This window comes from Peromyscus eremicus, chromosome 13, assembly GCF_949786415.1.
Source record: "Peromyscus eremicus chromosome 13, PerEre_H2_v1, whole genome shotgun sequence".
Taxonomy (NCBI): Eukaryota; Metazoa; Chordata; class Mammalia; order Rodentia; family Cricetidae; genus Peromyscus; species Peromyscus eremicus.
In genome coordinates this window covers 33,972,269-34,044,357 of record NC_081429.1, presented here as the reverse complement: position 1 = coordinate 34,044,357, position 72,089 = coordinate 33,972,269, and the positions used below count along the sequence as shown (strand labels likewise).

The window sequence follows — 72,089 nt, the reverse complement described above, 5'->3', positions numbered from 1 at the left end:
TTTATCTGTGTATGTGTGTGTGTATCTGTGTGTGTGTGTGTGTGTGTGTATCTGTGTGTGTGTGGGCCCACCATGGAGGTCAGAGGACACCTTGAAGGAGTCGGTACTTTCCTTCTATTGTGTGGGTTCCCACGGTCAAACTCCTATCATTAGACATCTTTGCCTGCTGAGCCATCTCACCTGCCCAATTTTAAGATTTTTAAGGTGAAATCTAGAAATGCAACGTAAGAATCTCGTCATCAAGAGACAGACTTACCTCCGAAGACTGGATGACGTCAGTCAAGGCGTAAGAGACTGTCAGGGACCTGAGCAGCCGCTTGACATAATTCAATCTTGCAAAGAGCAGTAATCATATTTAAACATTTTTGCATATTTCTCATTTCTGTTATTGATTTAGGATTTAGCAACATGAACCACAAACAGCTGCTAACTGGCTGGAATGTTGTTAGCAGACTTTATGGAGAGAGGCCTAGTTTCACTAAAAAGCCTTCTGAAACGGTCCTCCAGAACTCTCTGGAAAACAGAGATCTTTGTTGTAAACTGTAAATGACTTATTTGCAAAGAGGAAAATTGAGTACCTTCCACCAAGTTTAATAAATGGGCAGGCGCAGTGAATACAGGGATACAGTAAGCTGGGAGAGTGGCACCTCAACTTGCCACTAACCATGTTAAACTAAGTCACGAGCTCCCAGGAAAATTTGGTTCCCATCTGTCAACTAAAGACCTAATATGGAGCAGAAATGGGAATGGGATGGTTCAACCTGGACCCATCTTCTTCACAAGGTGAAGAACTCCTAATATGTGTTTCCCTGGGCTTGACCTGTGGATGAAATATATCAACGTTAACAGCAACAAAACTACTTCAACAAATATTATCTTTATTTTTGAAAAATAAACATTTGCAGAAAGCTGCAAAAAGAATATAGACTTCCTACACTGCTGTGGATATTGCTCTGTATAAATAAAATGCTGATTGGTCGATAGCCAGGCAGGAAGTAAAGGTGCGACAAGCAGAGAGGAGAATTCTGGGAGGTGGAAGGCTGAGTCAGGAGACGCTGCCAGCCACTACCATGAGAAGGATGATGTAAGATACTGGTAAGCCACGAGCCACATGGAAAGGTATAGATTTATAGAAATGGGTTAATTTAAGATATAAGAACTAGATAGCAAGAAGCCTGCCACGGCCATACAGTTTATAGGTAATATAAGTCTCTGTGTGTTTGCTTGGGTCCAAGCGGCTGTGGGACTGGAAGGTGAGAGAGATTTGTCCTGACCATGGGCCAGGCAGCAACACTACACAGACCATTTTATACAACCAAGGTATCCTTGGCCAGTGTAACACATCCAGTTTGTTCTTGTTTTCTGGACCCCATATTTATCTGGATGCTTCACTCATGTCTTCCTTCACTTCCATATAGGATATTTCGTTGCACCAATGAGCCATTTTTTTTTAATCTCTGGTCTGCAACAAGTCTGTTTTTTATAACTGGTCTTTAGATGCTGGCCTCTAAATTCAGCCATTAGCAGTATAGCTGAGGCTAAACTGTACCTCTTAGCAATGGGGGATTCTATGTATGGGATTTTGAGTTTTCTGTAAGAAAAATTTGTCTTTTCTCTATGATTGGCTCAATTATTTATTTATGCCACTATAGCCCCATGTATAATTATTTTACATACTGGTTTATAGTTTGAGATATATATATATATATATATATATATATATATATATATATATATATATATATATGTTATACTATGGGTTCTAATTCAATATTATTATTGTTATTGTTGCTCAAGTTTCAGCTTTGACCATTTAGAGCTCTCTGGGGTAACTCCTGTATCTCTTTCCTATGCCCCCTTCCTTTAAGGTTTTGAGTCCTTTTTTTATTGTCTGTTACTGCAAGATAACCCAGGCTTATATTACCCATGTCCCAGTCCCAGAATCACACATTTATCCAAAGAGCCTTGATTCTCATTACTTGGAGAAAAGTATTTTAAAATCAAGATCTTTGGGTTGAATGCGCTTTTAGCTATTGGGTGTCATTAGCTAACAGAAGTAAGGACTACATAATTATATAGCGTGATACACAACTGTATACCCACACAATGAGAGGTAAGTGTGTGTATGCTTATCTATCTAGATATACATCTATCTATGCTTTTATGAAGTTAAACATGAGTTCATACTGATGTCTCAGACTAATCCAGTAAAGCATGGTCCTCCTGACCCTCACTCCATGCTTATCTGTCACTTCCCACTCCAATAGCAAGAAACCTGGCTTCTCTCCATCATCCATTTACTTACACGTCTAATACCGATATACATATCACGCACTTTCAGAATTGTTAACCTTCATTCTTAGAAGCAAATTGACCAGCTAGAATCCAATGTCTATCCTATTAATTCCTAGTGAAAACATTGCTTTCCAGTGTCATTTAGGACACCTCCTTGACCACTCACACCCATACATTATCACATATCATTTGTGGTATGGTGTGGTTTGTGTGATGTAATCTGCATTGCATCCTAGTTGTCATTTTAGCTTGAGTGTATTAAAGATCGCTTCTCCAGAGGTACTCTTCTGTTGCTTTGAGACAATATTTTTATTGGTACTTTTGATTTCTAAACACATATAAATTTCAAATTTGCCAGTACAGTCAGGGTGAGGTTTGAGGGAAATTCTTCCCGGTTGGAGGTCTGCCCCCACCATCCATCTGACTGGGAGTATTTGTATTTATTCAACCTTCAGTCCAGAAGTACTGTAAAGTATGACTTGAGCTGACATGCCACCGTGTTAGTCAGGGCTCTCAGAGGACTGTAACTGAGAGAAATTTATATATATTGGCTTGTATGGCGTGTCATTCTCATTGGATAGGTTGAGATTTGGCAGCTCGTCAGTCCACAAGGTTGTTTGCCTCAACAGTCCCAATCTGGAGCTAAAAGCCTAGAGGATCCCCAAAGAACTGTTGGACTTCGCTCCAAGTCAGAATGCCGAAGAGTTTGGACTTTGGTATCAGCAAAGGCTAGTTGCAGCAGCAGCAGCAGCAGCAGCAGCAGCAGCAGCAGCAGCAGCAGAGTAGACAAAACGCAGTAGCAAGTTGGGAAGAGAAACAGGAAAAAAAGCATTTTTGCTTTGGCTTTTCTTATATCAGGGCTGCCATAAGAAGGTCCTGATATATTTAGGGTGAATCTTCCTACTTCAATTAACCTAATCAAGAAAAATCTCTCACAGGGATGACCAGAGTCTAACCTAATATACATAATCCCCCATGGGTAATTCTAGATCCTGTCAAGCTGATGCTATTAACCAGCAAATCACCGGAGAAGAACAAAAAAGGCATTAGTTAAAAATACTGAATAAGGCCTGGGGAGATGGCTCAGTAGGTAAAGAGATTGCCGTGCCAGCATGAGAGCTGGAGTCTGAATCTCCAGGACATGCATTTGTCTGTAATCTTGGCACTCCTATGGTGAGACCAGAAGTGAAGACAGAGAATTCCCGGAAGGTCACAGGTCAGCTAGCTTGATACACACGAGAGAATAAGAGAGCCTGTCTCAACCTGTATGGAAGGTGACAGTCAACACCTGACGTTGTCCTTGGATCTACATTTGCAAGCTGTGGCATATATACTCCTGGATTCATACACTTAAACACACTAGCACATACATATCACATATAACACTCAGAGAAAGAAAGGAGAGAGAGAGACACACACACACACACACACACACACACACACAAAGAGACAGAGAGTTAAAAAAATACTGAACAACAAAGTTAAGCCAAGGTTGAATCCTAAAACATGCTGACTTCCACATAACAACTTCTGTCAAGGTCAGGAACACAGAGCATCAGGAGAGTGACAGACAGCTTGTCCTTCAGTGTCTGTTAAGCCAGTGTACTGGATGGTTGGTTCACATGATTTCTCCTGAAGCACTTGGTGTGCTGAATTCCCCCTTGGGGTGCGCCTAAGTCGTTCCATCTCCCCCTCATTCTCCTTCACTTCCTCCTTCCTAACCATGCTGCTTCTTACCTCTCTGCCTTGCAAATGCTGAGCCCTGTGTCTGCCTGGCTGTGTCACAGCCCAGCCTCGCATGCACTCTCAAAACTCCAATTGTTATCACTTGGTCAAATCAAATCTGAGCTTCTTCAAGGGATGGTCTTCAGTGTTAAGGTTTTTACAAATACTCCCTCAAACATATATTGAACTCTCTCCATTGGCTAACTCAATGCAGTAATGGACTCTGAAGCCCAACAATGGAAATAATTGTTGGCCTTTACGGAGTGGATCACCTACTATTCTAAGACTACCATAGAATCTCAACAGTGTGAGAGACAAATCACCATGAAATGTATGGGATGGTGACATGACTTTCCCTGGAGAGATAAAGAAATGTTCATAGTTCCAAAGAAAGAGGACCCCAACAGGACAATAAAAGGATCCTGTCCACATCTAATATGGTGGGCTAATAAGTTGCAGAAACACAAGTTACTCAAAGCCAAGTGCACTATCTTTAGTCCCCTGGGTACTTACCAGCAACTGCACTACTGACGAGTCCCACCTAGTCAGTTAGTTACCTCATATACAACCTTGGAGATGGGAGGGGCTGCTGCCCTCCTGCTCATCCTCTGGGTATCATGACCCAAAACATCTCTGGCCCCTTTGAACCTAAGCCAACTTGTAGGTCCAGCATGGATCTCATCCCGAGGTTCCTCCCTCTGAGGTTGAAAGGTCCCAAGGTGAGGCTATGTGTGATAATGGAGCACGGCGGGAAGAAGGTCAAGAAACACTGGCCTGGGGATGCGGTGCTCCATTCCCACTCTTGCCCAGAGCTATGGAAATAGTTTAGGAATGGGTCACATGCTGGCTAATCTTGATTGTCAACTTAACTACATCTGAAGTCAACCAAAACCCAAGCGGCTGGGCATTCCTGTGAGGGATTCTCTTGATCAGATTACTGAATCAGGAAGACTCATCCTAAAATCTTGGCCACATCTTCCGTGGTCTGTCTACCTAAAAGGACTTAAGTGAAGGAAACCTTGCTTTTGGCCTGATTATCTTCACTCTTATTAGCAAGTCCATCTATCCTGTTGCTGCCAAATGTCTTAGGTTTCCAATGTAAACTGAAGAGCATCAACTCTCCAGGACTTCTCCAGGACTCCAATGCTAGATTGAGGCTGACATGCAACCTTGTGGACTGAACAACTACCATGTTCTTGGCCCTTCTACCAGGGTTCAGTGATTGTTGGACTACCCGGATCACATCTTGTAAGCCAACCTAATAAAGCTCCTCTAATATATTCATTGTCTTAGATACAGTCCTTTAGAGAACCCTGACTAATACAGCTCATGTGCTGTGTGCTTGGATTCTCTCATTTAATCCTTAAACAAGCCGCACAATTTTTGCAACATACCGAAGAGCAGCAAAATATAAAGAATTTGTATATCTCTTCTAAGAGACACAGCATGCGTACAGTGGAAGATGGGATATTTATTTAACTGTTGACTTAAGCCTGTAGCTACACTGTCAGTTTGCTTCAGGACCATGTGGCTACATGACTCCACTGTTGTCATGGGCCAGTGTGTTCCAGACTCCGGGACCATAACCACCACTGTAGTCACCTTGGTAGCCTTGGCTAACAAAGAAACAAGTACATAGTCACATCAAGCGTGTTTACTGTGCTCAGCCCCATGCCTCACTTTCTGCCTTGGCCCTCCCTCTCCTGCCATTTGAAATTGTCACTAGCCAGCTGCATGGGCTCTTGACCTTCCAGCATCTACGGTCCAATGTGCGCGCATGTGCTTTAGAATCCATGTGTCTTTCAATCATGAGGTTTAAACTGGGTAAGTTCATTCTTAGGGAAACGGCAGGTGAGCCTCTCCAGGTGGGAGGGCATGACATTTCTGCTGAGTGCCACCTCAGCACCCCTTGCCTCCTCCACAGAGGAGTATTTTAATAGAAGGTTAATGGAGGGCACACAGAACAAAAAGAAAACCCTACCATCGTTATACCATGTTTTACTGTAATAGAGGTCAGCCCTCCCAGTTCCTTCCTCATATCCATCTTCAGAATGAATTGTTTAGCCCATGAAAACAAAGCTAGTTTATTTATGATGCCAGAGAAGCTGTAAATGTGCTCCTGATCTGTGCATTGACTAATTAGATTAATTAAGCCTGCATGCATTTCAGAGCAGGCAGGCAGGTGGCAAATAACTTTTGAGATGATTTATATGATATATTCCATCAAGCTTGCAGTTGATAAATAATATTGCATTCATTCCATTAAGATATCGAAGTGGAGGAAGGAAGCAGTGCGTTCTTGGCTCTGTGTTCCTACCATCAGAGCAACTGTTGGGGTCACTTCAAGAGATATAATTCATGATATTTGAAACAACAGGGAGAAACCACACAAGCCAAGACTCAGACTCAACTTCGTCATGGCAATCCCTTACCATATGCAGACGTGATTCTTTGCTGTGGATTTTGGGAAGAGAGATGGGACCTGAATCTTAATAATACGTCATGGCTGTTTGCTATCAAATTTTACTAAAAATTTCCATGCCATTTCTTTACTAATAAACTTATTTTCAGGGGATAGCTCTTGTAAATGAGGGTGATATTGGGTGGATACCAGCTCTCTTTCTCTGTGGTCCTCAGATGTCAATGTACCTCAAAATTACTAGCAATGTTTATACAAGTGCACAGTCCTAAGCCCTGCTCCCGGGAAGTCTGTATGGAGCCCATTCTCCTATTTCATTTTGTTCTTCTTTTCAACCCACATCTAAGATGTCAATATTATTACTCCATACTATCAGAATCTTGTGGTTTGGTCTTTGCTCACATAGGATGCTCGTTTGTTGGATATATTAACCTTGTTTTGTCTCTGAGAGTACTAAGGATTTGCTAATGAATATGAAAATTCAGATCCCTGTTTTCACTTGAAAACTCTGAATCAAAATCCACAAGGCTAATATAAGGTACTCTGTAGTATAACAAAACACACAGGTGATTCTTATGTGTACTGAAATTCAACAACCACATTTTGGGGGCAAGAAGTACTGAATATGGTTGTCACAGAACATAGAAGAGTGTGTTCTGTTTCCTTTCTATAGGTTCCATCTCGCATAGAAGACAAAGATGGACATCTCAGCTGGCCTATGGCCATCACATTTCAAAAAATGAACTTGGGCCTGGATAGATGTTAGCGCTGGAATCACACTAGATCGCCATTACCTCTAGATCACCTTTCACCTTCCTGCCTTTTCTGGTCCAAGTCTAAGAGGCCTGCATAATGACTTCCATCCTGCTGAGGGCTGCTCTTAGGACAGACAATGGGGAGAAAGTGATTCAACAGGAAACCTCAGAAACTACTGTTGTGGGTATAATGTTGTAACATGCAGATGCTGTTATAAAGACTGACAGAAGAAACGGATACATGAAATGGACGCCAATGCAAACCTGCTATTTTACCCAACCCAGATAACCCATTTTAATACAGGAGGTTGGCAGGGAAAGGGGAGAGAAGAAAACTTCAGTGAGGAAGCTGGAGCAGGGAAGAACCAGGTAAACAAGGAAAGGAGTGCCCTGTCTTCTATGGAGAGCAGTAGCTCAAACTGAGCATCCATGAGAGCCATCTGTATTGAAGCTTTTCACCACTGAAACAGGAAGAGGGAGCTGCAATGAGGAATTTCATTGTAAGATGCTGTCTCAACATCTCAGATCGCACTAGACAGGAATAAACTGGATGAAAAAGGAGAACTTTCAGGCCTGGGAGGGAACATTAGATGACCTAAGCAGATGGTCCTCCTTCATCCTTCTGGCTTAATGGTTACTCGCCCTACAGCACCAAGGACCTTAGACTGAAGAGTCTCTACATCTCTTGCATCATTCCAGCATTCATTTCTTCTGCTCTTGGCTCTGTACTATTTTCTCCTTCCATCATGGAAATTCATATTATTCATAATAATTTCTTTAGCTGCTTCTATCAGCCTCCTAAAGAGGAACTTTGCCAGGAGCAGTGTGTCTGGGGACCTGAGGTTTTGTAAACAAGATCTTCCTCGATGGAGACAGAGAAGATTCCAGCTCCAGAATGAAACACATCATAAACAATGGTGCATTAGAGCCTCTTTATGGATGGATGACTCTGTTTTTGCAGTGAAAGAGACATCATTCAACTTTACAAAAATGTATCCTAGAGATAGGGATAGAAAGAGTCCATGGTGTAGAACTTCCCATCAAATGCAGAGTTCTTTGAAAAGTGAGAGGCCTACATCCCTGAAATCAACAGAGAAACATAAGGAGAAACATAAATGTGGCTGTATGAAGACTCCAGCTTTTGAGAGCTGGAGCTTGGAATGACAGGCCAAAAAAGTAGCAGACCATGGCCTACAATAACAGACCTCACAAAGAGAAATGGTGGAAACTTTTAACACCTCTTTCCTGATGGGCTGGGTGTGGTTAGCGATCCAGCCAATCAGGGCCCACCTGGTCCTCATTACCTGTGGCCATCTTCAACCTTCCAGACTTTCTCCCAGCCCCCAAGGTGGACGAAGATGAAGACTTCAGGACTCGGCTGTAGCCACAACATGTCAAAAGATGGGCTTGTTGGCTCCCTGAGCCTGAGGCAGAGTTCCACGGAGACAAGGACGGCTCTCCTGTGCCAGAGTGCTCTGCCAGGGCAGGAAGGTCCTCTGAGACAGCCTCCAGGGTTCCATCAGCAGCTGCACAGGCAGACTTGCTTCAGTCACCAGAGACCTGAGACCCTAGTCTTCAAGACCTGCTGGAGACAGGTAACCTACTCCTTTTATTTGGGTGAGTGATCTATAAACTTGCTGGGCAAAGTACTGCTCTCCACTGACACACAAAAGCCCTTCAAGTATTTTTCAGGCTGTAACCAGTCTCTCAGTTAGCACCCCAAAGCCTCTGAGAGCACAGGGCTGTAACACTTGCAATTTCTCAACTAGTCACCCCAAAGCCAACTTTGGATCAGAGCTGAAATAGCTCTCCACTGGCATCCTCTTGCCAAGAAGGTTTTGGAGTACTTTCTTCCCACATGGCAAATAAAGTTACTTCTATTTTCTCTTTTCTGTCTGCCCACTCCATTCTTGGAGGGGAAGGCAGACAAGAACCCTGTAGGAGCCAGAAGACGGTCTCCACCCACCACCTGGTTCGCTAGTACATTTTAAATGCCTACCCCATGAAGCATTGTCATTGAGATGTTCTGTATTCAGCTATAATTTCAGGATTAGTCACAGTTAAACTGTTTTCCTTTATAAACAAGCATCTGCTGGAAAATGGTTCTTGAGAAGTCTACCTATCTTGTAGCTTTGTCATAATGGGGGCTGACTTGACCTTGGATCTGTCTTGTAAAAAGCCAAACAATCAAACACAAGCCCTTTGTTGTACAGACATTTCCTTCTACTGGAAACCCTCTCTCCTGGAAAGAAAAGGGAGGCTTGATAGGTCTCAGGAAGTACATAACACTTACAAGGCTCAGAAGGTAAACAAAATATCACAAGTCTCAAGTTCTTGAAACATAGAAGAGTCACAAACTCCTTCCCAAGGTTATAGAAGTAATAGCAATTGCTGGGAAGAGGAGAATCTCTGACCAGTTGAGTGGTCTGCAAATAAATGGTCCAGGAGCTCCAGCGATGTAAGTCTGGGGAGTCATTACTATGCTGAGGTGCGCTTTTCGGTGATTTGTGCTCCTGTAAATACTGCCGATAAACTCACTTGTTCACTAGGCTAGGTTTGAGTAGAACCATTCTCTGGTTCGTCTGTGCCTTGTCTGAGATGGATGAATGCTTGTTCAGCTCTCCCTTCAGCCAAAGGCATCCAATACCCAGGCAGTTAAAACATAAGTACAATTAAACCAAGAGCACATGATTTGATTTCGTTCTGGTCTCTTAATTAGTGATCTCAATCAGGCTCCTGCCTCCTTATAACTTTATGTTCTGACAGTTCATAAAATGTTCTTAAGTGGGGCTGGAGAGATGGCTCAGAGGTTAAGAGCACTGACTGGTCTTCCAGAAGTCCTGAGTTCAATTCCCAGCAACCACATGGTGGCTCATAACCACCTGTAATGAGATCTGGTGCCCTCTTCTGGCCTGCAGGCATACATGCAGGCAGAACACTGTATACATAATAAATAAATAAATCTTTAAAAAAAAAAATGTTCTTAAGTATCATAATAAGATATGCAGAAGGTAAGCTTAGGGAAGATCAAAGGGGGGTGTCAACTGCACCTATACAAAGTGCACTGCCAATCCAAGGCGTTCTTTGTTACCATGATTGAGCACTGAATTTAGAGATAAAATTCTTCCAAGTAAGGCCTACCAGAGATAAGATACATGTCATAATTCTTAGCATTTAGAAGGGAAAAAAATCTATCAATTCTTTAAGGTACAAAACTCTAAATTTGCTCATTAAAGTATGAACTCTAGCAAATATATGTATTCAAATTTATGACCATTACCACAGCCCATAGAGGTGGTCAACCACACCTAAAGCTCTCTCTCTCTCACAAAGCCCCACCAATCTCCTCCTACACAGCTCAGCCATGGAAGGATCACTGCTTTCAGTCATTATATTTTTACATTTTCCATAATTTTATCAACACACAGTCATACAGTTTTTGAAATGTCTGGTTTCTTTCATGTCACATACTTCTATGATTCAGGCATGCTGTTCCATGTGCCAATAGCTCATTTTTCTTTGTTGATGAGTATATTTCTTTGTAGAATTGGATCAAGGTGTGTTTTCCATTCATCAGTTGAACTCGTTTTTCCAGTTTTGACTCCTCAACACAACCACTGTAAGTCCCCATGTTTGAGTATTTGTGTGAACATATACTTGCATTTCTTTTGGGGAATTACTTGGGGGTTGCTTATATCATTGTGTCTTTTGGCTTAGCAGTTACAGAAACTGGGTAGTTTTTTGTTGTTTATTTGTTTAGGGTACTGGGAGTTGAACCCAGGGCCTTGTGTATGTTAGGCCTTGGAAGTACACCATTTTGTTTTTTATTTTGAGGTGCAGGCTTCTTGAACGCCTCCTTGTGGTTTTAATTTGCATCTTCTTAATGACTGATGATATTGAACGTTTACCCACATGCCTTGTCATGTATAACAAGGGTCTGCTCTGATTCTTTTACACTTGATAAATCAAGTTGTTTGCAACATCAGAAAGGGAGTAACATATTCATAAATCATAAGTAAAGTAAATATTCCAACTAACCATAAATATTCCTGAGAGTCTCAGGACAAAAATGATCGACTAAACTAGAAAACATATCCAAGTTCAAGGATCAGGGTGGACAGCAAAGGCTTTCATTTGGGAGCCATGGATCCTGAGATTAATGTAGGGGAGTAAACTAAGACCTCTCCACCCCCACCCTCAACCCCTGCACGAAGCAGGGACCTCAGGACAGGTGTGGACTTACAGAGTAAAGACAAACACAGGAGACTTAAATTGATGCATCCTTGCCATGTCCTGCCCAGAGGACAATTCTGATATCTTCTGGTGACAACCTCTTCCCTCTGCATGGTTCCTCCATGGCAGATGGAGAAAGCAACCTCAAATCAGTAACGGCTCTGTTTACAAGCCAAGGCAGAGCTGATCCCTGGTATAGAGGATGTACCATCCATACAGGGTATTTTCATTCTTTTTCTTCATACAATTCTTACTTCTGGGGGATTGGAAGATGTAGGACCATGGAATATCCATCTGGCTATCCAAGGGCATTTCTGAGTGAGCACATTGTAGAAAAAAGATCGTGATGGAGAACTCAGAATGGTGAAGGTAAATGTCGTCCACATCTCTATAATGACTGGAAGGGGGATGTGTTAATGGGAGTTAATCACTTCACCATGCTGTTTCTGTTTCCCTTGAGCAGTAGATTAGAATTCAACTTGAGGGGGAAAACATTCCTCTGTTTCAGGAAAAGCATCTTAATGAATTACTTTGATTATTTCAAGCTGAATCTTGAATAGGAGTAAACCAGAGCTCTCCAAATGGAGCCAGGGCAGAAGGCCTATGACAAAATGACCCCCATATAGTGTACTGTGGGGATTCCGGTCACTCCATATCCAATTCAACTTTCATGATCAGTTTTACAGGGTCACATCTTTAATATATATACATTTCAAATTGTCTTTAAATTTATCTTTTATGTGTATATATGTGTGTGGTATGCATTTGGGAGCACACATATGTATGTAGGTATGCATGTATGTGTGCACATGTATGTGGAGGCCAGAGGTTCACCTGTGGCATCTTTCCTAATTGCTCTCCACTTCATTTACTGAAGCAGAGTCTCTCACTGAACCTGAAGCTTGTCAATTCCAGCTACTCTGTCTCCTTTCCCAGTACTGGGGTTACAGGCAGCCATGCCTGCATTTCATTTTTGTGGGTTCTGGGGATATGAACTCTGATCCTCATGCTTGCATGATGATTGCTTTATTCACTGAGCCGTCTTTAAACCCCCTATACTGTCTCTCCTTGTATAAAAAGGGAACAGTGTTAAAACTAAGGAAACACCAATTAAGTATGGTCTTCCGTTAGTTAGGATGATCACTACTGGTTTATTCCTTGTAGAAAAATGCCATACTGTTTTAGCCATTTTTCTGTAAATCTTAAAGTGTTGGAACTTTGGCTGTTTTAGAGAAATGGTGTCTTTTGAAGACAGAGCTTGTCTGGCATGCTTAGGTGGCACAAACGTTGCTTCCTTGGTGTGTCTTGGCTCTGGGTATATTTACCTTCACATGTTTAAAGACAAAGTGAAACCGTATGGTGAAGAATTACTCTTGTGGGTTGCCCTGCAGGGACCAGTTTGGTGAGAAGAATGTGGAGGGTGGCATGATGCAATGGCAGGAGCCTGCACATAACTTACGATGATTTCCCTGTTTATTTTTAAAAGCAACTGATTTACTCATAAAGGAGCCCCAGATCACATTGTTTCTCTCTCCTATGAGCACATTAGTTATCTGAGTATAAGCAATGCCTTTTCATTCTTTTTAGTAGCACAGAATAGTCTGTACTAAGCAGGTCCTTAGTAAACAGATGCAATTGGAATGAATCTTATGAAGCCATTGATGAACGCAAAGTAGTAATATGTATAGTGTAAGAAAATATAGTCAGCTAATAGTCTCGTCAATTAGATATAACAGATGTTTGCGACATCTTTGAAAATGAACTTCCATTAAAATTACTGAAGCAATTAAGTAGACATCACAGATTTCTCCTGTTGGGAGAGCTTTTCCACACAGGAAAAAAAGTACTAAAAGGTTTTCAGTTCAACAAGCAAAAACCATATTTTGAAAGATTAATTTCCATCTTTTTGACATCCTTGTCACTCAAAGATAGAAAACTTGATTTAGGGGTTTCAAACTCTGTCATTTAGAACAAGTTTCAAGCTGTGGTTGTCTATGTGAAATTTCAGCAATACTGTTTTCCTGGCCAAGTCATCACAGCCTTCGAGATAGAACTTGCAACATAGACTCTGGCAGATTCTAAATGGAGCAGATTGAATATTGATGCAATGTCAAAAGAGTTCCATAATTAAAGGTGCATCTTTATAGTATCTCCTTTCATCCATTCATTTATTTAGGAAATGTTTATTGAACACCACCTATTTTCAAGACACTGCTTTAGCAAAGCCTTTCTGCTTCTTGAACGAGAAGTTAGCTGAATGAATTAGCAAACGTATGAATGGAGGAATGGGTGGATGGAAGGACGGATGGACGGATGGATGGATGGATGGATGGATGGATGGATGGATGGATGGACAGGTGGGTGGACAGATGGATGGATGGACAGCTGGATGGATGGATGGATGGATGGATGGATGGATGGATGGATGGATAGATGGGTGGATGGATAGACAGATGGGTGACTGGATGGATGAAAGCAACAAAAGAATGCCTGGATGGATGAATCAATGACTAAATGAATCAACAAAAGAGTGAGCAAAGAGATGCCTTCACTATCCAATCATGGTGGTGATTAAGAAAGACTCCTGATTAAGAAAGACTTCCAGGAAGTGATAGCCCTGTGGATCTTTCTGTTGGGGGTGTGACCTCTAACAGCACCCTTCTCCTATGAATCTAACATATGAGTATTGATCTTACACCTTCCCACCCTTCCATGTTTTCATTCAGAGAATGAGCTGGATATCTTCACTGAGTCCTTGTCTTACCCTTCTTCCTGTAACCACTAAAGGTCTTGCTTCTCTTTTCTACCCACTAGGGTGTACTCCATGCCATACTCCAGTTTCTTAGGGATGTGTGACTTAGTATCTTGTTATCATGGGCTGATCTATGAATTTTTGATAGTTGTATCTTTTTCTTAGTTAAACTTTTTATTATGAAGAATTTAAAATATAAAAACAATAAGCAAAATAATATAGTCATTGTTCATATACCTATCATATCTATCTGCAAATACTATCAATCCAAGGCTATCATCTGTCCCCTCATCCTTGACCCTAGGCTGACCCTACCCCAAACATCCTTTCATCCTCTGGCCCTGAAATGACTGTGCTCCAGTCATCCCTTCAGTCTCTAAGCAAGGCAGACCCTGCTCCGTCTATCTCCCCAGCCTCCTACTCATAGCTGACCTGGCACATCCATTCCCTTGTCTTCTAACCTAGGGCCAAGCCTGGCCCATCTAGTCCCTCAGCCTTGAATGGAGAATGGAGCCTGCCCTGTCTAGCCCCTCAGCTTCTGTTCCACACTTAAATAATATTATTTTTTAAGCATTTCACCCAGCATCATGTGTTTTCTGTTTAGCCCTTTTTTATTATTAAGAAATTTTCTGTTCATTTTACATACCAAACACAGATTCCCCCCTCCTCCTTTCTCCTACCCCCCGAGCTTCTCCCCCAAACCACCCCCAATTCCCACTTCTTCCAAGGCAAGGTCTCCCTTGGGGAGTCAGCAGAGCCTGGTACATTCAGTTGAGACAGGTCCAAGCCCCTCCTCCTTGCACCAAGGCTGAACAAGGTGTCCCACCATAGGCACTGGGCTCCAAAAAGCCAGCTCATGCACCAGGGATGGATCCCGATCTCACTGCCTGGGGGCCCCCTAAACAGTTCAAGCTAAACGACTGTCTCACCTATCCAGAGGGCCTAGTCCAGTACCATGGGAGCTCCACAGCTACTGGTCTACAGTTCATATGTTTCCACTAGTTTGATTGGCTGTCTCTGTATGTTTTCCCATCATGATCTTGGTGTTACTTGCTCATAGAATCCCTCCTCTCTCTCATCGATTGGACTCCTGGAGTTCAGCCTGGCACCTGGTTGTGGATCTCTGCTTCTGCTTCTATCAGTCACTGGATGAAGGCTCCATAATGACAGTTAGGGTATTCATCACTCTGATCACTAGAGTAGGCCAGCTAAGGCACCCTCTCGACTATTGCCAGTAGTCTAAGATGGGGTCATCCTAGTGGATTCCTGGGAACTTCCCTAGTACTCTGTTTCTCTCTATTCCCATGATGTCTTCATTTATCATGGTGTCTCTTTCCTTGCTCTCCCATTCTGTCCTGGTTCCAGCTCGAACCTCCCATTCCCCTAACTTCTCATCCCCCATCCCTTGCCCTCCATTACCCTCCTTCACCTTCAGTTTGCTCATGTAGATCTCACCTATTTCTCCTTCACTGGGTAATCCGTGTGTCCTTCCTAGGGTCCTCCCTGCTAGCTAGCCTCCCTGGAGCTGTGGGTTGCAGTCTGTTAACCCTCTTCTTAATGACGACTTTTTTTTGGGTAAAACTCCAAATTACATAATATTCATCTACAACAGGACAATTGGGGAAGTAAACAGATTAACAAAATCATCCAGATACAAGAGGGGAAAGAACAAAGATATTCTTGGTGGTGGTGAAATTTGAGACCAGAAACTGCAATTTGTTTTCTTTCTACTTCTTGTCTCTGGGTCTGTCTCTTTACTGGCCTACTGGAGTCTCAAACACAGTGACTCTCCCTACACATGGGACAAGCCTGCAGCACCATCCCTGCCTTTACTTCCTATTAAGTTCATGATTTTGGAGGAAAGAGATACTTATTTACCCCATTCCCACCCCTGACTACTGTGCTCTTAAAAATCCTGGGAGTACTGTAATTGGCCCAGTACCTTACATGGACTGAAGTAAGGGGGCTGGACTACTTCTGATTGATGCTACAATGGCCATGCCTAGTTCTCATCCACTGGGATTAACTGGAAGGAGACATAATTATGGGAATTAAAGAGATCTACTGTTTATTGAGCTTGTCCTTCAACACCAGAAATGTGAGTTGTATAAATGAAAACAACCTAAACAATAAGTATGATTACTGCCCTGTGAATGAAGAAAGGGAAATTCAGAGAAATTGCCTAACCTTCAGCTCTTTTGATATCCTTGTTTGCATCCTTATTCCTGAATCAGGTGTTCTGAAGCACAGGACAGGCAGACAGTGAGTAAAGAAGACATTTTGAGACACAGACTACAAGTGATTTTGATGGTTGTGAGTCTTAGATGCATATACTGCGATATGAAACTCTACCCTTAACTCCCCTGCGTCTCAGTTTCCTGATGTGGTAAGTCACCCTCATAATATCTACCTTGCCGAGCTGGTTGCAAGGGTTGCAAAGAGGAATGTATGCTATGTGATGCATCTCACACAGTGCCCAACTTAGAGCAGGAAACAAGTAAATGGTTGTGATTGTTATCATTAGTAGTACAATACACTGCTCCTGGTGAGCACAAAGAGATGATTATTGAATGTAAAAATAAGTCCAGGATCACCAACTGGGATAAAAGGCCACGATTCTGAAATGAAAACACTTTGCCTTCATTATTTCTTTAAAAGCAAGAGCCAAAGAACCATAGGCACGTATTACTTTCCAAATCAATTGAGCATACTTTGCCCCAGTGCAGGAATTCAAGAAGGCCTCACTGAGGAAGGGTGGGAAGTTACTGAAAAGAGAAAAACTGAAGAGAAGAAAAAGAAAAAAAAAAACTGACCTAAACAGTGAAATGTTTGACTACTTTCATCCAATTAGGGTAGATATTTCATCTCTGGTTCCAATTTGAAAAAGAAGCCAATAAAATTGCTTTAAAGAGGGAAATTGTAGCAATGAATGGTTCTAGCCTTCTAAATCTACCTGACATGCAGTGTCTGTGTTTGATGAAGAATGGACAACTACTTCTGTTTGCCCAGCTGGAAAGGATTGGCAGTAAAAGGTGAAAAACAATTCTGGAGAAATACCACCCTGGGAATATACACTTCGGACTCTAGATAAAGTTGTCTGTCTCAATTTGCAACTTTTCAGCCATGTTTCCTGTTATAAATAATGTGGCTCAATGGGTGGGAGCATGTGCCTCTGTGTGCATGTGTATGTGTGTGTGTGTGTGTGTGTGTGTGTGTGTGTGTTTGTTAGAAGAGGGGTGCAGATGAATGTTACAAAGCAATCTGAGTCAGTGAGATTGGAAATTTCATATACTCCCACTCTGAATTCGGTTTCTGGAACCAGGGAATTCTAGTTAAAGGAAGATCCAAATAGGTCTCTGAGGCCCCTTGCCTACCTGAAAATTTCTGTATCATCCCCTGCTGCAATCAGTAAAATCTCGTGACCCATTTTCAAACAGTTGAAGATTCACAGGATGCTTTTGCATATCCTTCATACTTTCAAAGAGACCTATGTAGGGCTAGAGGGGTGAATAAGTAGTTAAAAGCACTGGGTGCTTTTCCAGAGAATCTGAGTTCAATTCCCAGCACATACGTAAGGCAGCTCATATCAACTGTAACACCAGGTCTATGGAAACAAATGCCCTCTTCTAGTCTCTGCAGATATCTGCACACATAGGACACATACTGACACACATAAACATACTCATGTACATAAAGAAAATGAAATATTTTTTTAAATGGTCTAACTGACTAAACCCATGCAAACAGGACACTGGGGGATGAGATTACAGGGCTTTATAAACTTAAGAAAGGGGAACTAAAAAAAGTGACCAAACTAGCTTGGAGACTCAGGCTAAGTGAGAACTCTATGAGCAGCTGTCTTAGTTAGGGTTTTAGTGCTGTGAAGAGACAACATGACCACAGAAACTCCATAAAGGAAAATATTTAACTGAGGCTGGCTTATAGGCTGCCTTAGTTAGGGTTTCTGTTGCTATGAAGAGACACCATGACCATGGCAACTCTTATAAAGGAAAGCATTTAATTGGGTAGCTTACAGTTTCAGGGGTTTAGTCCATTATCATCATGGCGGGACATGGCAGCGTGCAAGCAGACGTGGTGCTGAAGAAGGAGCTAAGAGTGGAGAAGGAGCTGCATCTAAATCCATAGGCAATAGGAAGTAAACAAAACTAAACATAGCTAAACATAGGAGACCTCAAAGCCTGCCCATACAGTGACACACTTCCTCCAAAAGACCACACCTACTTCAACAAGACCACACCTCCTAATAGTGCCACTCCCTATGAGTTTATGGGGGCCAATTACATTCAAACTGTCACACAAGTTCAGAGGTTTATCCACTATCATGTGGTAGAAAAGCATGGCAGTGTACAGGTAAACATGGTGCTGGAGAGGGAGCCAAGAGTTCTACATGTGGATCAGCAGGCAGTAGGAAAAGAGAAAGAGACACTGGGCCTGGCTTGAGCATTTGAAACCTAAAAGCCCACCCCCAGTGACACACTTCCTCCAACAAGGCCACACCTATTCCAACAAGGCCACATCTCCTAATAGTGCCTCTCCCTATGAGTCTGTGGAGGCCATTTTCATTCAAACCACCACAGCATCCAAAGGAAATTATTATACCTGATCAAGTACTTAGACAGTGGGAAAAGAGGGGGAAAGGCCTGCATTAGAACTGTAAGAATGATGGATTGATGCTCAAATGTACGGCTGCCATTTCATCTTGGTTGGTACCCCACCCACAGGTTCAAAAATAAACTATTTTGCTATTGATACCCAGAGTCTGTGGAATTCTTTATCAACAGGAGAGTGTCTCATGTCCCACACTCTTGTCCATACTAAGTACTGGAAATGTTCTCAGGCACCTGAAAAGAAAGTTTAAATACCTGATAGAAGTGGTCAAGGATGGCAAAGTGTGTGTGTGTGTGTGTGTGTGTGTGTGTGTGTGTGTGTGTGTGTGTGTGAAGAGTCATGTGTTGAATGGCCTTTTGTATGGTTAAAGAGCAGGCATTTTCTTATCATTATAGCAAGCTACAGTCTGAAAGAAATACCTGTCTATGGCAGAAAGACAAAAATGATGGGAGGGACCACAGTGCCTGAGATGGTAACCCACCTCTCCCATCTAGCATCTTGGATTTTGGCTGACCTTTGAGAAGAACTAGGAGTGTTTTCCTTACTCCACTGTCTGGGTGAAATCCCATTGATGTTTAAAACCAAATAGTTGTAGAGAAATAACAACTATCCAAAATCCGTGATTCTAAGGGGAACAAGTTTCTTTAAGAGGCAACAGGGTTGCCTAATTTAGAAATGGGGTATAGAACTAATGAGAGTGTTCTCAAAAAATGAAAATAAATACATGAGAAACATTTAAAATATTTAACATCCTTAACCATTAAGGAAATGAATATTAAAACTCCTTTGAGATTTCATCTTACACAAGTCAAAATTGTCAGGATTAACAAAACAAATGACAGCACATGCTAGTGAGGATGGGGGCAAAAGAGAACACTTTTCATTGCTGGCGAGAATGCAAATGTACACAGTCACTATCAAAATCAGTGTGTAAGTTCCTTCAAAAGCTGAAAATAGAGCTACTACACGATACAGCTCTACTACCTTTCTTGGGCATATACACAAAGGACTCTGCATCTTCTTACAGAGATACTTGCTCATCCATGTTCATTTTCTGCTCTATTCATAATTGCCAGAAATTGGAAAGAGCCTAAATATCCATCAGCTGATGAATGGATAATAAAAATGTAGTATATTAGCAGAATGGAATATTATTCATCTGATCAGAAAAATGAAGTTATGAAATTTGGAGATAAATGAATGGAGTTAGAAACAATCAACCTGAGTGAGGTAACCTAGACCCAGATGACAAACACCGCGTGTTTTCTCCTTTATGTAGATGCTAGCTTTTAAGCTGTAGATACATGTGTTTCCTTCAGAATATCCACGGAATTAGATAGCTAGTAAGAGAGGAGGGAAAACCAGGAATTTTCCAAGGAAGGGAAATAGAACTTAAAGCTATTAAGAGATAAACAGGAAACTGGAATAAGAAAGCCAAATGGGAGGGAGATGGGAACAACAGATTAGAGGGGAGGAATATAGAGTGATAACTAACATTAAAGTCCTTTTGAAAAGCCATATAGAAACCTACTGTTATAGAAGTTTCCTAAAACACATACACATATAAAAGGAATTTAAATGAAGTTACCTTATATTTGGGGAGACAATACCCCAACTAGACATTATGTGCTACCAAAGCAAACCTTCAGCACCTGGAATGTACTACATATTTCTGAGTCATTGTCCAAGGGGGTCCCATAGACCCCACCAAATATTACAAGCTTACTGTCTACACTATTGGTTACTCTCCACAACCTAATGGTAAGGCCCTATTTGCTGAAGATACCACATACTTATGTTAGACAAAATGGAGAAATTGAGCTGGCCAACAAGAAGCTTCATACCTATTGGCAATTTTCAGTGCTGGAATGTACTGTGCACACTACTGGAGGAGACAAGTAATCATCAGCCAAATTAGGTCACAAACCATGTGAGCTACAATAGTGAACTGCTTGTAAGGTGTAACCTGTGGTGCAATGGTGGTATAAACATCATGGAAGTAAACAACCACTTTTCAAATTCAACTGATGGTCTTCTCCATGAGATGGAACCCATACCAGCGCTGTTAATGAGACCAATAATCGGAGACTAGACAGGTCTTGGAACCTAGGCAGACATCTACTGCTATTAATCTGCAAAATGAATGTAACAATAAAGTGACTCCTAATAATGTCCGGCTATGCGCCTATGCATTACCTAACTCCCATCAGAAGATCTCTTTTTTTTGCAGTAGATGATAATTAACACAGAGACCTACAGATGGACAATGTACAGACACTGAGAGACTTTGGAACATTCAGCCCTAAATGGGATGTCCCTATCAAACCCCTTCCCTCAAGACTCAGGAATCTACAGAAAGGAGGAGGCAGGAAGATTACAAGAGCCAGAGGTGGTGGATGACTCCAAGGAAAATGTGTCTTCTAGATACCATAGGGCTGATGCACATATTATTTACAGAGATGATGGCAGCAAACGTAAGACATGCACAGATTCAAATCAGACAAAAGCCCAGCACTGAGAAGGGGAAGTGGACATAAAATCCAACCCCTAACTAAGAAGTTATTTGCAATTGGTACAGATTGGGATAGGGGAAATCAGTTTATCAAAATGGAGTGTCACTGGGTATATCAACTGCATTTCAGGGCAGTCCTCATGCTCAAGAGTACTCTGGCCAACCCAAAAAGAACTCTCTCTCTCTCTCTCTCTCTCTCTCTCTCTCTCTCTTTATATATATATATATATATATATATATATATATATATATATATATATATGTGTGTGTGTGTGTGTGTGTGTGTGTGTGTGTGTTTCTTATTTTTATATGTGTGTCTGATTTTATTTATTTATTAAGACAAAGAATATGAAGGGTGGGAAGGGAGCTGGGAGAAGTTGGGGAGGGGACATGATATAATTGAGATATACTGTTGGGCAGGGAATGTTTGATTTAAAGGCTCTTATGCAAGGAAAAGAGTTCCAGCACAGACTAAGCTCCAGTATGGAGGGAAAGCCAGGCATTGGCCTTGAATCTGCTGATTCTTGCCTAAGTTCCTGCCTCTCCAGCTGTTCTCAGTCTCTTCTTGTTTCTCTCTCCTAACCAGGCTTCCCAATCTCTGTCCTCACGTGGCTGCACCCACACTGGATGGCCAGAGAATGCTTCTTGCTCTCACATTTCTCGTGGTCTTGGCCATCACCCGCCTGTGCTGCCTGAGCCAAGTACTCTATGCCATTCCTACCGGGTCACCCCATAGCAACCCTGGAAACTGTGATGGCTGCCATCTGAAATGCAACTTGACGCTTGGCCCGCTGACTGGTCCCGTGCTAATTATGACTCAGTGACTCTAGTTCTAGCTACAGCGTGTGCTACTGTTGTACTGTTGTCAACGTTCTTCAGTAATGCCGTCGCCAACAACCTCTTTAAACTTCGCGTGATGGAAAATATCAACTATTTATGTAAATAGGAAGGGATCGCGCACTGGCGGGCACCCACCAGACATCTTTCCAATTACTTTTCAAGTTTACAGCCATAAAAAAATGGTCTCGTGGTTAGCAAATCACTCTGATACTGCACAGTTACATTTTCAACTAAAGCCATATTTGCAACGTGGCAGTTTTGGCAGCCCAGACTTTCAAGACCACATCCTGCCTGGCTTAGTCGTGACGGACCATTCCATCATTACTGAGCTGACTTAGTCTAAACTCCTGAATCTACTCAAGATATTATGCGTATGCTCCCTCCCTTTAAAATAGAATGTGACTTTAAAAGGTCATAAACGTGTTCCTTCTTCAGGTTGCTGCATGCAGACCTCCTTTTCGTCTCTGATAGCAATTTGGCTAGAGAACATGTTTATTGCTTCTGATCTCACCCACAAAAAAGGCCCATGAGGTAACACAGACGGTGCCAGGCTGCCCTAATAATTCATTACACAGCCCATATGTGAGTTTATCTAAACATTTCTTGAAGCTGTTTCTATTTCTAGCTTGTACCAGTTCTGGATAAGCCTGGTGGAGACCCGGAGAAAACAGAAGAGAATCATGAGGCTGTAGTTAGATAATGGAGCCCACATGCATCCGTGGCTCTCCACTAGGCACAATATTGGTCAAATGGACTCCAGAGTTAAGTAGCAAAATTGGTAGTCACATCAGCTAAACCTTTCTCTTTATTGCCAAAGGGCTGATCCTCTAAACCAATAAATCCTCACATAGTTAAAGGTAAGTGCATTTCTTAAATACTCCAGATGCTGTAAGATATTTTATACCTTGAAGTTCAATCTAGACTGGTGGCATTAAGGTTTGTTGAAGAGCTATCACAAGCCTCATCTCCAATAACCATCATCTGGATGTTTGTCTTTATTAAGGAGAAGATGAATATTGTGTATGTACGTGGACGTGTGTGTGTGTGTGTGTGTGTGTGTGTGTGTGTGTGCTGTACTATTGCTTCTTTAGGTTAAATATTACAATGAAGACGACTTTGCATTTCCAAACATGCTCCCTAGTGTCACAGCAAATCAAACCTTTAACACTGCCATGAAGCTAATCTACGTCATATTGCTTATGCTTCCATTATCTGAAGCATCGCACACTCAGCCTTGGTTGGGGGAGGATGATGCAGGGGACCCTCCTAGAGAGAAAACTGGGTGACAACTGTCACAGGGTAGAAAAATCTATACCAAGCAAAAACAACAAAACCTTAAAAAATCCCCAAGGATTGTCCCATGACAACAGCAAATGCGAAAACACATAAAAATGACAAACACTTGTGTATTCTGTGTGATCAGATTCAAAGCAACTTGAATTGCATTAGTTAGAAAAGTCTGTAAAATACTAATTGAGTCTTATTTTGTGGATAAATTTGTTGTGATACAAATAGCTTTGAATTAAAATTCATTGGTTATAGCCTGTGTTTACGCTTTTACCACTTAATGATACTGTTTTTATAAATATATCAAAATAGCTGTCACCCATCAGTACATTCAGTCTTGAACCCCGTGAATTCAAATGGGTTCTGCTGGCATCCCTGGCATCAAATGCAAAGTTGTATGTTCCTAAGAGAGGCATTGTCTTCAACAGAGCTGACTTTTTATAAGTGACACTTTGAGTTTCTCTACTAGAAGATGCAGGCATTTCCATAGTGACCAGAGGGACATGGAGCCTGTCTGTCCAGGTGCTGACTGGGACACTATCGGTCAGGCAAAGGCCTAAGCTGAGTAATCGAAGTTAGCTGAGTTTTTGGTTAATCACAGAGGGCACTTGACCCTGCAGGTACTAAATATATTTCAGGGCTGAGGCTTTTATGCCCAAGGGAAAGAAACCAGAGGGTTGTTTCTCTTTGGCATAGCATTATAGTATCATGCCTATGTAACCATATACATGCAGCCTGCACTGCAGAGCCTGGGTCTCCCCTATCACAGGACGGGTGCTGCACACCCTGCCAGCCTTGCCTGGGGTGCTGTTACCTCTAAGGCCATCTCTTCATCATGTGTACTCCAGCTTCCCAAGACAGCCACCTCCTCAGTCTGGGCCACATGACTGTAATCTATACATGTATAGAACTCAGACTGTAGACAATCCATATGGTCTATAAATTACTTGTAAACGCATCAGCATACTCAAGGTGTTGGTCTCAATTTTCTCTATGGGAGCTCTAAAGCACATATCCAAGCTGTGAGACTTAACATCGAAAGATGGGACAGAAGTCAAATCTCCTCTCCAAACACCACTACACACAGGCTTCACCCATCTCTACCTCTAATCCAACACAGACACTCCACTTTAAAATGATGCTTCATGAGTTGTGTTTTCTAAACTAGGGGATGCGAGCTGGGGAAGTAGCTTGGACATAGAATACCTGTCTTGGAGAGTGAGACGCTAGGTTCCTTGACCAGTACCACAAAACTTAATTAATTAATTAATTAATCATTAATTAATGTCAAGGAGAGATTTCAGTTGCTACAGTGGTTGCCTTGCAAGCATGAGAACCTGAACTCAATCCCCAGAATCTGTGTTTCAAAAAGGGAAATGCAGGCTTGGTAGTTGGTGTGTGTCTACAACCCCTGCACTGGAAAGGCAGGGATAGGCAGGTCCTCGATCTTCACACCTATGTGCACGGATGTACAGGCAGGCAGGCAGACAGACAGACAGACAGACACACACACACACACACACACACACACACACACACACACAGAGCGGGGGGTGGGGGTGGGGATGACTAGAAATCACAGAACTAAAGAGAAGGACAGACACCCAAACTGAAAGTTCAGCTCAGGAGACCATCTACTTTGGTATGAAGGATAGCAGAGGAGGCTGATGGCTGGAATCTTCCTCATGGAATATCGTCCCACTAATTTCAAGGGACTCTTTCCCACCTCACACCTTGTCACCGCATCTAAAAGCCGGACTGATGTGTGGTGTGGAGACGGGCGGGAATCCACGGTCATTGACTAAAACCACTCAGTCTCAGCCCCAACCCCAGCCAGACCTTATCTTGACATGACCTTTATGATCTCTGTGTACAAGGTTCCAAAAGTGCTGTTTGTCTTTAACAACGGGAGGTTTGGACTTCTTTAAGCATATGGACCAGGTTATCTGAGGGCATAGTTTCCTTTTCTGTTTGGGTGGTAGTCTGCAGGCAAGCGATTGCATGAAAGGATGACTTTTGTAGTAACTGACGTCAAGTGGTGGAAAGGTGAGTGAAGGGAACCACAGATCTCCAACCATCATGGTGTGTGTGTGTGTGTGTGTGTGTGTGTGTGTGTGTGTGTGTGTCTGTGTGTGTGTGTGTGTGTGTGTGTGTGTGTGGTGGGGAGACCCTCATCTGCCATAAATAACCCAGTCACTGGGAACTGTCAAATTGTGATTCCTCTCAGTCTTTCTTTATCCATTTATCCAAGGTCAACCTGTCTCTAAATAGGATAGGCTCCAAGAAGGCAGAGACAGTTTCTATTTTGTCTATCTTTTACTGCTTTGGTCAAGCACCTAGAATTGCTATTGAGCAGATAATAAATATTTGTCAAATACACATCCTTGAGGGAGTAATTTTTCTGAGCCGGCAGGGGAAATACACTTAAGCTTCCCTGCTTTAGAACGTTGAACTTAATCTTAGCTGCTGAACCGACAACTGTTTGTAATCTGCCCCCTCAAATTCAAATATTTTCCAGTCTCATATCTTGCACCAGAACTGTAGAGCACAGGGTGTGGGGAATTAATCATAAAAATCCTTCTTCCCTCCCTCCCTTCCTCCCTCCTTTCTCCTTTCTCCCCACTCTTTCCCTTCTTTCTTCTTTCTCTTCTCACGTCTTTGATTGGAGCATGCTAATCAGGTAAGCATGGGTTTAGCAATCACAGGATGCACAACTAAATGTCAGAGGCAGCACTTGGTGGATTATTTCTGGTTCGGGTACCATTTTACCAGAGGGAAAGAAACCAGCCAGTGGTAACATGTATGTCCTCTCCCAACCCAAGTCTTGTAAAGTAGAAAATCTTATCAGAAATACGTAATCAATTTAAGCTTATTTTATGCAAATTACACCCTATTAAGGAGGCTGTGAACAATCTCTCTAAAAACAAGTTTCTGTGGGCTTTTTTGGCACAGCTGTGATCGACAGTACTAAATGCCAACAGACTTTGCATATTTAAAATATTTAATGATGGGGAGAAAATATAAAATTAATTATCTTCGTGAGAAAAAAACCTGTCAGACAGCTAATTTATTAAAAACTAGTTTAGAAAATTATTACATAAAACATTTCTAAATAAGAGAAATTGATCTACCTAATAATAGCTACTGGAACTACACCAGTCACACTGAATTCAGATTTATGTTGCACTCCAGTCCAAATAATAGATGACATAAATTATACTTCTAATATACAATCGGTTGCCCATGGTAATCTTAGTCAAAAGGAAGGCTCATCAGCCCCTATTCACAGGTCTCAAGGTTTTATACCAGGGCTATTTCAGGGAATTCAGGAAACTTTAATACTTCAACTATGCCTGTAAAGTATATTTATTTTTTCTGGAGTGTGCTCCGGTTTCTATGGTTTATTCTGAGACAGCTAGTATCCCACTACCCTCATCATTTTCAACTTTTAGCATTGGAGAGCTCTTCCTGTTTTCCAAACTATGAGCATTAAATAAAGAAATGTGTACAGCATCATTACACATGTGTGAGGTGACCGAAATGGTTAAGCAATGCTGCGTTATTAAAACATCGCATTTGTCTGAGACTTTCAACTTCACATAGGGAGCGCACTGTTTGAAAAGAATGAAACTATAAGGTTTTATTGCTTGGAGATATTTATGCACATAGCTCCCTGAAATGGAAAGGCACACACTTTATCGCCCTGCTTCCATAACTCAAAACTGTTGAATAGATTTAGTATTTTTTTTAAAAAATGAATTAAAACCAGACCTGGGCAATTTAAGCTCTGAAGCTGGTGGTTTCCATAATGTGTAAGGAGAAAATGGTGATGATGGAGAAGCCTCCACCAGTGCGAGCTGTGGGCTCCGAGAAACCAGGACATGGAGTGCCAGCCTAAGACCTGGGTTAAGAGTGGGGGATGCAAGCCAAGTCAAATGATGGAGAGCAGAGGGGGAGCGGTCGGCATCCCGGATTCCAGAACATTCTTCCTCAAAATGGAGGCGGTCCATGGCAGGGATCTCTTCTTGGGAACCTAAGATGGAAAAAGTTAACTTTAACTTGCCGTTGCCTCAGTCCCCAAGAATTGCTATTTCTCGGCTTGTAGAGATTGATACCAAAATTGAGCACTCTGGCCTCTTTTTGTCTTATCTTACCAATAGGAGAGCGGGCAGTGCACCTCTAAGGCTGTGTTAGTTTGCCTAAAGCTTCACGGCTGACCTCACGCTCCTTCGTCACCCCAGCCTTCATGTGCAGTTCCATCCTCGACTTCTCAGGAGGATACTGTGCTCATCTGGACTCCTGAAAGTGAAAGGTCCAGAACCTTCAGGAAGAATTCCCACACTGCAGCTTAACACATTCCTTTCATTCTGGCTTTAAAAAGTGCCGAAAGGAAGGCCTGGATTTCCATCTCCTCTAATTCATTTGGTAAGTATTTGTTTCATGCCCTCTGCGGGGAGACATGGAAATAAAAATACAGAGCCGAGTGAAATCATAACAAAATAGCAAGATCCTGAGGGAAGAGATGCACGTGCGGCACAATGAGAATCTTGCAGATATGCACTACATCACTGGTAGCATACAGACAATAATCACCTTTTGCGTGATTGAATAGGAAAGGCTTTGCGGCAGAAGCTGCCACCAGCTGAGCAGGGCTATTAGCAAGCTGTTGGGTCCTAGGCTGCACCAGGCTAGGATGTCTTTGGGAAACATTTGCTCTTTTAACCCCCTGCTTTCTTTTTGCTCTGCAGTCTTTGGATCCCAATCCGGATCCTACATTCACATCCTGTCTAAGATCAGAGCTGCGTGCTCTCTTGCTAATACCAGAGAAAGTAACATGCCATCAAACTGACTTGGTCCCCATGCTCGTTCACATTTGCCCCAGTTCCACGGCCACTTCTTGTTGACAGCTTGTGATGCACCCATGATTACAGAATTGCAGAGATATGCATAGTATATTGCTTTATTTCAACACTTGTTTTATGTTGCAACCTTATATTCATAGCGCCTTTCCCCAGCCCATTAGTAGAAATCCTGCATCATTTTTATTCTGTGCTAAATGTGTTGTGTGTGCATCTGTATAGAGAGGTAGTGTGTGCTGGCAGTGTGCACCTAGGGGTCAGAGAGGGTGTCCACTCTACCATCTTCCAGTTTAGTCCCTTGAGACAAGGTCATCACTATGCTTGAGGCTTGCCACTAGGGCTAGGCTGGCTGCTCATTGAGTTCCCAGGATCCACGTGTCTCTGCCCTCCACAACACTGGCTGGGGTTACATGCACATACTTCCTCGCCCAGCTTTTATGCAAGTGCTTGGAATTTGAACTCAGGTCCTTGTGATTATACAACAAGCACTCCTACCCACTGAGGCATCTCCTCAGCCCCCTGCTCGTTCTTTTAATGGCAATACAATATTTCATGGCGGAGACACATTGAATTTTCCATCCATTGCTATCAAAAGCTGGAAACTGGCCTCCGATTTATTTTTCTCTTTGCTGCAGTTGAATAATAATGCATTTATATCCTTAGATATTTTTACTTCTCTATTGTTGATTTCCAGGAATGAAATTGTTAGGGAGAAAACACACACACACACACACACACACACACACACACACACACACACACACACACTCTCTCTCTCTCTCTCTCACACACACACACACACACTCACACAAATTTTAATAGATATTTCCAGGCAGGTTGCTTTCAAAAACTGTTTTAATTCACACTACCAATGTGTGAGAAAATATTCTTTCTGTATTCCTGTCAGTAACAGATGTTTGTACTTTTTTTTTTCAATTTTTAGGAATTGCTTTCTTATTTTGAATCTATTTAAATATTTAACTATATAAGACATTTGCGTGATTCCAGAATCATATTCCTGCAATCAACTATATTCAAAGAAGCCTAATTCTTGCCAACATCCCAACATCCTATAGCTTTCTTTTCTCATACCTAATAACGTTTATTAACTTTTCCAAAGTATTTTATTTTTAATTGTGTGTGTGTGTGTGTGTGTGTGTGTGTGTGTGTGTATGTGTCTATGTGTGGGTATGTTTACATGAGTTAAAGGTGCTCTTAGAGACCAGAGGTATTGGACATCCTTGGAGCTGGAATTACAGGGAGTTGTGAGCCACCCAACATGGGTGTTTGGAACCACACTTGGGTCCTCTGAAAGAGCAGGAAGTACTCTTAACCACTAAGGCATCTCTCCAGCCCTACTTTATCCTTTTAATCCTTTGCCTTTCACAAAATCTACCATTCCACATGTGTTTCTTTCCCCTTTTAACTTACGATATGTCTTGTTTCTCATCTATGTGGACATGGATGACAACCTTCTTTGTTGTTCCTATGGATACCAAGCATTGTGCTACATGAAGCCATCCTAGGCTACTCAACAAGTTTTCAGTTAATGAGTATCAAGGTCAATTTCAGTCTTCCACTATTTTAAAAAATGTCATTGTGAATAATCTTTCACGTAAATCATCTTAGATTTTCCAGCATATTTTAGGCTACGTTTCTAGAAATTAGACTGCTATGTAAAGGGCATATTACATGAATATATAATTATGTAATTGTCTAGTTATTACTAGTACCCTTCCACTGGAGTTGTACAACATTTCATTTCTACCAGAAATAAAACAGTGACTGCTTTTGCAATATTTCTAAAATTTTGCACTTGTAAAGCCATAGATTTTCATCAACATGAAAAATGATGGTTTCATTTCATTTGTGTTTCTTTGTTAGTGAGATCGTGAATTTTCTCATATATTTTAAATTCCATTCATTAACAGCCTTGGGTCTGGGGGGTTGTTGTTTTGTTTGTTTTTTTTTTTAAGAATTATTTTTTCACGTATTTTGTCCGTTATTCTATTGGATAGTTGTGTTAAGCTAGCCCTGCTTTGCCATGCAGGGCAGTGGACCCCAGCAGGGACGTTTGGGGTCTGACCATGTAGGTGCCATGCAAATCCACAAGAGTCTGTTAAAGGATCTCAGAAATTCATCAAGATATAAAATGGGGATAATACACTCACGGATACAGAACAAAGCAGACTGCTTATCCCGCTGTCGTGGTCCTCCGTTCCGCCCAAGGGTGATGGGAACCCACAGTCTGGTCTCCGAACACTCAAGAGAGAGCAAGCACACACCCATGCCCCCTCCTCAGTTTTAACCGGTCACATACCCAGAAAGGGCCTCGCCCATCGGACCAGATAGCCCAAAGGTCATCGGTTAAATTGGAACGAATTCTCACAACAGTTTTGTCTCCTGTCAACCTTCTTAGCATTATGCAATTTAGTGATCAACCTTTTGTGATTGGAATTTCAAATAATTTTAAATCTTGCCGTTTGTGACTTGAGACCTGCCTGGCATCAAGACAGAACATCCCAGTGCTTCTGTCTAGACCAGGATTAGAGGTCAAAATCTGAAGAATTGTTTCCACTGGCTGTGTGATGCCTTTGCACTATCATGACTTTTCAAAAGCTTCAACTCAAACCATGCGTACGTTGGAGAACATTGGAGGACCATCTGAGCCGCTAAGGCCGCTACCCACAATGCCTCTCTGTCTATGGAACTGAACGCTCAAGTTATCTGCTCCAGACATACAGTGTTGAGGTAGGTGTGGGATAACAATTACGTACATTTACATTCAAATAGGGATCAAAATGGAAAGTAAAGCAGCTGCCTGTGGTGCAAATTGAGTTGAAATTCTCTCTGGGTAAACTTCCCCGGGTGTCACGTGTTCTGCGGGTTTTCAACTTGACCCTCTGCTCTGTACTTCACCCTCTATGGTCTTGGTTCTGCCCTCTGGTGAATTCTCCCTGCTGCATGAAAACAGGTCCTGCCATCTCAGCTGAGCAGTTTTATAACCTCTTTCCTGTCAAAAGAGTGTTGGACCTGAGAGCCTGGTTAACCTCTTGGAATTCTCAGCTCAACTTGTAGTGTTTCTGCTAATGCAAAAACTCACCAAGCTTTTGTTCCGTACTCAGTGGCTGTTCAGTCCTTTATATCTTGTGTAGGATATTTCACCTCTGTCTTTGGCTTCTGCTGAGATGCCTGAGAGACATTGTCCAGAAGTTTCTAGGGTTCTTTAGCCTGATGGAGATAATCTGTGATTCCTAATTTCATTATTGAAATAATTTCATTATTTCAACCTTCTGATCCTTCAGAACTACAGCAAGGGAATCCCGTAAAATATTTCACAATCCCTATCCTTTTCTTTATGTCATACTGTCAGACGTATTTTCTTAATTTCTGCATCATCTGCTATCTAGAAAAATTGAAGAGTTTCAAATAATGCTTTACCTCCTAAAATCACAGAGAATGAGGACGAGTTCATGATGTTTTGAGAAATCTACAGCTAGAGATGTGATCCAGTGGGTGAAGTACTTGCCATGAAAACAGGAGGGCCTGGGGTTGGTCCCCAGAAGTCACATAAAAGCCATGTATGGCAGCATGTCTGCCACTCTGGCTGTAGGGACCCAGACCTGGAGCTCATTGGCCAGCCACTGAATCAATAAGCTGCAGGTTCAAAGAGAGACCCGGGTTTAAAGGACTATAGAGTGGAGGGAGAGATTGAGGAAGACATCCAACAGTGACCTTGAGCCTCTATTCGTATTAGGCATTCAGACAGTACATGAACACTTATGCACATTCACATGCACACACACACACACACACACACACACACACACACAAGTGCATACACCTCTTGGGGAGGAATTTCAAGCTTATTTCACCGACTTTGGAAAACATCTAAGTCAATGATTCTCAACTAGGAGTAATTTTGCTCCCTGGGAGATACTTAGTAATGCTTAAATAGCTCTGTGGTCCTCACACTGGGGAAGAAGCAGTAGATGACACAGATTTCTGGATGGTAGAGACCACAGATCTGCTAGACATCTGCCAGACAAGGCAGCCCCTGTCTCCTAATAAATAGTTAGCTGCTCTCAATTCTCAGCATTGTTGATGTTGAGACGTTCTGACTTAAACAAACCCTTGTATTTTGAGACCGAATATACTTGGACCTGCAGAAGTGAAGGGAGATACTCTTTACATGCTCTGAGATCAGAGCTCATTCCCAGCAGCCATTACTCCCTGCTTTCCAACCATTCACTGGCCACAGCTCCCTCAATTGGCACTTGACACATAGGTAAGCAGGCAGGCAACTCATTTCAAGCATATTGTAAACATTTTTCACTATTAGCAGTTTGAGCAAGCTGCTGTATTTCAAAATCAAGAATAATGGTAACGATCACTCCCCATTGGTGCATGGAGAACACACGAGAATCTCAGCCTTCACCATGCCACTCAGCTTGGCAGTGATTGGCAGTCTTTGATCTGCTTTTACAACCCTGATAATCCAGGATGCCTTTTCCCTTGCACATCATTTTTGCCAATATAGACAATCTAGATTTACAATTAAGGTCTGTTGAAAATGTCAAGTAGTCCTACCTCTTCTGATAAAATGTGGATCCTGAAACTACACTTACCTTTTTTACCATGGACTATTTTTCCTCCTAAGAACTTTTCCTCCTAGTAAGTGATGGGTAGGCCTGTGAACTGACTCCGTGAGCAAAGCACTTGCTGCACAGAACCCTTGCAAAGCCCTACATGGTGGGTCTGTAACCCTAGTGCTCCTACAGTAAGACGTGAGACAAAGGCAGAGACATGAGACTCCCTGGTTAGCCTGGCAAACAGTATCAAACAACAAACACTGTCTCAACCAAAGCAGAAGGCAAGAGCCAATACCCAAGAGGAGACTACTGTCATATTTACAGGAACTGTGGGACTGACTAATGGAATCAAACACCCATAGTGGTAATCAAAAAGGTGGTCCTCAGTAGGCATTTGCTCTGTTTTGTTTTGTTTTCTTAATCTCTTGCTTGCTTGATAAAGGCAAATTCATATACTCTGCACACGAATATTCTCAAATAAGTACAAAGCAAAGTATCTGCTATCATACAATTACATCCAATGGCTTCCTTTGCCAGGAAGATTTTTTTTTCCAGTAGCTAATAGTGTTCCCTCTCCAAGCATAATATTTACTCCCCTGTTTCCTGCACTTGTCAACTGAAGCATTATGGCAGAAGCAGGACTTTGATTTTTGTTCTGTTTTGCTTTTTCCCTCCTACAAAGAGGGAAACCCTAAATGGCCTTTCTCAATCTTCAGAAGGAAAATGTATCCACCAAATGCTAGAGAATGTTGTATTATTGTTGTTCTGGAAAAAAAATCGATGAACTTTCTACTGTCATGATTATACTTCAGAACGATCGGAAAAGTGGTGGGTTCAGGCTGCTGTCTGACTAAATCTCATATCAAAAGAATGAAACCTTAAGGGAATTAGAAGTTTGATCCAATCGAATCAGATTTTTTTTCCAGGCATCTCTTGTTCGTATTTGTGTTTTTCCTGTCAGCTTGGGAAAAGCTACCCCATTTGGAAACTCAGTTATCTAGGAAGGGGCAGCGCCACGCATGAGCCCTGCTCACTCTTTATATTTATAAAGCTAGTCCAAGTTGCAGCTTTTGCTTAACTGTTTTCTTCGATTTGCTCATTCTTCAGTTAACAACCTCGGAGCCACTGATTCTTTCTAAGAATCTAGCATCTTAGGGGAGTTGCAATGGAAGGTGGGGATCTTAGAAATGTAAACAAAAATTATACAAAAGAGGCACAAAATGAGTGCCATTCATTCAATGTACTGCCAGGGTTGCAGGGGCCACACTGTTCTTTGTAGAATGACCGTAGACTTCTAACATGCAGTCATCTGTCATAGCTTACAAACTCAGGGATGTCGAGAATAAATTATTTCTTTGTATTGCTCTTAAAAAACATCATACTGCCTGCAGACCATAGGAAAGATGGATAGACTGACAGACACCGACAGATGGCTCTTGAAGGTATTTCTTCGGCTCAATGCAGTTTCTATGGTACTGTACGGGTAATCACTCGGGTACCCATCTTGGTCAAGGCCAAGCAGTCAAGCACTGGCGTGAACTTGCTCTTCGGAGCAATTGAACTTGGCTACTTGCCTTAGTGATGCTCAGGTATTCAAAAGCAGATGACAGGGCACCTGCTCCTCCACATCAGTCAGTTGGGCTTCCTAAGTGGGTCAAGGACTTTCTCTAATATTCTTGGACCATTCACAGAAAAGATGCCATGAGAATTAGCATGAAATTCAGCTGCACTTGAAGGGATCTGTCTGAAATTAGGGTTGCTCGGGCTAATGCCTTGAGCACACCAGGGATTCCAAATTCTAACCCCGATTCTGAAAAAAATCACTTAGAATAATTTCACTAATGGCGCCTCTTCTTTTAACTCTGTCCTGTCTTTCTTATGAGTGAGGGAAATGCTGCAGCTTCCCAGAAGGTGATGTGAAAGGTCTAAACAGAGCCAGTGAGAGGGTGCAGTTGGGTAAAGCCCTTGCTCTGTGAAATTGCCAACCTGAGTTCAATTCCTGGAGCCCACAGTGGAGGAAGAGAGCTGACCCTTGAAAGTTGTCCTCCAACCTCCATATGCTCAGTGTGACATGTGTGTGCATGTGAGCACACGTTTACACACACACACACACATAATCATAAGTACACATCATATACACACTAATGCACATGCATCATACGTACACATAATAATAAATAAAATATCTTCTAAAATCAAAATAAAATGTCCTTCTTATGAAACAAAGATTTGAATGATGCTTGATATGCCCAGGCCATGTGTGTGATGGCACATGTCTATAATCTCAGAACATTGGATGTAGATGCAGGAAGCCCAGCATGAGCTATAGAGACCCAGTTTGTTTGTTTTTTTTTAAAGATGCTTGCTAGGTTTGAATATATTTTGTCTCCTCTGAAGTGTGTGTGTCAACATTTGATTGCCGTATGATAAAGTTGGAAAGTGCAGCCTTTAAGAGGTGACCAAGTTGTGAGGGGGCTAGTGTCTCTTTCAAGTGACTGAGTCAGTTCTCATAGTAGTGAACGGGTTCACACTCTCAAGGGACTGGATTAATCATTATGGTGGCAACTTGTCATAACACAAGGCTTGCCTTTATGCTCTGTCTCCTCTCCACTAACACACTGACCCTTTGCTTCACCATCCTTCAAAGAAGCATGATGCTCTTGCCAGATGTGGCCTCACAGTCTTGTATGTCCTACTCTCTGAAAGTACAAGCCTAATTAGCCTCCTTTTAGAGATTGCCCAATTCGACTCAATACATTTGGTTATAGCAGCAGAAAATAGGCTGAGATGATGCTCAAGTAGATTGTTTATAATGACTTTAAGTTCTAAGAGCAGCAGCTGAATTCACTGAAATAAGACTGGGTGCTCAAAGAGACAGTGTGTTTTCTCTCCTCCCTGACCCCTTTCTCTTCTCACACTAAGTGGGAAGGAGAGCCTTGAGCACCTGATTGACACCTAGTGAAGAGAGAGAGCTAGTGAAAAGTGGCTGGCACTTCTTATGATTGCTAGGAACCATTGATATTGGTTACTCCATTTGGGGGACAGATAGTGAAACATTTTCATTGGCTCTAATTTCAGGAAAGTTGGGTCAAAAGCAATGGTGGGGTGGAGCTGGGAGATAGAGAGCGGAAGTGCAAAGGAGGTCCAGACAGAGCAAATGTTATGAGCCACCTGTGAGAAGATTAAGTCTGATGGACGTGAAGGAGAAGTTGGGGTGCAGGAGGTGGAAGGCTGAGGTATTCTTTTGTGTTTGGTATGCACTAACAATATACACTTTGCACCTAAGAAAATGTCATTGGGGGAGCTCACTTCCTGCCTCCTTGCTCTACCCATCTGGATCTGAGCCTCAGCTCTAATACTCTCCTCTGTCCCCAGCACCTAGACTCTGTCCTGTTCCCCACTCCAGTCCAGAGGAAGCCATGCTTGACAGAAGGCAGCTCGTCACTTCTCAGGGTTCACAGGTCAGAGCTGTGTTTGCCAAACAGATTCCCTCAGAGGCCTTGAATACACCTTTTAATAGCTTTTAATGTTTCTATATCAACACTGGAGACACTAAGGGAGAAATAAATGTATGTAGAATAAGATGTAATTGCCTAACAGCGTGAATAAAGTATGACACACCTAAACAATGTTCAAGCATTTTATCTGGAAGGCAAAAGAAACAACCTTTTTATTTAGTGGAAGTTTAAGGAAGAAATGCTTTTCAGTCATATGAACTTATCCTTTGAGCTTTGATTTCTAAATTTGGAATAGAAATAACTATCTCTCTGTCACATACACCAGAACATTTTTAAGGTGAGGAATAGAAAAAAAGAAAAGAGAAAATGACTTCTCTCTCTATTTGTGTGGGTGTTTTTAAAAACAGTCATCACTTCAATATGAAAGTGTCACTGTAGCTGCACCGGATGACAAATTTCATTTTAATTTCCTTATCTAGTCACATATTTGAATAGTGTTAACAAGTCATTTCTACTCTGACCCAATAGAGACAAGCACAAAAATTCAAAACCATAAGAAAAACAAAGAATTGCGTTTTTTTTTTAACAATATTTCCTCCCCTGATAGACACCCCACTTCTGGGAACGAGTATGTGCTATGTATGACTCTATTTGTACCTGGTACTCACTGCACGAGCTGAACTGTCAGCCTTTGCATTCCAGGATGGGTACCTGGTGCTCACTGCACGAGCTGAATTCTCACGCTGTGCATTCCAGGATGGGCTGCATGTTACACCAGCCCAATGACAGTAGGCTGCCCTCCCTCAGTCACTCATTCCCAGTCACCAGCACAGCATAAGCCAGGCATGGTGGCACACGCTTGGAAGTAGGAGGATTAGGAGTTCGAGGTCATCCTCAACTCCATAGTGAGTTGGAGGCCAGCCTAGGTTACATGAGACCATGTCAGAAAGGGAGGCTAAAGGGAGGGACAGAAAGGAAAGCCAAGTCTAAACTACAAATGCTTCTAAACCTACTTCTTCATAAAGCCATCGCAAGCTGAAAAGAAGTCAAAAGAGATCAGCCATGCTCTTGTACATTTCCATTAGCTTTGGCTTGGGCAGAATCATCAACACAACGATTATTATAAAAGAATGAATTACTATTGACTGCCTTTATCTTGACTTCTGTAGTTTTTTTCAAATTAAAGACATTTTAATTACATTTATTTAGCGTGTGGGTGTGCACACAATGATATGAGTGAGGAACTCAGAGGACCACTGGTGGTAGCCAGTCCTCTCCTTCTCAAAGGCAGGTCCCCAGACTCAGCTACTCAGGCTCATCACCAATCGCCTTTATCACCTGAGCCATGCCAGCCTTGTTTTGTATAATGTACCAAACACCTGTGTCCAAACACTACTAGCAATGTAGTACACTCAGTGTTGGGTTTTACCCCTCACTATGGCCTGATCCTAGAGCTATATGTAGCCTAAAGATGCTGGCCGGATATGCAAAGGACCATCACACCATGCATCTCCAGGTTAGGAGAAGATAAAAATTCAAATACAGTTTGTACTAATTGCATGCTGCTTTTGTGCCACCTCAGAATCATATGCCGAGCCCCATTAAATCTGGGACCTCCCTCAAAGGGAACCCCAAGCTGAAAGAAAATAGTTAAAGAAAGTAAGATGTTTAGGGAGGTGCTGGAAAGGAAGACAGCTCTGTGGGAAGTCAAAATACTGCCTGAAAGACAGGAGAGATGAAGTATGAGAAAGGGCTGGTGAAGCCAAACAGACCAAAAGGGGTTTGGTTTGATTCTCATGGGTCAAGAGACCCATGGGAACTGGGGGTAGGACAACGCCTTCAAGAGAGACAGAAAGATTTGGAGAGCTGGCATCTACTACGTTGAGGACACTTCTAGGGAGGGGCCAGGGAGCACAACTTTGAAAGTTGGGGCAAGCAGAATGAATGAATGAATGAATGAATGAATGAATGCCACTCAGCCCTAACCATATTCTTAATGATAAATGCAAGGCCTAAATTTATTCCTGGACAAATATTTCTTCCCTCTAACCACATGGTGTTCTGAAAACCCATTGGGGTATCTGAATACAAATTGAATAGAAGACCCAAGGCTAGTTCTCATCACAAATTCCCATCTTTGCAGAACTTGGTGCTCAGAAGAACACTCAGAGGGTGGCTTTGAATAAAGCCTGCATCATCCACTGAGGAATCTTCTCCGTGGGGTGTCTGGGTTTGTTCCACCAACATCCCACCTCTACAATATCAGAATATTTCTTTCCGTTATAACAACTTGGAGAGCTTTAGCATCTGCAGACTCAAACCAAAGGCAAATGACTGTGAGGGATTAGAAGCGGGAGGGAAGAAACTGGAGCATGTTTTTATCCAAACCACAGATGCTCGACCATCTCCTACGACTCGCTGGAAAATAAATAAAGCCATATTGCTGTTTAATATTCCGGGGATTACAGGACTGTTATGTGATCCCTGTGACCCAGTAGCTGAGGTATGTCATCCATTTAAATGATGCCGGTTTATTACATAGTGTTTTGTAGGTGGGCTGGGGTCGTTGGGCCTGGTGCCTTCACAGCTTGGCCATCTTTCAAGTCACAGCCTGCATTTTCACTGCCCAAAATATTTCATCTTCTGTTCTCATCGTTAAGTTAGTGAACATGAAAATATGATGTCTGTTCATTTCCACCCTCCAACTCCTTAACCTAATTTATCTTCTTTAAATTTCTCAGGTTCGTTCTCCCCCAGCTCTCTCCATCTTCCCTTATTGATGCTTACGTAATGAATCAGTTATATTAATGCTCAAAACTTTGTTTTTGTTGCTGTGTGCTTGTCGCTGTGCGAATGTGTTTGTGTGTAGGCAGGTATGTGTCTGTGTGTGTGTGTGTATGTGTCTGTGTGTGTGTAGGTGTGTATGCACACGTGTGTGTGCATACACGTGTGTGTGCATGAGTGTGGGAGCCACAGGACAACCTCAGGTGTCCTTCTTCAGGTGATGCTCATCTTCTTTTTTTTTTTTTTCTCAGTTTTTCGAGACAGGGTTTCTCTGTGTAGCTTTGGGCCTTTCCTGGAACTCACTTGGTAGCCCAGGCTGGCCTCGAACTCACAGAGATCCACCTGGCTCTGCCTCCCAAGTTCTGGGATTAAAGGCATGCGCCACCACCACCCGGTTCACCTTCTTTTTGAGGTGGGCTTTCTCACTGGCCTAGAACTTGCCAAGCAGGCTAGGCTGGCTAACCAGTGTCACCAGAGATCCACGCATCTCTGTTTTCCCAATGAATGCCACCAATCCTGGCTTAAAATCAATCAATCAAACAAACAAAAAACAATAACAACCCCCCCCCCCCATAAATTCTGGAAATGAAACTCAGGTCCTTGAAGGTGACATGCTTTACCAAGTACACTGTCTCCTAAGCCGCTATGTTCATTTTGGGGAACTGTTTTCCTCAGAAATGAATCTGTTCAATTTCTAAAAGTTCTTCATTTAACTGGTTAATTCCTTGTTGTTCTTTCCACCGCACAAATCTGATGCCCTTCTTGTAGGAGGAGTTTCGCTAACACGCCTTCGTGTCAACTTGCGCGGAGGCTCATCACCCTAACCTCCACTGCGACGCTATTTTCATTTGACGGGTCCTCATACCCTTTTCCATCCACGTATAGATAGTGATGACTCCATAGATCATCTTTATGTCACCTGTCAGAGAAGAATTAACTCACCCGTGCTTTGCGGCTCCTGCAGAGTCTAGATGCTGCCAAAGCCGAGGCTGGCTTCTTGATTTACCAACTTTCTTTCCCCAAGGCTCCTCCCTGGGAAACCTCACCCTGGAGGACTTTTATTTTAAAAGGAAATCGAGCAGCTTGGCAAGGGCCTTGGCTTTGATGGCTCAGTGGGAACACATTGAAGGAACGTGTTATAGAGTGGGAGACATATATTCCTTTTATGTGCGGCGGATAATGAGGTATACTGATTAGTCTAACTCACTGAGGCAAATCGCTACATAGTTTTAAAAGGTCTCCTCTTCAGTGCACAGTAATTAAATTAAAGTTAAAATACTGTAATTATTTAGAACCAGGATGCCACTTTTTTTTTAACTGACTTTGTGAACTTATAGGCTCAAATAAATGCAAAGATAAAATGGCATAGCACAAGCTGGCTATATATTATCTTGTCTATCTTGGATTTAGAATTAAATTACTCTGGAGTTCAGAGGTTAATAAGAAACACAAGATCTATCCTCTGTATAACGGTAGCTTTATGTTGGCTGAATTGAAAATATCAATAGAGAAGAGTAATTTGACTATGTACACAGAAGTATGAAGCTTTAATGTACACACAGGTATATATGTCATACTGGAGCTCTTTCCTCATGAAAGGTCTCCTATGCAGCAAGAACTATGCATTATATGCCCTATGTGCTTGGGGCCCACATCCAAACCACAGGACCAGATAGCCATTACTGAAATTATTTTAGAGACAGACATGCCATTCACTACTAATTCCTTCCTTTCTACCTTCCTCCTGTCTTTCCTTTCCGGGTCTCCATGGTCAATCCCTTTATTGGCTTGCTTCATCAATCTTTATCTCCCATGCATATGTTAATTCTTTGTCTTATTTGTGCCAACCTCATGACAAATTCACACCAAACCTCCGTCAGACCCTAGCTGGACTCTGGCAGCAGCCCCCAGCTTATCTTCTGACATTCCTGCCCCTTCACCCTATGTTCTTACAGCAAACATGATCATGCTGCTTTGGTGCTTAAAGCATCTCCATGGTTTCCCATATGTTGCTCTTACTTGAAAATACTTAACACAGTCCTCTCAACTCAGCAAGATTTTGCCCCCTCTGCCTTGTCAGGCTCAAGCTACTGCCGTCTTAATACACAGTGGCTTCACTCTGCACCTTAAATGGTCAGTCATGTGACCTGCCTCAGTACTTTGATCAAGGAAGTCTCCTTTGATCACACCCGTCACAGTTAGCTTTCACTGTCAACCGGACACATAGCAGAGGGTCACCTGAGAAAGGACTCTCAAATGAGGAGATAACCAGACCAGATTGGGGGTAGGGGGTTGTCTTGATGGTTCATTGACTGTAGGAGAGCCCAGCTCACCAGAGGCTGTGCTGTTCCCTGGCCTGGTGGTCCTGGGTTGTATGAAAAAGGAAATCAAACAGACAAACAACTAGCAAGCGTGAGCTGTTGAGAGAGACAGTGAGCACCAGTCCTCCATGGTTTCTGCTTGAGTTCTTACCCTAGCTTTGCTCTATGATGGACTGTAATGTGGAAGTGTGAACCAAATAAGCCCTTTCCTCCCCCTATGGCGCCTTCTGTCAGGGTGTTTTACCACAGCCACGGAATGTAACTGGGGCACCACCCTAGGAAAGATCTGTTACACCATTTCACTGCATTCTGTTTCTTTCCCCCACAGGACTTAGTGTGATCCATGAATATGCATTTCTGGAGGTAGTTATTTGACTACGATGTTTCTCATTTCCCGACAGCCTCCTTGAAGATAGGAGCCTGTCTTTTGTTTGCGTTCTACTGTAATCCAGTGCTTAGCAAAATGCTGTGTTTAGCAAACATTTTGGCCAAGTGTTTGATTTCTTTTCCCCTTACTTTAATAGCCGCTCTAATTACCAAATACAAAGGGAAACAAATTTCTTTCGAGAAAGAATGGAAAAACAGGTGGAAGCAACTTGCCGATGTGAAACTGGCTTCCGGTTTGCTGTGTTTTTATGGTCAGAGGAAGAGGGTGTCATTGATTTGTCACGATGCCTGGACTGGCGCACTCTCCTGTGAACAGACTCACGTTTTCTGGAAACTCAGAACAGATAGGAAAATGTGTCAACTTGGTTAAAACCAATAGTCCACATGAATCTAATAAAGAGACCTAAGAACGTAGACTCTCAGGAAATGGTAAGCAAGAAGGAACCAGAATATTTAGACCAAGGGAAAAGAGTTGGAAACTTGGAAGTGTCAGATCTTGAGGGACTGTTTGGGTAAAGTAAAGCATACACTAACACACTCCCGGCAATGGAGTAGTTGACCATCCCACAAGAGGAAGTTGCCAAGCACAACCGAGTATCAGGTAGGATGGGCTCATCTGGCATCCAGGTTTATCTTGTGTGCCATTAAAATAACTCAGTCCAGCATCCAAAGTATCTAAAGAGCCTTCAAACTACCACAGTATTTTCTCAAACTGAGAAGAAAGTACATCTAAAATAGAAAACAAGATGGTGAAGTCCTCATTCCCAATGTCAGTCACATGTTACAGGTGCCAGGTGCCTCTAGCCTTCACCTCCACAGCTGCTAGTGCTTACCTATTCTCCTGTACCTAGATCTGGGTTTGTCTCTCAAACCTCTCCTGTACAGCCCATGCTTGCACGATGTGTAGAGAAAGTATCCAGGTCTCTAGCTATTGTTTGCCCATTCCCAAACCCCGAGTTCCCCAGGAGTTGACTGACAATGTTTATAATTGAATGGTATATAGTTAAAAATTACTACCCTTGTCCATTTCATTGAAAATGTGCAATTCCACATTATGATGAAGCAAATAAAACCCTGATTTAAGTTTCAGAATTTATGGGGTAGATTTCATGTGGTGTCATATTTAAAAACCTTTGTTTTCTCCCTCTTCCAGGTACCTTATAATAATGGGCACATGATGTCTCTGCTGACACCTGGGAATGCTACACTGTTTGGGTGGGACATGTGTGAGTGGGACATGACACTGATGAACACCCTGAGAGTTGTTGGACAGTGGGGGACATTAGGTACCAAGACACAGAGTCAGAGCAGACACTTGGAGAGGAATATATGACAGGCAGGAAAAAACAACAAGCCTGAAAACAGCCAACCCATGTTCTCACTGTATTTGAGCTAAACCTACCATGGAGGTTTCAGAGAGGAAGACATCTGAGCCATGGGTCATTAATACAACCCAGGAAAACCAACTAGAAACAATCAATCCAACATTGAGGGTCAAAAATATTGTCATCAAGGTGCATAAATGAGCCAAGGACCACATCTGTTCAGAAATGAGTGATTGACCCTTGATGAAGTGTTTCCTCGTGCCTTCTGCCACAGTGAGAACTAGCCCCTGAAGTGAGGCTCTTCAGGTGATGGGAGCGTCAAAGCAGGTTGTGCTATACTGTGTTTTCTGCTGCAGAAGCCCATTTAGGGTTTTCTCTTTCGCTACCTAATGAGATGTTTTAGACTAATTACAGGCTTCCCACAACTTTTTGAAAGACAGGAGCAGTGTTCAAAAAACAAATTATGGTGAGGATGTCATGCCAGGAAGAAAGAAATAAGACGCCACCTGGTCCCCAAAACTTGGTATGAAAAAAAAAATAGAGACCAAAATACACTTCATCCCATTGGTGAAGGAAGTCTCTCCTAAGTAAATGCTAGACTAGGATAGTTTCAAAAACACATACCTTACAGGAAAACCTGACTGCTCAAAGACTAGTTGGCTGCCAGCCACCATGCGCTATATTTGAATTGAAATTTCCAATGAAATCCCTTCTAAAACTCGTGTAAGAACTTCTGCGTTGGTTGTGAACTTTCACTACCCAGTGGAGCCACTACCCTGAGGCCTGTTGAGTCTGTGGATTATTTATAGGCTGGTCCATAATTTGCATCATATTTGCATATTGTAAATATTTGCACACGTGGGTGTTTTGCCTGCCTATATATCTGTGCACCACTTGCATGCCTGATACCCAAGGAAGCCAAAAGAGACTGTCATAACCCCTGGAACTGGAGCCACAGATGGTTGTGAGCCACCATTTGGGTGCTGGGAATCCAACCTGAGTCCTATGGAAGAATAGTCAGTGCTTCTAACTGCTGAGCCACCCTCCAGCCCCATCAACATCATGGCTGTTTGATATAATACTCTTATCTGATATATTTGAAAACAGTGTGTGTAATCCTATTTCTCTCTAAATCTTTGCGGTAAAAGAGAAATTGATGCTATCTGTTCTAACTTCCTGGTTTTTTCATTACTCTTCAAAGAGAAATAGGGAAAGGACAAAAAGGAAGAGGAACTGCTAACACTCAAGGTAAACTTACAGCCAAAGAGACCACCTCAGCATATATCTGTAATTTGCTAGGAAGACTCCATGTGCAGGCTTCCACAATCAATTGTTTGGGTTCTTTAATTGAATGCATGTGTCCAAAGATAAAGTGTTTGGGTTCAGAGGGCAGGGGATTCATTAGAAGAAGTTCCTAATAAAAGTGATTCAATCTTTGTATTTAGCTTTTAATATAAAAAATTAATTAACATCTGCATTATGAGACTTGACCTCCCCAGGGAAAGATAATCAATTCTCCCAATCCACGAGGGGCTCTGCAGAGTACGTAATTCCTAATTGTGGTGCTGATCAATCATGTCAGTGGCTCAGGGGGACTGTAAATGATGCCCACAACTGTTGGTCTTGGGGCTTCTTAATGCCAGTTGTCAACACCATAGTATAAATATATACTTACAGTGGGACTGTTTAATTATAATATTGATTAAATTATTGCAGCCCCTGGCATAATGTGTGAAGGCGGCATACTCTCTGGAAGGAATACAAGACAAATGAAAAGCCTAGCCATAGCTTCACAAATCACAAGAAAACCGTTCCTTATAGCCCCACAATATGGACTTTTACTACAAAGGACTCTTGCCTTACTGAGGAAACAGGGGTTTTTTTTTAGTTGGAGATCAGAACACACAAAGAAAGAGCCTATGGACTGGAGAGATGGTTCTGTCAGTAAAGTACTGGCTGCATCAACATTGGGATCTGAGTTTGATTCCCCAACAACCCACATAGAAAGCTAAGTAAGATGACATGTACCTGTAATGCCAACTGGGGACGGGAAACAAGAAGATGACTAGAGCTTACTGGTCTACTTGTCTAGTCTTCCCTGAAGCTTCAGATTTGGCAAAAGACCCAGTCTCAAAAAATAAGATGGAAAGCAATCAATGTATAAACCAACATCAACCTCAGGACTACACACACACACACACACACACACACACACACACACACACACACACACACACACACGTTTACATACATAGGTACACACAAAAGAAAAAAGAAGGAAGAGCTGATAACTTCATGGATAAAGTGTTTGTTCTGCAATGGTGAGGACCAGAATTTGGCTATCCAGAATCAACATAAAAGCCAGACTGGCCTGGCAGCTGCTTGAAATTTTAGCACTTATGAGGAAGAGATAGCAAGGCCTTGGGATAGGGTAGCCAGTGAGACTAGTTAGAACAGGCAAGTGCTGTGTTCAGTGAGAGGTCCTACCTCAGTAAATATAGTAGAGAGCAACTGATACCCTACTCTGAGCCAACACATGCATATGTACACACATGTATGCAAACCTACACATACATGTGCACCCACACACGTGCAAACACACACAGGCATCCAAACCACACACACACATTTTTTTTAAAGCTGAGATGGGCCAGGCATTGGTGGCGCACGCCTTTAATCCCAGCACTTGGGAGGCAGAGCCAGGCAGATCTCTGTGAGTTCAAGGCCAGCCTGGTCTACAGAGTGAGATCCAGGACAGGTACCAAAACTACACAGACAAACCTTGTCTTGAAAAAACAAAACAAAAAGCTGAGATGGTGTGGAGTCATTTTAAAGCCATCATTGTCTTTCTATTTTATGTATTTTTATTATTTGTGTGTGTTTGAATTTGTCTGTGTCTGTGTATGGATGTGTACCCATGAGTGCTGGTGCCCAAGGAGGACAGAAGGGGCGTTGAATTCCTTCGAGCTAGAGTTACAGGTGGTTGTGAGCCACCCAATCTTGGTTCCAGAAACCAAAATCCAGTCTTTGGAAGAGCAGCAAGTGATCTCAACATCAGAGCCATTTCTCCAGCCTCCATTTTCTCTGTGTGTCAAAGCATTCCTTTACTAATGTGTTCCTAATTATCTCTACTGAAGTCTTCTGGTATAAACATCACTATTTCAGCCTTTACACAGAGGACAATTTGATGGTAATTTCTTTCACAAATATAGTGCAGCAATCACCAATACTTAATTCCATTTACATTACCCCATACCCTTTAATTAGTTATTGCCCATAAATGGAATCATATAATATGTGGCATTTCATTTCTAACTTCTTTCATTTCAGTCATGTGATGGTTTGAATGTGAATGGCCCCTATAGGCTCATATTCATATATTTGAAAGCTTGGCCCCCAGTTGGCGAAACTATTTTGCAAGGATTAAGAAGTGTTGTGTGTCACTAAGGATGGGCTTGGAGAATTCAAGAGCCCATGCCATTCTTAGTTCCTGCGCACTGTGTGTGTGTCTCTAACTTGTAGATAAGGATGTAGGCTATTTTCTAAAGCTCCAGCATTATGCCTGCTTGCTATTGCCTTGCTCTCCAGCATGTTGAGCATGGACTCTAACCCTCTGGAACCATAATTCCCAATAAACATTTTCTTTTATGAGTTTCCTTGGTCATAATATCTCTACAGCAATGGAAAAGCAACTAAGACAGATAGTTTTCAAGATTCTTCTATACTGTAGTATTGTCAGTATTTTGATCCTTTTTATGACTAAATATTGTATGAATGTAATGCAGATATACATTCTCCAGTTGATAAGCATTCGAGTTAATACCAGTTTTTTGTTTTTTGTTTTTTTAGCCACTATGCATTCTCTTGCTATGAATATGAGCAATGTGCATAAAGTTTGGTTTATACATCTATTCCCAGTTCTCTTTTGCATAAACCTATGGGTGGGATTGTTGCTTAACATTTGACTTATCTCTTAACTGTTCTCCACTGAGGCTGTACCATTTTACATTGCCACCAGTGATGGTGAAGGTTTCAGTTTTCCCCACACTTCCTGCTTGCTATTTTTCTGCTTTTAAAATGATCATCTCTGTAGGATACTAAATGGTGTCTCACTGTGGCTCAAGTTGTGGTTCCCTGGTGAACAATGGTGGTGAGCATCATCCTGTGTAGTTGTTTACCATTTGTAGACCTTCTTTGGAGAAATGTCAACTCTCTTGCCTGTCTTTTAACTTGTTCTCTTTAAATCTTTCTGTTATTCTATTGTACATGTTCTTTATGAATATGGGATATTAGAACTTACAGGGTTTATATTGCAAATATTTTCTTCCCATTCTGGGTTTGTATGGTGATATTTTATTTGTGCTGAAATGCAGTTTTATTTATGTTAGTAAATAAAGTTGCCTGGGGATCAGAGCTAAGAGCAAGCCATTTAGTAGAAGTCTGGAGGTGGTGGCACATGCCCTTAATCCAATCACATGGCAGGCAGAATCTCTGTGTGTTCAAGGACACAGCCAAGCAGTGACCCGAACCTTTAATCTCAGTACGAACCATAGAGACCTGGAGGTCTGTATAAACAGGCAGTGATGAGGAATTCATGTGGTTGGGTTTAGAACCAATGAGAAGGCAGAACAGAAAGGCAATAAAAAGACAGGACACAGGAAGGTCTCTCTCTCAGGGGAAGGACGACAGCGAGTGGTAAGATAAGGTGGTCTTAGCTCTTGGCTACTGCTCGATCTCTGGGCTTTTAACTTTTTATTTGACTCTGTGTTTCTTATTTAATAAGACTGTTTAGAATTACATCTACAGGTTTGAGCTTTCTACTTTTCTTGTAGTATTACTTAATGCATAAGGGATATTTTCAAAAATGTTTTTAGTGTGTGTGTAGTGTAGTGTATATTTGTGTGCGTTTTGTGTGGTGCATAGGTGTGTGCATACATGTAGATGCCAGATGTTGGTGTTGGATGTCTTCCTCTATCAGTTTCAGTTTTATTTCCTGAGACAGGGTCTCTCACGGAGTCTGGAGCTTGCTGTCTTGTCCTTCCTGCTCTGGGGTTACAGACACACACCACTGCACCTGGATTTCCGTGGTGCTGGGAATCCGAACTCAGGCTCTCGTGCCTGTTCTTCAGGTACTTTCCCCAGCCTTGCTGCACAAGAGTTTTTAATGCTAGTGAAGTCCAACTCACTCATCTGTTGTTTTATACTTGTACATCACTTTCAGAGACTTTTGCCAAAGCCAAGGTCAGAAGCGTGTACACCTATGCATATTTCTGAGAGTTTTGCGTTTCTGGCCATTCAATTACAGATGACATTTGGGGTTGTACTGCCTGAGAAAAGCATAGAAAACAGTTTGAACAAAGCTGAGATCTCTAATTCTGTAGACTCCATGGAACTCTCAAAAGAAAGCAGGGAACTATGGTCTGCTAGCTCATGTTTCCCCTCATCCAGAGGTATCTGGTTTATTTTGGTTAACCATAAGGTCTGGCACATCTCTCAGGTGGAGCAATAAATATGAGGGGCACTTTTTTCCAAGATAGATAAAACAACAAAAATGGAGGTAAGATCAGAAATGCATGAGATTCATTGACAAGTTGCCACTGACAAGGTTTGGATAGTCAAGATGATCCCAAGTTCCCTTCACATTCTTCATGCCTACTGTTTCCCCAAGTCATGTGTCCACAGTAAAATATCTACTTCATACCTATTCATCAAGTTAATAGTATCATTGGGGGAGACAGACAAGGCAACTTCTGGCAGGGATTCTCTAGCCCCCACTGGATATAGAAGACAGAACGGAGAGTCTTTAGCAATGTCTGGTCAATTACCACAGGTACTGAAAATCAGACAGTAATAGCTCCCTGGACTGATGAAATGTAAAACATGTTACTGAAATACCCACGCTTTTTTCTTTTTAACAGGAAGTATTACTATCATATTTTCACACTTACGGCTCTTTGTAGGAAAAAGAAATGTTCAAAGTAACTACTAGAAATATCTCTGTGGGGCAGATTAAACATTACATACCTTTAATGGAAAAGCATTAAGTGCTCTTAACTCATTAGTTCTGCTAATGCTGATCTGTGCCTGTGTACGCCAGGCCCTGTGTGTGTGGCCACCCTGTGTTTGAAATGCACTGCAGTCACCATCATCACAGACATTACTGATGAGTACAGGAAAGAGCAACATTAGGTAAGACAAAGAATGAACCAAGTTGGAGGGAGGCTGAGGACCCAGGACAGCTTCCTGGAAGAGATGGCTGACTTGAAATCTCACTGCTCACTAGCAGTAGGTCCTGGGAGGAGAACTGTGAAGGCTGGGTGTGAACTGCTGCCAGAAGACAGAGCACATGTGAAGGATTACAAGTAGAAAGAGCATGATGGCTATGGTGATATTTTATTTGTATTAAAATGTTATTTGTATGTTAATAAATAAAGTTGCCCAGGGGTCAGAGCTATTAGCAAGCCATAGGAAAGCAGGGCAGTGGTGGCGTACACTTGTAATCCCAGCACTTGGTAGGCAGAGCTGGGTAAGTCTCTGTGTGTTCAGGGATACAGCCATTATTGGATATACATGCCTTTAATCTCAATACCAATCATGGAAAACCTGGAGGCCTATACAGACAGGCCGTGACGGGGTGGTCATGTGGTTGGGTTTACAACCAATGAGAAGGCAGAACAGGAACTCTATATAAAGACTTTAACACAGGGGTGGTTCTGGTTCGGAGAGGTAGGACCACTGCAGGAGGAAGGGTAAGGTTTTAGCTCTTAGCTCTGACCTCTTGGCTTTCTTCTTTGCATTGGTTCTGTGTTTCTTATTTAATAAGAAGGTTGGTTACATCTACAGATGGCCTTGGTGGGGGATGGGGCAGGTAACAGCACAGTTGGTTAAAAGCTTACCACACAAGCAAGAGGACCTGAGTTCGATCCCAGCACCCACATAAAAATCTTAGCCTATTGATGTGTGCTTTTCATCCCAGAACTGGGGAGGCTGAGTCAGGAAGATCCCTGAGGCTTGCTGGCTGACCTATATAGCTGAATAGGTGAGCCCCAGGTCCTAGTAGAGAGAGACTCTGTCTCAAAAGAAACAAATAGTGAAGGACATCTGTGGTTGACTTCTGGCCTACACACACACACACACACACACACACACACACACACACACACACGTGCACATATGTTCACATACACATTTCAAATACACATACACATACAAACACAGTTTTGTTTTTTGAAAGAAGAATGTGACCCTCATTCACAATTGAAGTTGCTAAGCATTTTGCTATGTCAGAAAGAGGGTGCAAAGGGCCTGAGATCTGCGACACAGATCTCATGTTTACACACATGCAAAGAGATTCTTCAACTGTACTAAGGATCACAATCCTTATTCTGAGGCTCACAAGGATACTGCTGATTTGTCCTAGGTGGAGAGAAACATGACTTGATTTTAACATTTTGGTGGCTAAGGTAAAAATAAATATATTGCAAGGGATGAGAACAACACACACCCAGGAAGATAACTATAGCAGTGTTGAGATAAAATAAGCATGATGCAGTAGCAGAATAAATTAGAATTTACCTATCTGAGTGGGTTCAGGAGTGCCCCACCCAAATTCATGGCCATCTAGAACTGAAAATGTGATGCTATTTGAACATACAATCTTTTACAAATAGTTAAACAAAAATTAGCTTATATGAGGTTAAGATGTCCCTAAAGCCAGTAGCCAGTGTCCTTCCAAGGCCATGTCAAGACACAGAGAAGCCTCCCAAGGAGAGGTCTGTGACAACAAAACAAGTATTGGACTCACACTGTCACAAGCCAAGAAATGATTGGATCACCCCAACCTTCAGGGGCCAGAGCAGATTTTCACCTCTGAGTTTTCAGAAGCAGTGTGTCCATAGTGACACTCTCATTTTAGATTTCTGATGTGTGACAAAAAAGCTCATTTCTATTGTTTTCAGCCATCCAGTGTGTAGATTGTTACAGCATCCCTGGGGGACAAACAGGGAAATAAGTGAGGTAAACTGAATGGATGGGTGTGTGAGAATTATCAGCTGTGCTTGGCAATCTCATGGCTGTGTGGCATTGAGGAGGACATCAAGTATAACCAACTCTAAGCTTCCTCACTTAAGCAACTGGGCATTCGGTGTCATCACTTATCAAGTAGAGACCACCGGGAATAGAAAAGGTGTGGAGAGGAGATGCTTATTATTATTGATATTCAAAATACACTTATGGGTGGTTAAGAGTACTGGCCCATCTTCCAGAAGCTCTGGGTTCGATTTCCAGCACCTACATGGTAGCTCACAACCATATGTAACCTGAGTCCTGAGGAATCCTATGCTTACTGGACAAGCTTTCAAAAGTGCACAGAGACATACATGCAGGCAAAACACCATATACAAGAAAATAAAAATAATTTTTAAAATGTATGTGTGTTTCTTAGGACATACATGTCTATTCAGTGGGTAGGTAGGTAAACGGGTTTGGGCAATTGGGGCACAGAACTCTAGTTTGGGCATAAAAAGGAAAGAGCACTGCACTTTGGTAATTGAATCTAAGAGGTAGATGAGATAATTCTGCTCACATGACTCACAGGAGCAGAGCCATTTGAGAGCAGACCAGGACAGAGCTTGACACACCAGCATTTACTATCCAGGGAAAAGATTAAACGTTCCCCTGCTGTATTATTCTATGTGGTGTTTTTTCACAGCTCCACTGAGAGCACTTTTAGTGGGAATAAAAAGCTACATTGCAATGGGTTGACAGGGCATGATAAGGACTTGAATGTGTCTCTGGATGACACATAGCACAGCTGGAAGACTATTTACCTTGCATGCACAGAGCCCTGTGTTTGGTCCGCAGCACTCCATAAACCTGCCATGGTAGTATACACCTATAATCCCAGCACTGGGGAGGACAAGGCAGGAGGATCAGAAGTTCAAGATTATCCTCAGCTACATAGGGAGTTTCAGGTCAGCCTGAGTGTGTGTGTCTATGAAAAGAAGCCAGAATGAAGTCAGGTATGGTTTATGTCATGAATAACTAGATGCTCAGTGTCTTGTAAATTGGAAAAAGAGGAGTTCTGTCCTTACAGAAGGAAGGAATATATTCTAAAATAAAAAAGATAGTAACATTGGTGGACTTGAACTGTTTGGTTTCTTAATGGCATTATTTTTCATGAATTGGAAAGTATCATTTGCTCATGTGAGACAGGAACTGATAGTTTTAAGATTCATGCCAGACCCTTTCCTCTGCACAAGATGTTTAATAGTCCTGGCAAATCATAAACCAATTGTTTTCATACTCCCATTATACAGTTAAAGACATGAAGTCACAGAAAAAAGCACCTTGAGTCATGTTCCAGGTATCACTTCTGGTAATTTAAATCCAGGGTAACTGAGCACATAACTCATGCCTTTGACCTAGAAACTAACCCTCTGAAGTTGAATTTGTGACTAAGAACTCATGGACCCAAATCTCAGAAGTAGCTTAGATTTTTCTCTTGCAAGGCTCTTCCATCCAAGGATAGGCATTGACAATATGGCGATAGAGATTCGGGGTGTGGATACAGATGACAAGCTGTGAGTTTTGGTCTCTGTGTGAAAGGGTAAAGAGAACTGAGTATACTGGTTAGTGGAGAATAAGACTCGTGCCTTCAGAGTCCAGATGATAAACCAGATGTCTCTATGAATACTGAAGCACTCCAAAGGGATGGTGAGATCAGGGAACTAAAGGTCTGAGAAGGGTCAAGCCTTGACCTCACCCACTCGCCATCACTGTTAGTTTCCATTCATCCCTTGCCCTCTGCTAGTTTTAGCTTATTTAGAAGAGCTCCCAGGAAACTCCAAGTGCTAGTGTTCCTGGAGTTTGGGCCTCTGCACCTCTGAGCACTCCTGTCCAGGGAGAAGCAAGGGTTGGCTGGCATTGTTATTCGCAGCATATGCTTCCTTTCAGATGTTTCCGTTCCTAAATTTGTCACTTGGGAGGGCTCTGAGTTAAAGAGGAGGGTTGAGAGATATCTAAGGTATTTATTTGAAATCTTATAATAATTTATTTGTTTTTTTCCCCTCACTCTGCTCTTATTCAAATTCCTCTGTAGCAAGAAGTTTAATGGGGGAAAATACACTTTGAAGATCCTCCTGTGACCAGCTAACACAGCAGGATTAATTTATTTCAAAGCTACCCCATTAGTTACAGCCCTGGAAGGAAAGTGTAGTGGGCTGCCTTTCCCATAATTATAAAGAAATAACTCAGCATCTTTCCTGGATTAAAGAGAAGAGATATTCCCCCCATGAAACCTCCATTTGCATGGGACTCTCAACTCTCAAGTTATGTGGGAAATCCTAGGGTAAGTCAACCTAAATGAAAGGGACTGACTATTGTCTTCTGGAATGTTGGCCGAGGTCCTCGGCTCAGCTCCATCAGCCCATCACTGAGGAGCTTTATCCAAGAATCCCTAGGGACCATGTGGGAGCTAGTGAGCCCTGGGGGTCTGGCAAGCTCCCATGGCCACAAGCAGAGCTGACAGGAACCAGCTGGCAAACAGGATGCGCAAACACTCAGAAGACTAGAGCCTGAAGTTGGCGCAAATGAGGCTAGCATCACTCGTCACTCCCAAGTCAAGATGACAGATTAGTTGGACCTGGAAGAGTGAGGTTGACAGTGAGCTGTGTGAGCCATGCACATCCCCGTAACCTGTGACCAATCCTGTATCGTCTGCTCATGTCAAATTATTGTCCTTACACAAGAAAGTGTAGAGATGAGCTTCTTGAAGCCCCCATCCTTCCTTTTCTGGAGCAGTGACCCAGGACACCTGGGGAATTTCCAAGATGTTCAAAATCATTCCCACTGTAAAATTAACGTCTATCTTTGAGGCAGGTTCATAAGAAACGTAAATTATTTCCTCTAGCTTTTACATTCATAGATCCTTTACAATAAACATGGACATTAATACAAGAACTGAAAAATATGTAAACTTCACCCTATAGCTTAACATTATTTTATCATCCCCCCCCCACACACACACACAAAGTGAGGAAGAATTGAAAACCTTCCTAGCAACATCTGCCCCAGGGATTTGGGCCAGTGGGGCTGGAATTTTTGCAATGGCTTCATTTCATTGAATTTGTAACTTTCACATTGGGTTCACCAAGTGAATGCTGCAGTGTTCCCAACACAGGTTAGAAACATGATAGTGTTCACACTGCATCAACACCAACGCCTTTCAGAAAGGCCTCCTAGTGTTATCTAAGATGTTTAGACAACTTTCCATATAAAGACAAGAAACCCACACTCTGATCTACACGGGTCCCCCAACCCCGCAAAGAAAAAAAAATCACCTGTTGAAATCCTAACCTGCAAGGTGATAGTTTTAATAGGTGGGCATGTAGTCCTCACAGATCAAATCACGGTTCTTATAGAACAAGCCCAAGGAAGGTTGCTTGTCCACAAGGTCACAGGGAAAAAAAAAAAAGAATCTTCACTCAATACTAAATCTCCAGGCAACTTGGTTTTGAACTTCATAGCCCTCCAATGTCCTGTTGTTCATAAACCATCTAGCATTTAGAATTGTGTTAGAGCAGTTCCAACATTGTCTGGCACAATCAAATTCCCCTTCCCACCCCACCTCTACCCAAATCATCTATGTTCACTGGCTATGGACACCAACCCCACTTGAAAAACTCGAGCATTTTAGGAGCCAACTTTTTCTCTTACCACTTTCTGTCACTCATTTATTGGGAAAAGAAAGCATTATACTCTTCACATGAGAATAATTTCAGAAAACAAAAGGGGACTATTTATGAAGTCTGGATAATCAAATGCTTAATACTTATTTTAAAAGCACCCATTTGAGATGTATTCAAGGACTGGAGAGATGCCTCATGGGTTAAGGGCACTTATTGCTCTAGCAGAGGACATTGGCTTGGTTCTCAGAACCCATATGGCGACTCATAATCATTAGTTTTAGAGGATCCAGTGCCCTCTTCTGGCCTCTGCAGGTATACATGTGGTACACATACATATGTGCAGGCAAACACTGATGTACTTTATAAAAAAATCTAAAAAAAACCCCCAGTGTATTCAAATGTAATAAATCTAAAAGCCTCTAGGTGCAATTCACCCCCAGTCTGATTTATGGGGTACACAGCCTGACTTCAGTCCAACTCAGCCCTCTGAAGCAAGGTGTGCAGAAGAGCAGCAGGTACACCCTGGGTATGGAAATCATTCTACTGAGAAACCTTTAATAAGACTTAGCAAGCTGTATACAATTGTGGACCAGATGTGCACACCTCTTGTTAGGTAAGTCAAGTGTTGTAACTCTTCTCTTGGCCAAAAGGGAACTGTTTACATAAATTAAAATGCTTCTTTGACGTATGAAGTTTCAGAGAAATGGAAATGAATCTCTTTAACAATCTATGCTTTTTGGACTCCTACTGCAAGTTGGGGACTGTGGAATTCAGTATATACACAAGTTTCATTTCATTCTTGCTTAATCTGAGTTGGCAACATTGAACTGCAGAGGTCAAATGACCTGCCCAAGGTCATACAGCTGATTAAAAGATGACTCGAAGGCAATGCTTGTTTCAACCCCAAACCACCAAGTCTTTTTTTTTCTCTTACATTGTTCTAGAGAAGATTGTTTGCAATGACTCCAATAATCCATATGAATTCCGAAACATATGCCTTTCGACTAAGGAAGAGAACGACATTAGTGGACACAAAACAAGGAAAACCAATGAATGTAAGAAATTCAGCAAAGCAGCTTTGGCCTGACTGATGACTGCTTATGTTACACACACACACACACACACACACACACACACATTCAAATGCCACAAGCAGGGCTGAGACTATTGTTCAACAGGAGAACACTTACCTCACATGCATGATACCCTAGGTTCGATCCCTGGTACTGATAACAAATAAATAAATCAACTAAGAGAAACCCAGTGCTACAAATAATCCCTTGTGTGACTTAAATGTTTTGAAGCACCTCAAGCAATTTCTATGGTGATTAACAACACCCTTCCAAAGGGCCTCCTGGTGTTGCTCGAACCACGTGGATTTTCTACTCTTTATAGACATTTGTATAAATCAAATCCATTCACACTTATTTCCTTTATTCTCTGTTTGACTCATTTAATGGAGTCTAAGCCGGGTTTTCAAAATGGCCTTTTGCAGTTTTTCATCTTTTGAGATTTAAATTTGAGATTTATGTCTTTGCACTCCAGGCCTTCTCCCTTCCTAATTTATTTCTCACTTACTTCAAGCTATGAACATATCCCTGCCATCAGGCTTGATTTATATTGCCCAGGAACATAATCCAATCATGAATCTTCTTTGGGAATGCCAACATGGCACCGGAAAGAAGTTGCTTTGATGATTTTTTTGGAGAAGAAAACAAGAGGCAAAAGTGGGTGGATTTTAAGTATGTAATGAAACAGACGCTATAAGCTGGTGGTAATAGAAGAGAGAAGAAACCTGGCTCTTCCCCAAATCCAAGCTGACATTAACCCCTTTACACAAATAAGATTCCAAACAACCACAATCTTTCCCCACCTCCAACCTAGAGCTTATGCATACCTCCTATTACTTTAGGCAAGGAGTCAAATCTATCTGATGCTTTTTGCTATGTTCCCCCAGATAACTGAGCAAATGTGACTTCTCTAGGTCCAATTCTCTTGCTCAGGGTCCCTGAATACACACATAGTCACTAAGAGTCAACCCTTAGCCCTTGGCAAAATGGCCTGAAGAGGGAAAGTTGCTATGTATCTGTAAGTACCCTTACTGAGAAGCTAATACATGTAGGTTCTGTCCCAATGAACAGGTCTACTGAGGTCACAGAAGATACCCCAAGCTTTATTTGCAAAGACCAAGTCAACAAACAGAAAATGCACTGTGTAAATTTCTCAATCACCAAAGTCCTAATTTTACTTAGTTTAATTAATATTCAATACAGCATTTACAGCACATAAATCACTATGTTAAATAGTACTTACTATTAAAAAGGAAAAAAAGAGAAAGAAACAAATGACCTGTATTGCCAAAGCTGACTTTTTCTAAATTTGATCAAGATGCCTTCCTTAATGGTTGTCTGTTCAATATATACACCGCTTTTCTCCTTGTTGTGATGAGATACCAGGCAACAGTAGCTTAGGTAAGGGTGGGTTTATTTGGGATAACTGTTTGAAGGTATACCATCATGGGAAATGAATGATAGTAAGAGCATGAGGTGGTTCAGTGCATAGCTTTTGGAATGAGGAAGCAGGGAGAGATGAAGGTTGGTGCTCACTTCTTTTTCTCCTCATCTGGAAACCCATCATATGGAATGATTCCACCCATACTCAGGCTGAATATCCCCTCCTTATCTGGAGACAAACTGGACACACTCAGAGGTGTGTCTCCATAGTGGTTCTAAATCTAGGAAGGTTGGCATTGAAGATGAACTACATGATATTCACTGAGCTTCAAGTGCGTGCTAGGCATTTGGTACCACTACGGAGTTCAACAATGAACACATTGTCCCTACCCTCACGGAGCACTCAATGAAGAGGGTCACCATAAGTGATGGTTTAGGGACTGAGTGTGTATTCTGACTTTGCCACTTACTGTTCAAGTGTGTAGATGCCTCTGGTGTTCTGTTTCCCCACTTTGACTGAGAATGACAATAACAACTCTCCCATGATGTCTTATTTACCACCCAGAGCTGCCGCCATCATTATCATCATCATCATCATCATCATCATCATCATCATCATCATTCATCATCATTCTTCATCATCATCACCATCATCATTCATCATCATCATCATCATCATCAGTGTTTACAGTCAGATCTTCTTCTTCTCTGGTCCTAAGGTCCATGCCTGCAGTTACCCTTCTCAACCCCATTCTGCCACAAACCTCTGTAGAAGTGGACTGATGGAGCTGGGTTACACAAAGGGTTGCACTGGGTGCTGGGTTCACCAGAAGCAGATGGTGAAATGAACTTCGAGGTTTGAGATGGTTTTGAAGGGAAAGAAACAAGATGAGGCAATGCAAGGAGCTGAGAGGCAACCAGCTCTCAAATTCTCTTCCAGTCTTCAGGGTGCTCTACTGAGAAGGTCTCCTGCTGGGCACAAGCGGACTGGCTTTCTGAGTTTCACACTATCATTTGCTGGAGAACCTGGAGGGCCTGACCTAGATTTCTCTATCACTGCTGATCAGGGTTGGCTTCCAAAATGCTGTGAATGAGTCACAGAAAATTCACTGTAGTTAGTGAGTAGAGACTACAGGAAGGATGGTAACAAAGCAAAAGCATTTAAACCAAGAACTGTGATGCTGTGGACTTTGCAAAGGAGGAAGATTGCTTCTCTGACATGACCACTAAATAACAGAAATTAGTTCTCTTTAACATTTTGATTGCATTTTATTTGATGGACTGATTTGGGGGAAGCACGTGCATGCCTCAACGCCCATGTAGAGGTCAGAGAGGAAGAAAGTTCTCTCCTTCTATCATGTAGGACCTGGGGATAGAACTCAGGTCATCAGTCAGGCTTGGCAGCAAGTACTTTACTTGCCATCTCAGCAGCCCACATTTAGCTTGGGAAGCTAAGAAAATGTTAAAGATGGATTGAAGAAAAAGTAATAAACTCTTGTACAAATGGTACATTTTGTAGTTCTCCTTTTATTGATTTTTATCTTTTTAGTTTAAGTTGACAGGAGAGTGACCGAAAGTTTACATTAATGCATGTCCAAGTATGACCTATACACTGGAATGATCTGGATGGTGCTTGGTGCCAGTCTTAAACAGGTAAGTAAGAGTAAATACAGGCACTTGGAAAAAAAATTACTTTTAGCAATTTGACCTAGTCATTGTCTGTCTACAGGTCTGTCTTAGTCAGGATTACTATTGCTGCGACGAAACACTTGGACCAATAGCAACTTGGGGAAGAAAGAGTTTATTTGATTTACACATCCCGAATCACACTCATTAAGGGAAGTCAAGGCAGAAACTCAAACCAGGATGGAAGGTGGAGCCAGGAGCTGATGCAGAGGTCATGGAGGGGTGCTGCTTACTGGCTTCCTCTCCATGGTTTGCTCATCCTGCCTTCTTATAGAACCCAGGACCAACAGCCCAGGGACGTCACCATTCACAACAGGCTGCGCCTTTCTCCATCAGCCACTAATTAAGAAAATTACCTACAGGCCTGCAGACAGCCAGATCTTATGGAGGGTTTTTTTTTCAATTGATGTTCCCTCCTCTCAAATTTCTGTCATCTGCTTGAATGTGAGCTTATGAAAGAAAAAGTCCTAAGCATCACAGAGACACTGAATTAAATCCAACACACAGAAAAGATTTAGTAAGAGCAGAGGAACACATCAATGCACGGAAATTTCTTAGAGTATATTTGTGTTGGCAATACAACAATTAAAATCCCTACATTATAATTTCTTAAGCATAATGATTCTAAAATAATCATTGTTAAAGGGAGAGTCCTTTTATGTGATTACAGGCTTAACTAAAATATTCAAAGACTCCCCAACGTAAGCAAATTGGGTTTTACTAAATCAGTATATTATTTGTGTTCTACAAAGAGTCTTATCTGTTTAAAGGGACCCATCAGAACTGCAGATTCTTGTTTGTTTGTTTTTCATGCTTTGGTTTATTTTGGTTGTGCTAGGGATCAAACCTAGGGTCTTAGGCACTCTAGGCAAACCTTCACTACTGAGTCACATTCCCATCTTAGGTTGTAATTTTTTTTTTTTTTTGCTGTTTTGCTTTTAAGTGAACAATGACTTTGCAATAAAAGGGTTCCTTTTGCTCATGTGAAAACATAGATGGAGATAGAATGGTCACAATCCTGGGAGGGATTTCAGAACGTAGGCTCTTGTTCCTTTCCTATTTCTCCAGCCTCAGTACAGAGCTCTTAGCCTCAGCATGTCATTCCCTACCACTCCCACAAGCAGTTTGTTTGAACTCCCATTTGGAAGAGGGCGGCTGACAGGGGAATCAAAGTTCATTTTGGCAGAATCAGTTCCTTTCAGCAGAAAAGCACTCTTTCACGGAAGCCATGCCAAGTATCCATGTTCTCACACCTAATTGGGCAGACTCTCCCGGAACCTTGGGGAGCTGAGTTTCTGTCTTTTAAAGCTGGGAAGGTGGGCACCTTGTTGTATACACACACACACACACACACACACACACACACACACACACACTAGTCAGGGTGCTATCATTAAGGATCAGCTAGGGCCAAAATATGGCTCAGTGATAGAGCGCCTGCCTCGCATATGCATGGCTCTAGGTTATCCCCAGCAGAAAGACAAGAGTGCAAGAGATGATAGACAGATAGATGATAGATAGATAGATAGATAAATAGATAGATAGATTACATATATAGATGATAGATAGATGATAGATAGATGATAGATGATAGATAGATAGATGATAGATAGATAGATAGATAGATAGATAGATAGATAGATAGATAGATTATAGGTATATAGATAGATAATAGATAGCGATAGATTATAGATAGATAGATAGATAGATAGATAGATAGATAGATAGATAGATAGATGATAGATAGATAGATTATAGGTATATAGATAGATAGATGATAGATAGTGATAGATAGATAGATAGATAGATAGATAGATAGATAGATAGATAGATAGGTAGATAGATAGATAGATAGATAGATAGATAGATAGATAGATAGATAGACAGATAGATTATAGGTAGATAGATAGATTATAGGTAGATAGATAGATAGATGATAGATAGATAGATAGATAGATAGATAGATAGATAGATAGATAGACAAGGCCAGTAGTGACTGTACACACTCATGTTACATAGACAAGGCCAGTAGTGACTGTACACACTCATGTTACTATCTTTTTCCATGTGAAGAGAACCAATTTTCTGGAGGTTAGATAATGTTTAATGTCTCATATCAAACAGGCGAACATCAGCAAATGAATTCATACCTGTCTCTATTCTCAAAGCCTCTGTCTGTCCACAGAGATATCAATGGGGGACAGTGGCCTCTAAGAACCAACATTTAGACATAAGTGTCTTGTAAAATACCTACGGAATTTAAACAGGGATCCTCTATAGACCGCCCCTTAAAAAGGCAAGGAAAATGGATGTCTACAATGTTGCTTTATTCAGTTTACATGTCCAACAAAATAAGCTGTAAGTTGTCACCAAGCAAATATCCTCAGTCTTGGGCTCTGTTAGGGCAAGGATTTGGGCCACAGTGAGAAGACACATTCCCCCAAAACCTTCTGGTTCCTTTGACAGTTTCATTAAGATACATTTCTTTGAGCCCTTCATGACATTCTTACTCTCTCCTCATCCCCTTTTCCCCATGTCCTTCTCCAAATGCATACAGCACCCCTTACTCCTCCTCCCTATCTCACACACATCCTTTTCAGTGTGCCCTCTGTTATGGGAATTTTATAGAGTAATTTCTCTTCATGGAGTCCAAGAGAAAATGATGGGAAGATACAAAAATGACCCTCAGTCCTAGCAGCAGGAAAGCTTTGTGTTGCTAGGAAACCAGAGGTAGGTGCTAACCATCCCTCACTAAATGAGGGCAGCTCCCAGCAGAATAATGCTTTTTGTGGAAAAACCTGGACCATGATTTCACTTCCTACCTTCAACTGGCTCTGTCCAAGTGTATGCTTTTATTCTCCAATAACAAGCTGCAGAAATAATTAAAATTAATTTTAGGAATGTGAGATGTCTCCTGTAAGAAAGGTTGGAGGCGCTATGTAGTGAAATATTCAGCTACAAGGTTTTTGAATTATTTTTTACTCTTCAGTGGCTGAGGCAATTGTTGAGGGAGGGGAGACGGGGAGAAAGGGAGAGAGAGAGAAGAAGAAAGGGAGGGAGGGAGGAGAGAGAGAGAGAGAGAGATCGCAAGAGAGACAGACTGGATGCTGTTCTGCATGGGAATGAACTAGAAAATATTTAAATTAGATTTGAGTTAAATATATGATGGAGAGACTCTGGCTGGGAATTTTTACATTTCAACAGAAACAAACAGATACACAGCAATAAATATGCCATCCCCCGTATGTAACATATTGCTTCATCATTCATAAGGTGTGTCTGCAGAATTGATTTTTCTCACTGTGCTTTGTCACAGACATATGTTGGAGGGGGTTTATTCATGTCTAGTTTGAAGGTAACTAAACTTTAATGTCTAGAATTGTATCATTGAGGGCAGGGGTAAGGATAAAGAGGATAAGGTTGACAGAGAATTGCAGGATAGTTTGCAAACCAGTGGGGTCCAGCCAGAGGATGAATATTTGCATATCGGTTTGTATCAGGCTCTTTCTGGACACTGGAACAAAAGATCTGATCTCAAAGAGCTCATGTTCTAGTAGGAAAGATAATTGATGAACAAGATACGTACACTAAGGATGTACATGATGGAAGCTAGGTGGTAGCAGCGAGGGGAGGGCCTTACATGGAGGCAGGTGCTGAGGGTGCATTTCCAGCTGAGATCAGGCGGAAGTCAGGGTGTAACTGGAGGACTTGCTTGTATAGTGAATGTGGCAAAATGAGAAGCCACGCAGCAATGTAGCTGAGCCAGGCAAAGATTAGTGAACCAGCTAGTGCCGCCAGAGTCCTGCCAAGGAGAGGGCACAATGGGACTGTAGCCAGAAAGCCCAGAGTACAGAACAGGGGAGAGATGAGGAGATTCTGGAAAGTTCTTTTGCAAAGTCCTACACATCAAGGACTTTGGCTTGTCTTCTAAGAGAGATGTCAGTGCAGAATAACTGTCCTCTTCGGATATCACAGTGTTCTTTCCAGCTACATTCACACAACACGCCTAGTCCTAAGAATTCGATTATGACCAGAAGGGACATGCGTGACTGCCAGGTTAGGGCAGTAAAGACAAAGTGTGCTTCCTCCACCTCTTTCTGCCTCATTCCTTGACCTTCATGTTGAAGTGCCTGGCCTAAGGACCCTCTTACCCACATCAGACTTCAGCTGAGTGACACTTAAAGCTGGCCTGTGGGAAGCCCCTGAGATTGTCAGGGCACATTTGTTGTTTCAGCAGAACTTGACCCACCAAACGGATGTGGTTTCAGAGGTCAGAAGAGTCGGGGCAGGAGGTAGATGTTATCTGTCTTCTGCTTTAACAAGCTGAGTTCCGATGCCATGGGTTGCCTATGAGATGATGGGAAGACGATGGGCAAATGATGGAGAAAGCCCAGAGGGAGTCTATTGGGCTGGTTCAGGTGGAAAATAGTGATATTTGAGTGTCAGGGTGACAGTGACAAGACACGGGAGAATTCCATGTCTGGAATTGTTGCTGAAACTGAAAGTTGGTGTGTGTGTGTGTGTGTGTGAGAGAGAGAGAGAGGGGGGGGAGTGTGGGAGGAGACAAAGGTTTTTAACTTGAGAAACAGACCTAGAAGGATGGAGTTGCCACTGACTTAGATGGGGAAGTCTGGGAGCCAGTTTCAGTTATATGCAATCTATGTACCAATTCTAAACTGTCAGATGGAAATATATACTTGCAGTCCAAGACAGAGGACTGAACTGGAGGCAAGTTTTCAAACCAACAGTACACTGATTATTTTAACCATAAGACTAGATAACATTCTATGATTCTAACTAGATACAGAATAAAGGAAAACCTACGTGTTTGGTGCCTAATAAAAAGAGAATGACTTCTAGGTCAGTTTATGCTGATAAAATAAGTCTAAGAAGAATCGGACAAATGCTGTGAAGAATACCTCTTGCTTCTTTCCAGCATTCTGAGACAGGCAGATGGGATGCAGAGTGGCAATGGATTCAGGACAATGAGCTTGAAACTCTCATGGAAGGAAGAGGTGGTGGTGGTGGAGGAGGAGGAGGAGGAGGAGGAGGAGGAGGAGGAGGAGGAGGAGACTACATCATGAAGCAAAGAGGTTTGATTGTAACCTGAATCTGATGGTGCAGGCCTGTAAGCCCAGCTCCTCAAGAAGTAGAGGCAGGAGGATTACAAATTCAAGACTTGTTGGGGTGCCCTAGTGAGATACTATCTCAAAATAAAAATAAATTTATAAATTTAAAAGCATTTGGACTATTGTTTGATGGCAGAGCACTTTCGTACCATGCATATGACATTAGGTTCAATCCTCTTGGCTTCATGCAGACACACACACACACACACACACACACACACACACACACACACACATTTAAATAGGTCTAAGTACCTTCATTACAAGACAAACAGTAGCTCCTGAATGCACAAAGTGGTCATTTCTGTAGGGAAAGAAAACATTTATTGAATGATGCTGTCACTCACATCAGGAGTCTTAGCACCTGAGTGCACACTGGCAGCCATCTTCATGTGCTGAACACATGGCCATGTAGGGTGAAGGACCATCAGACTGCCTCAGTGCTGCCTCTAGAGGGAAACAGCTGGTCCTGCAGCTCTTATGGGATTCAATTTGCACTGACTACTTGTTTTCTTCCACTGAGAGATCCATGCCCCTCTTAGATTACATAACTACATATAGATTTATTCACAGTTGGATATTCAGGATGAGCTAAGTGCTGCAGCAAGTAACCATGTCACCCACCACCTTTGTGGCAGAGTATTTGCTGAGTGACCTTCCGTGTAGTGGTTCTGTTATCCAGCTCCACCATTTTCCAGGACCTCAGTTTTCTACTGGATCTTCTGTATCTAGGCAGAGAGGGAAGAGAGTAACAACGGAGCATTTCATAGGTGGTTTTATGTTATCAGATTATTAATACCATTTGTTACTTCCTGGCATTTCTGAAGACCTGAATTCAGTCCATGGTCTAGCCTAATTTCAAGGGAAGCTGCAATAGATTGTCTAGTCACATACAGGAAAAAAGAGTCATCTGTGGGTAAGCATCAAATCTAGCTTTGCCGTTGTGTGCTAGTCTGTCCTATCAACCATCAGATTCACGCATCTGACCTCAAACCCATCTGTCTCACTTAGGGTTGCTATTGCTGTGAAGAGACAAGAGACACCCTGACCATGGCAGCTCTTACAAAGGAAAACATTTAATTGGGACTGGCTTACAGTTTCAGAGGTTTAGTCCATTATCATCATGGTGGGGCACAGCGTGGGGCAGGCAGACGTGGTGCAGGAGAAGGAGCTGAGAGTTCTACATCTTGATCCACAAGCAGCAGGAGGAGAATGTGTGCCCACAGTAGGCATAGCTTACACATGTATGAGACCTCAAAGCCCACGCCCATAGGGACACACTTCCTCCGAAAAGGCCACACCTACTCCAACAAGGCCACACCTACTAATAGTGCCACTCCCTGTGGGGGCCATTTTCTTTCTAACCACCACTCCATCTTTGGGTCAAAATAAACCCAGGCAGAAGGCTTATTCAGTACAAGGTTGCTTGTTTCCATTTCAACCAAGCACAACATTGAGATGATTTTTTTCTTTAGAAGGTGATATTGAAACTGTTCTAGAAGGTTCGGCCAAGTAGTGATTACAGAATTGAACACAGCAACTTAGAGTTTTTTGACCAGGCCTAGTACTATATATCTGAAGATGGGTAAGAAATGGTGTCATTTTCAAGGAACTCGTGGTTGAGCTGGAGAAAGAAACACACAGAGCAGTATTATGGGCAACTGAAAACAGCATGGAGACTAACTCTAACTTGCAATACAGGGTTAAGGACAGAGTGCCGGGGCAATGTGTATAGCGAGATGGTACTGCAAGTGAAAGAAAATAAGAAGAATTGTGCAGGTAGAAAAGTAAAGGAAGAGAAATATCAAAAGAAATATTCTAAATTTTATACTATAAACCATCAAAGATGAGCTTCTGAGGGAAGGACCCTGGAAGAAGTAGGTGATTGTGAAATTGAGAGGCATTAGCTGCTAGATGAAGGAATTCTGACATCATTCCAAGAGCCAAAAGCACCGAAGTGTTAGTTACTTTCTTGTCTCTGACAAAACCCCTGAGATAAACAATGTAAGGGACGAGAGGTTTGTTTTGGCTTATAGTTTTGGAAGTTTTCACCTATCAGGGTGAGACAGAAAAATAGAGTTCATGATAGTGGCAGAGTATAACCCCGACCCTCACATCTCAGCAGACCGGGAGGCAGAGCCGAACTCGTTCAGGACCAGAAGTGGCTAACTCCTTCAAAGGTCTGCCCTAGCGATCCAACTCCACCAGCAAGCCCACCTCTTGCAGGTTTCATAGTTTACCCCCAAACAGCACCAGCAGCCTGCAAACCAGTATTCAAAACATAAGCCTGTGCGGGATCTTCCCAATTCAAACCACGAGGCAGAAGGAGATGGAAAAGAACAGCAAGTTGCCTCTCATGCCTTAGAAAGATTGCCTAAACAAAGGGACACTGGAGACTGGAAATGCAAGGCACAGGACACTGCACAGGCAGACAGTTAAGAAGCGACTGTGACCACATGTGCGAAGATGGAGAAAAGCCACTCATAATACGTTTCTACCTGAAATATAAAACCAATGGGCCTTAAAACTTGCCAAGGGAGGGGAGGAGGGAGGCAAAGGGAGTTTCAAGCCCATCACACTTACTCCTGTGCCCCTAATCCTTGGCGCCATGCCTAGAATTGAGCGAGTATTGCTTTGTTGTTTCTGCCCAAGGGAAGTGGTTTTAGAAGTATTGAGAAGGTTTTTAGATATAACATAAATTCTTTTCTCAAAAGAGCTCTAATCCTGGAAATTTGTTTAATAAGGATTAAGAGTCTTTCATTATAATACATTGTGTTGTCCAGGCGGTAAGGAAATGGGCACTTCCATACATCACCCGTGGGAGAGTAAATGGTTGCAAGACTCTTGGAGGGTGATTTGGCAGTATCTATTAGAATTACGAATGTATCTACTCTTGGACCCAAAGATTCTGCTTCTGGGAAAATTTCTCGAAGATATATTTGCACATGTTCAAAATGGCTCGTGAACGTGTTCTCAGGATCCTTGTTTTAAAGCAGAAGGCTGAAGTAAGTCAAATGTCCATAAACAGAAAAGCCAGTGAATAATTTATGTATGTTCATGAAATGGAATTCTAGGTGGGTGTTAAAATATAAGAGAATATAAGTACATTTCCCATGCATTCATAAAGACTTCAAAATGCATGAAGTGAAGGTCATAAAATGTGAACAGTATCCTTAGCATGCTAACTTGGGAAGGAAAGTGGGGATCAGAATTTATATTTGTTCTTACGTTTTAGAGTTATTTTTTTCTTTTATGAAAATCATCAAATGATAACAAAACATTGGAAAACACTATAGATGCATTAACCTACTCAAAAATACCAAATTAAAAACACTACGTCCACAATTGTTGAAAATGTAAAATACCAAAGCACTTCCTCACTCCATCCTTGTCCCCTGTCCTCTATTGCCAGGTGACATATTTATTTAAATTTGCACCAAGATACTCATGGTATCAGACTCTTCCTCAGGACACCCATTCAGAGGAGGAAGGTAAGGCACAGGGAGCAGAGGGGAATGAGTCTTGAGAACTCAGAAAGCTTAAGGGACTAAGCTAAGGGGGTTTCACACTTGTGTGTATGTGGGGGGTGGAGAGAAATATTTGTGAAGAGCCTTACCAGCATCACGATGGGTAGTGTCTCTGGAGCAAACGTGGTTTATTGGGCTGTGTGTCTCAGAGATGCTCTTTTTAGGGGGCCCTTTTACTGATCACACAACTATTAGTAATCAGAAATACTCACAGAGCTTTCTGGAGGAGAAATATTAATAAACTCAAGGTTTGTGGTTCCTTAAATTTTTCTTCTAGGTGTTTCATAAAAATTGGATTATTTTTAAAAAGTAACATATTTTGTCTGAGTTCTCTGGCAATACACCAGAAAGGGAGGGCTCTATTTGTAGATTTTTTGATAGACAATGTGTATTTTAACATGATGTCTGACCATGATCTATGGCATCAATATAATTAACTAATTTACACTAAACTGAGACCCATCAAATCACAAGAGTCTTCATATTTCCCTTCTTTTACAGTCTACATTCACAAAGGTCCTTCTTGGATATCAAGAAGACATTGGACAGTAAGCCCTCCTCACCTCCTCATAGCCACAGGTAGATTCTATGTCAACAACTTAAAAGATGCTTATTTTCCTAAAAACTAAATTCCTCACTTTGCTCACTAACAAAACTTAATGAGTAACAGAATGGAATGTATTCAAAAAGAGAAGGAATGCCAGTAAGAAAACGGAGGGGTTCTTTTTTTTAAAAAAAAAAAAAAACTATTTTTTTGTTATTTCTTTTGATTTTGAGATTATAATATAATTACCTCATTTCTCCCTTCCCTTTCCTCCCTCAAAACCCTCCCATACAACCCATCTTGCTCTCTTTCAAGTTCATGGTCTCTTGTGAATTGTTGTTGCATGGAAAAATGAATATGTTCCTAAATACAAGGTGCTCAGTCTGCACAATGTTAATTGTGTGTGTGTTTTCAGGGCTGACCATTTGGTACCGGATGGCCAGTCAGTGTGTCCTTCCCTGGGAAAGTCTGTTTCTCCGACTCCCAGCATTCCTCAAGTGTCTGTAGTTCTTTGTGTAGAGTTGAGGCTTCACGGGCTTTCCTCCATTCCCTTTCACAAGTCTATTGCTGTGGTCTTTGTTCAGCTCACATTTAGGCGGTCACGTTGGTGAAACTTTATGGGTGTAGCTTCTGCTATTCCTAGGAGACATAGTCTCACAGAAAACTCCCTGATCCTCTGGCTCTTACAATATTTCAGCCGTCTCTTCCACTATGTCACTGAGCCTTAGATTTTAGAGTAGCTTTGTAGATGTATTCACTGGTCTCTGTAATTTTGCATTTTGATTGCTTGGGGTTTTCTTCAATGGTCTCTGTCTGTTGTCAAAAGAAGTTTTCATGATGAGGAGTAAGGACTACAGTTAGCTGTGGGTATAAAGATACATATTTAGAATGTAGTTAGGGATTTATGCTGGGTAAGTAAAACGATAGTTTATTCTCCTCCAAGATTCATGACTTCACTAGCCTTGGGTAACTGGATAGGTTTCCAGTACCAGACATGATTTTCCTCTTATTGAGCATGTTTGAAATTCTGTTAGAGAGCCATTGGTTACTACCAAGGTATGCATGCCACTACTCCACTCTTGGGGTTCTGGTCATTGTTATGGTCCATGGACATCACAGCTTTGTAGGACTGCTGGCTACTTCTCTCCTTTGAAAGCTCGGTACCTTCTAGTACCAAAAAAGCTAGTCTTCAGGGAGGAGGCATTCAGGTCAGTTCCAGGCAGGGGCTCCTGGACCCCATGTCTGAAGTACATTGTGTCTCAGCAATAGGGACTTACCCCCCACTTCTGGGAGGCAATAAAGAGCAATAGTCAGTAATGGTTTAAGAGTCTCTTGGACAACCTGGATAAACAGCTCAAAAGAGAGCTTCCCGTGTCTGCTTGTGAAGTTTTTGTTAGGTAGCCTGTGGCTCTTGGGGGGATCATTGCTATCCCAGATGAGAAGATTTTATTTAAACTGTATGTGTACATGTATATACAGGCTTACATGTAATTATGGGAAATTTTTAAGGAAGATAGTTAATAGTATGAGTCCTTATGACTTTTCTTTAGACATTCTTACTGTTATTTTACCGTCCTCCCTAAAGGAGGGGTTCTTTTTTTAAAACATACTTTTAATTGATTCTTTAGGAATTTCATATCATGCACTCCAATTCTACTCATTTCCCAGTCCCTCCATATCTGCCCTTTACTCTTGCAGTATCCTCCCTCGAAGAAAATTTTAAAAAAATTAAAATCAAACCAACCAAACAAACAACTTCACTGCTCTGTCTTTCCCACCTCTCCAACACCTCTTCATTCTTTTTAGTGGCGTTGAGAGCTGCAGTGTGTCAGGCAATACACATCTTTGTCCTATCATCCTTACATGCAAATGTTCATTGCCATGAGTCATTGGTCTGGTTCAATGAGATATTGGTCTGGCTCAAGGCCTCTGGTTTCTGCTACACCATCATCACTGGATCCTCACCAGAACTCCTCTGGGATATCCTGTAGCCACCCCAAGTCATTGGAGATCCTGTGAGTACTGCTTCACAGGACCAGTATGGAGTGGTTCTTAATTTGTCTCCTCACTCACTCGTCTTTACGAATAACAGGGAAGACAGATGATAGTAATCCTTGGATCACACTCAGCACCATAGTTCCCTGGATCCTGGTTTCTGTCACACAGCTCAGCTTTGCCGTCATCACTGGCTTTCCTTCTGGAATTACAAAAGGAACCTTTGCCACTGTCCAGCATGACTTTGGCTGTTCTTGTCAACAGGACCTCTCAAATCTATATCCCTCACAAAGCACTTCCCTGACATTTATCTTGAGTTTCTGGAGGGATACACTTATCAACTCATAGAACAGTGGAATCTGATGTTGTCTCCTCAACACACACCCCCAGGCCACAGAGAGGGAGATAATGATTGTCATTTCCACAGATGAGCTAGAAGAACCTCTGGGTCTCACAAATGCCTGCACCCATGAAGTTCTGGCAGGCTGTGAAGCCTGAGTTTTCATTGGATGATTTTGTGCAGAAGCCTCCTAGCACCCATCTGCAGCCTTTGCCTCAGTTAGGAAGCTCTGCCACCCTAGGGAAAAGAATACCCTTTCAACATTATTATCTTTCTTTATGAAGAGAACTTGACTCTGACCTTGAGGAAGGGCAGAACTGAGAGGAACAGTCTTTTCAGGCTTATGGCTTCTCTTTCCTGAGCTCCTGGAACTGGTACTTGAGCCAAGATCTACAAGTGAGATTCTCGAGCAAGCAAAGTGGACTTGGCTGCTGTTGCTGACCACTGAGCAGCTCCGAAATCTCTTAGGTCTCTCTAGCAGGATCAAATCTCTCATGCTCCCTGACTGTGGTACTTTTTCACTCTACCCTGTAAGCATTATTATATTCCAATTAGTCTCGTCAACTGGCTGGTACTCTGCCTGATGGAGGCTTACTCACCGCAACTCCCCACATGGCAATGCAGTAGTCAAGCAAGGGGTTCTAATAAAATATCCACACACATTTCCAGGCCCTTGAACCAAGATCTTTCCTCTGGTGCCAGCACTGAGAGCTGAGAATGAGCCCAGGGAGTCCCATGCCTCTTAAAATCCATCTAGCTTTGATTCAGATATTTCTGCTCTAAGGATCTACTCCACTTGCCAGCATTTTTGTGGCTTTAAACATGATTACATTTGCTTGTCATATTTACTTATGACGTAGTTGTTGGTACTGGGGAGACGCTTGACACTGTTTCAAAAGTGAAAACCTCAGAGTTGGCGGACTACCCTTCACTGTTAGCCTTCTTGGTAGAACAGGGGACGTGAACGTTTCTCCCCTCCACTTGAGGCTCCTCTGACTGCTCCAAAGGCTCTTGCTTTTATCCTGGGATTACCAGACTATCGCTAATGGCCCAGAAAACGACACCCCACATTATGGAACTCTGGCAAGCCGACTACTTTAAAACAGAGGATACTGGGAAAACCTAGCCAGCTGTCTTCCGACCTTCCCCTGTCACTCTGCCTCCTGGTTGTCTCTCTCCCTAAAAGCAACACACAGAAACCAGACTTGTTCCTTGATGTGAGTCATAGGAACTGAAACTCTACTACAACCTTCTCCCTGTTTTCTGTATAAGAGAAGGCCATACAGAAATTTCCAACTCCACCTTGCCTGGAAATTGCTGTAAAACCCCAATTCTAAGAAGTCTCCTGCATCATGGAGGAAGGCATACTACACAGAAAATCTGAGGACTGAAGCAGGCAGGACTGGCTGCATTTTCCATCTCAGTCTCTGACTCTTGAGGTCAGGAAGGAACTCTTGACAGGTAGAGAAATTTTGCCTGGATGCTCTGGCAATCTGAGGCCATCATCTGAAGAATTTTAATAGAAATTTATTTTTACTTAAAAAATAAATTTATT

General features: G+C 42.1%; 1 long non-coding RNA gene across 2 annotated transcripts; it reads left to right on the top strand.

Annotated features, from left to right (window-relative positions):
* The first annotated feature begins 15,911 nt into the window (after positions 1–15,911).
* Positions 15,912–44,609, top strand: LOC131923257 (uncharacterized). Of its 2 annotated transcripts, XR_009382555.1 has the most exons (5): positions 15,912–16,277; positions 16,414–16,565; positions 27,608–27,872; positions 30,726–31,057; positions 43,002–44,609. It is a non-coding gene; the product is annotated as an uncharacterized LOC131923257 (long non-coding RNA). The 2 variants fall into 2 exon arrangements; XR_009382554.1 differs by lacking the exon at positions 43,002–44,609 and having other exon boundaries at positions 30,726–31,139.
* The last annotated feature ends 27,480 nt before the right edge of the window (positions 44,610–72,089 follow it).